The 72,089-nt window shown below is 44.4% G+C and overlaps 1 long non-coding RNA gene across 2 annotated transcripts; it reads right to left on the bottom strand.

Moving 5' to 3' along the window:
- Positions 1 to 32,710: 32,710 nt before the first annotated feature.
- LOC109449188 (uncharacterized) lies at positions 32,711 to 51,285 on the bottom strand. Of its 2 annotated transcripts, none has more exons than XR_002137664.2 (3): positions 51,188 to 51,285; positions 43,151 to 43,332; positions 32,711 to 35,163 (listed from the first exon to the last, which is right to left on the bottom strand). It is a non-coding gene; the product is annotated as an uncharacterized LOC109449188 (long non-coding RNA). The 2 variants fall into 2 exon arrangements; XR_002137668.2 differs by lacking the exon at positions 32,711 to 35,163 and adding an exon at positions 35,294 to 36,378.
- Positions 51,286 to 72,089: the final 20,804 nt, after the last annotated feature.

Genomic DNA, 72,089 nt, shown 5'->3' with positions numbered 1-72,089 from the left:
CCACAGTCCCCTGGTCATCTCTAGTCTTTGGCTGACTCAGACAGGAGGCTTTGGAGAGAAGATATACTGGCCAGGGGCCTTGTCATATTGTGGTGACCACTCTGTTCTCCCCTGTTCAAATTATCATCTTAAGAAAAAAGAAAAGAAAAAGAAAAGAAAAAGGTGAGACTTGGAGTGGGTGTGTGATTAGGGGTGGGATGGGGCAGGGAAGATTTACTTACAGGTTCTCTCGAGGGTGGTGGGCAAAGATAAAGACCAGAGATTATTCTCTAGGCAATAAAGTAGCATGTCTGTTTTACTTGAAAATAACTATGCTTCTCTACTTCTAATTTTAACCCAAGCCAAAATGCCTCCATTCACTTCCTCCATAAATATTTGAGTGCTGGTTGGGTGGCAGACACTTCTGAACATTGAGATGCACTGTAGACTTTATCTTATCTCTCCAAGACGATCTGGGCCATCTGCCTGTGGTGACTGCAAGACTGTTAGGGTTCCCTACTGGCCTGAACATGGTGATTCCTTCTTGAATATAAGACAGTCACTCTCAGTGAACTGTACAAGGGCTTAAGGAAAGAGAGGCTGAGGGAAAGCAGGGAAAGAACTTGGAGGTTAGTTCTTGATCGGTGCCACGCTGCCATTTAAATGACCGACAGAGCTGCATGTGGCCAGTTTTACAATGGCGTGGGCGACTTCCAACCCATGGAAAGCCCTCTTTGCCAATCGTACATGAGCGCACATGTAAATTCTTTAAGTCGTCATGTCTTTCTTTTATACCCTATATCATCTCCACTGTCCCCCAAAAAGGGGAGGGTACATTTCTTCTTCATTATTTGGCCTTTTCGTTTTCCTCCTCATATCTGCCTTCTGCCACCACTGGCAGCAGAAGTGCTGACCTATCACAAGAAGGGCTTTCTGGGGGACGTGTGGCCTGGGCCATTACAGCGACAGCAACAACAGGAAGTACAGGAAATCTCATGAGACGGTCTGTTCTTGAACGCTTGCCAGCCTTCTTCTGCAGACTCATGAAGTAAAGAGAAGCATCCCAGTTAAGGGGGAGGTACCTGGCACAGAGTCCCAATTCTCAGTTGTCTGAGGTTCACCCATAACCGGCAAAACGACCGCAGGGCACAACTGTTAGATTCCAGCCTGTGGCCCTGGGGCTACAAGTTAAGAGACTTTCCATTCTAATGGTTCCCAGCACCCAGAGAGCCCAGCAGTACCGGCGGTGAAAGGCCTCAAGCAGCACTTCCTCTGCCAGCACTACAACATGCTGGCTCCTGGTAAGATGCTGCTATGGAGTCCTGGAGGGGCAAGGGGCCTGTTACTGTGAGGCAATGAGGTCATGGATGCTGAGAGGCAAGTAGGGCAGTCTGGCTCATAGATTAGAGCTGGTTTCTGTGGAAGACTCAGGATGGGGCCCTCGGACCACTCATCCGTTTCTGGGCAATGGAGCTAACTGGTCACACACCAGTATGAACTCTGGGATAAAGAAGCTTGTCCCAAGCCAAGCAGACTTCTGAAAGTTGAGAGAGAGAGAAACTGAGAGAGAGAGAACGGAAGGAAGGAAGGAAGGAAGGAAGGAAGGAAGGAAGGAAGGAAGGAAGGAAGGAAAGAACCCTTCTTTGGCAAGTGTTGTTTCCTGATACAGCAAACTCCATTTATAGAAATGGCTGGGCTTCCCTGCCAGGGTTTGCTGAAAGCATTGCATTAAAGCCAATACAGAAAGGCTGGCCCCAGGCCGAATGCTCTGACCCATCTAAATTCACCCAGGCACATGCCCAACTATAACACCTTTCCTTTGTTTTCAGCTGCATCTGATCCTCTGGTACACACCCCGAAAGCTGGAAATTCTGGAATGGTTTGGCTCTCTCTCACATACACCAAAAACCAGTGGCCAGGCATAGCTCTTACCTTAGAGATAGCATCTGATGAACCCAGTGGATGATTTTTTTGAGCAAGACTGGCAGGTCAACCTAATTGGAAGAAGGATGAGAAGGAGCGATGGACCCTCGACCAACTGTCACCTATTAAGCCAAGGATTCCAAAAACTCCCTCTACCACTTCTCTTGTCTGAAGGGGAGCCCTCCCCAGGCTGAAAACGTGAAGAGCAGAGCGGGGTATTGTCAGAGGCTGGGTGGATGACAGCCTGGAATGGGCCTGCCAGTCAGGAGACTAGGATGGGGTGGGGGGTCCAAACATTGTGGTCCGTTGAAGATTATTATCTGACTCACCCACTGGTCATGCCAATAAGACCCCCGGTCTTGTGGCAGGGGTGACTTATACATGGACCACACATATAATTAAATTCTGAAGGTGTTTGATCACGGGAGCTGCAACAAATATCTGGATACAGAAGGGTTGATGGAAGTGAGAGAAAGCTCCTGAGGTATAAGATTTAACTTCCTGGTAATACCCTGGCAAGGATCCCAGGACAGAGTATGAACTTGCTGCTAGGACGGCTCCTAGAAACATAAAAAAAGTAATGGTCCACATTGCGTGAAATTGAAATGCCAGAATTATAGTGCGAGATCATGGAGGAAGGGACCAAAAGGCTATGGGAATTGTCATGTGGCAGTGAATGTTCTAGGTGTGGCCAGAGGATCCACTGAATGCTTGTGTTGCTCAGGAGAGCCCAAGGGACATTATCAGAAATTGCTACAGACCTTGGCTAGCTTTTAGCAATAGGGGTGATAGGACACTGAAGTAATAAGCCCTTAACTGCCAAAGTCAAGAGGTTGTAATTATTAAAAAGACTGGCAAGGTCAGAGTGACAGTCAAAGATCCACAAAGAGTTTATGGGAACAGTTAATAGAACGTGGAGTTCCTAGGAGAAAGTAGATGGGAAGCTGACCAGGGTATTACTCAGCTTGACTCAGCAGGTAAAAGTGAGTGATGGATGTCTGAGAGATGAAGTGTGTATGAGAGGATGGTGGTCGTTCCAATGTTCTCACCATCCCTTGCACCACTCCTAGATATGAGCCAGTCTTCAGAACGGGAGCACACTGTCTGATGAGGTGGCTGGGTCTCCAGGCAACAAGCTGGAGGACGCTGCAACACCAGGGCAACTGAACAGGCTCTTTCTCTAGTCCTTTCCCAAAAGGAACCATGACTATTTATTTGGGTAACTGTATACTGGGCAAAGGGAGATATCCAGATATTTTGAGGACTGTTGGGCACAAGATCTGAACTGACATGCCATCCAGAGACCTGAAGTATAATCCTGGCTCTCCTGGAGGGCACATGTGGGCCAGACGTTAGATGGAATCCTGGCAAAAGTTCTGCTTAGAGTGGGTCTTAGTTCTTGTTTGACAAAAGGACAATTTGAGAAAGTACTAGTCTTATGATAATCTTCATGAATAATGTCCTTATTTTTATTTTGGTTAGCATCATTACCTCGGTGGCAACCAAAAATACAAAACAAGAGAAGTGCAAATAGGTGATCTCTCAAAGACAAATGACCCTCAAAGATAAAATGATCTCAAAGGGTCCTTCTCTCCCAGGTTATCTAATAGTACTTTTTATGTTCCTGTGTCTATTCTTATATTATGAAAATACCCACTTCAAGGCCCAGGGAAAAGCCAGTGATTTCAGAACTCAAGATCTCAACAGCAGAACTGTCTTCAGGGGGCTGTTTGTCACATGGCACGAGAGAGTGAATATTAAACCACTTTGTAAACCAGGCAGCACTAGACATGAATGGGTGATGATGATAACAGAGTTAGTTATGGAGATAGTAGTATTCATGACGGTGATACAAACAAATTCGTTAACCTTGAACAGCCTTCTTCCCCTGCATGCTTCTTTCTAGATAGTTTACTAGAAGTTTTGTCATGTGTGTCTCTTGTTCAGATAAGTCCTTCCTCCCACACAGTCTTGTTGGGCTCCACTCTATGGACCATAGATGTCAACACTGACCGTGGGGATCAACGTTAGTCAAAGGGTGGAGTACCGAAAAGAAGAGGCATGACAGTGAGGAAGTCTTACGTACTGATCCCCAGGAGAGTTTCATAAATTACTTGTCCTTACAGCTCACAGACTGCTCACTTTCCACTGGCTAAACGCTCATGAGACAGTTACACGGAAGTTCTCACTTTGGTGGGGAAGACAGACATAGTAAAGCATTATAAAAGGACACATAAGTAACCCAGATTCTCAGAGCATGCAGCTACAATTCTATTTTGGTTGGAAGAGAAAAAAGCCTTAACGGAGGAATAGGAGTGAGGACCAATTTTTTAAAAAAATTAGAATAAAAAGTAAATAAACGTGAGCGATTTATTAATCATCAAAAGAGGTTCATTTTGTTTTTTCCCCCAAACAGGAGAAGAGTATCATTATTTTTGTCTCAGTGCTTCTCCCACATCTTTTGCGTCCCATCTTCTGGCAGTTGAAAACTTCTTCCTCTACCAATTAGGGATTTCTCCTCCAGGGAGCCATTCCATCTACCTGTTACTGGTTGATACATCTTTGACCAAAACAACTGCTTATAGGACAAAAAATCTCAGTTCTTTAGAATCTGGGTGGGAGGTCAGAGGTAAAAGATCCATAAATCTGTTTCTCTCCCAAGCTGGGAGCTTTCTTCCTGGATTAGGGAATGGCCAGGGGGACATGTCCATTGTGTCATCTCAGCCTGGTGGAACTTGACCAGTGACATACTGTGTTAGGCCCTGCCACCAACAGTACCCGTCTTTAGAAGGACATGGGATGGTTGTGAGTCCTCTTAAAATTCACTGTGGGATCACGGGGCAAATGACTCCCTATTTGTCTTCATCACAACACTTGAACCTCAATCCTTTGATGATGGCTTTATCAGAGATTTTTTGTTTTTAATCTCTGGAAATTTTCTCCAACTCGATTGCATTTCATCTTGCTGGCTTCCTCTCACCCTGTGTGTTCTAGCCATTAGTGTCTGGTACTTCTTTCGTAGCAAACTTTCCCATGAGACTTTTGAGGGGAAGAAGTAGATATTCTTCATATTGACTTTTCATCGGGATTAGGCCAGAGCCCAGGAATGTAAATAGACAGGCCCAAGAGGATGCTTTGTATGTGAGCAGATCCCGGATGTCGTGGGCTGCACTGCGTGGGGGACGGAGCTTAGCGGGAAACTGGGTGAAGGATTAACCCCCCCCTAAACCCCCCAGCTCACTGCAGAATGAAATGATGGTTCCATAGATTCCATGTCCCCGTGGGCAATACGGCCTCTTGAGGCAGACAGCTCTGACTTTGCACATCAGGGCTCCATGTGAGGCCAGAATCCGGCTCTCATTCTCTTGTGGGCACCAAGAAGGGAGGCAAGGGGGTAAAGGGTGCGTGGGTGGGGTTGCGAAGAGAGAGGGAAAGAAAAAGAATGTACAAGGTGTCTGGGGGTGTTTAGGCCCATTCACAAGAGTGACGCAAGGTGCAGAGAAGTGGGGTTGTCTGCCTGATCTTGAAATGGGCTCAGATCGCCATTTGTTTATTCTACATCAAAATTTCCCTGTATATACAGTGATTGTCCACAGGAGAGAGCTAGCATGTTATTGTGTGTGTATTTTTTAATGTATGTGCATTTTTAAGTTAAATGGGTGTGTGCATTTTCAAAATTAAGTTTTAAGTTACCCATTCCTTAGCCAGCAAAGTAATAGGCACCTTTGCTAAGTCAGAAGCTACCTCTTGAGTGCTCCAGGGTGGACTGAGCAGACTTTATTCATATTATAATAAAGGTGAATAACTGAAAATGAATGCTATGACGTGTGGAAAGTTGGATCCTCTCCTGAGTTTTTGGAACGTTCTATAACCAGAAACTACCTTGGTCTCAGCTTTTTAGGAGCCAGTGAATAAATGAACTGGGCTGTTTCACCTTGGGCAGCCTGAGGGCTGACCAGATGTCATGAAGAAATATAAAATAACAATAACACATTGCTTCAGGTTTGCTCAGGACAAATCACGAGTAAGTGAGCTGAAACAGCAGCAGAGAGAAGTGTGATTAAAAATAAATAAATAAATAAATAAATAAATAAATAAATAAATAAATAAAACAAACTTCACTGATCTTCATATGCCCGTCACAGCATTAGCACAGAAGAGACAGAATGTTCCTCCTTCCCACTTTCAGTTACGCTTTGTTGCCCTGGCATCAGATTTGTGCTTTTGGCATCTCCTCCAACTTTGAAAACTGTTGTAGCTTCAGTTTGCAGCTTCTCTTTCCCTGGGTCCAAGACAGGGATCTGCTGATCTCGGAGATTCCCCAACCCCACTCCGGCCACATAAATCTCTTCCAAAGTGACTCTTGCCCACCTTTTTGTCACACGCATCCAGGCAGGTCTGAATCCCTGAAATGGGCACTATTTAGGGTGAAGTCTTTCAAGGACAAAAAGAAACAGAAGGTACAGGAACCTTGAAGCTATTCATCTCTAGGACTATTCATGGAAGCAGGGAAATTAAACACAGCGGCCTTGAATATATACCCTCCACACCTAAGCTTGGCCTATTGTTTCCTTCATAATGACAATTTACCTCTGGGAATTGGGAAAGGGGGCACTGATGGCTGCCGGCACAATTGCCATAGAGTTGTATCAGGTATCGAGAGGAAACAAGAACAAAGCTATATTGTCAGGAAGCCTGAAGGCTAACCCAAATACAGCGGAGTTCCAGAACATTACTGTGGAGAATGTTTCCTCCATAGCTGCCTGTGGTCGCGACCCAGCCCCAGAGTGGGAGAGGAAAACTACTTGTCACTCGGCAGAGAAGCCCATGTGTTACTATCCCATTATGGCGAGAAACAGAGAGAAATAAGGATAGTGGAATGAACTACAACTCGGGACACTCGCTGCTAAGTCCTCGCTCCCTGCCGCCTCCTCAGCATCTCTTTCTCGAGTGTTCTTTTAACTCTGTGGACCTTTGTCAGCAGGAGAAAGAATTGATTTGACTTAAACACACACTTTTCTTTAAAGAGCTTCTACCTGCTCATTTATTTCGCTGGGGGCCCAATGACGGTAAGAAATCCCAGAGGCAAAAGGGGGACCCAAGGCGGTGAACCCAGAATCTTTAGTAGTGAATTGTCGGACTGGAAAAATAGACTGGAATCTAAAATGGTCTCTGTCATCAAAAGACCCTGCTTTTCTTGATAACCATGTGGATAGTAGATTTAAATGCTCTGCTACAGGACACAGAGGCTATTGTGCATGTGTGTTTAAACCAGTTTGCGCAAGATTAAATTTCTCTAGAATCATAATCTATCAGGACTCTGGTTGAAATGTTTGTGGTATTAGTAAATCAACTCCTTTTTTAAGCTGTAGGAGAAGCTGTGAAGAAATCCTGCAAGAGGAGTGAGGATGAAACTAAATATGGAATGAAAAAAGGGACAGAACTTCCATTAATGAGCTAGTCAGCTCTTATAGATGACAGCTGGCTTCGGGGATTCTTTATTCACTTACTTTTTATTCAGTTATCCATCCATCCACTAAACACCTATTCATGGAACCCCCTAAAATGTGCTAAGCCCTATGGTATTAGCGATAGATGAGTGAACAAAATAGACATGGGTGCTGCTTTCTTGGTGCTTGCATCCTGGTAAGGGAGACAGACTAATACGACACAAATTATGTAACTGTAATTATGGTGAGAGTTAGGAAGGAGAGCACAGGGTGCTATGAAATCAAATAGCAGGGGTGGTGATAGGTCAGAAAAATTTCCATGAGGAAAGCTGAGCCCTGAAGGGTTAGCCAGATGAAGGGGAGGGGTGTTGAGGAAAATGATCTAAGCAGGAAATAACAGCATGAGTGAAGGGAGAAGCAGGTGAAAAAGTGAATCTCAAAAAAAAAAAAAAAAAAGAAAAGAAAAAGAAACCGTCTGTAAAGGACAAATGGGTAAAACTCAATGGAGTGAAAGAAAAAGAAAATATAGAAAAACCACAGTGGGACCAAAATCTGCTCCCAAAAGCTGCCAGTTGTGGCAAGGGCAGGGCCCCTCCATCCAGCCTGGTTTCCATCCCTCTCACTTTGGTAGCAAAAGGCATTCATTCTGTGGAAACTCAAGGTCAAGTCCTTTACTACCACGTACCCAAGATGTTACCCTAAGCCAGATGGATGCCGTAAATTCTTTATAAAATTACAAAGAATGACAAATGACAGAATGGCAAAATTGAGGGTGGGGGTACAGCTAAAATTACTGAGCATCTCTGACGTGGCAGGCAATGTCTAGGCACTTTGTATGCATTAGTTCATTTAACGTTCAAATAGCCCTGCATGGCAGATGGTACAGATTTTACCCTCCGAAGAGGAACTAGGACGTAAGTGACTTAAAGAGTTAAAGGCAGAGATGAGTCAGCTCAAGTTGGTCTGACTTATGTCTGATCATATTCCTACAAGGCTTTGCAACCTTAGAAGAAGGCATAGGGGCATCTGGTCCCACCCTGTTTTTCTATAGAGGGGACATGGAGCTAACGAAGGTCAAGAGACTCCTGGAAGGCCTGAGAATTAGCGGCAAATGTAAGACTAGACCTTGGGTTCCCCACTGTTAATTCATGTAACTTTCCTGTTTCTTGATGTTTTATAAACATACCGGTAGTAAAAACCTACATGAGTGCATGGAGCAGGATACCAAACTCCACATAAATTCATTATCTTTTTTCTTGAGTTACACTCTATTTTCCCCCTGAAAACTTCAGTGTTGAAAAATGTAGTGGAAACTACTGAATGATACATATTGTAGTGAAGCAATCACATACATTAGTTTATTTTTGAATTTGGGTTTTTGTGTTTTGAACTCTGTTAAAGCAGGGCATGCTTATATTAAACAACTGATTTGTGCCTTTTATGTAATATTCTATATTCATCTAATAAAGGGGGAAATCTTAAATAAAATGTACTTACTTAATTAGCTTCTCTAATAAAGTCTCATATCCAGAAAAATTTCCTGAAGACATTGAATCAGTGAAATAATACTGTGGGACAAGAAGATAGAAAATGGTAAATTGCTGCCTCAGAGATGAATTCTGTTTGTTATTACATGCTTGCTTCTAATTAGTTTTGTCTTTAAGCACATCACTCCACTCCCTTGGTTTTGGATTCTGTGCATCTGGGAAATGAAGGGATTATACTTGATGGTCTGCATGATCCCTTTTAGCTTTGAACTTCAATGAGACAATAAGTCTTGGCGGTCTATTCACAATACCCTCCCCTTCCTTCTCTTCAAAAGTCCCCAGTCGTCATTCTTACCTGTGGATCCCTTAACTTCAATTTCCAGCTCTTCCCTACCAGGTCTTAGAGGTTCTAAAGGGAAACGCTGACCTTTTCAATTCCTGGGCCTGAGCGCCCCCTAGGCACACAGAGGCAAAGCGTCAGGCCTGCTGCTTTCTCTCAAGTCTGTAAACCTCTCCTGGACTTCCTTGTGAGGCAAGAATGTGGGGCTTTCCTGACCTGGGCATGGAGGGAACTTGGAAGGACAAAAGGGAGTGGGTGGCATGCTCTGTCATCAAGCTCTGTCACCACAGAGGCTCTGTGAGGCTGTCTCCTAACAACAGGTACATTCAGAATGGAAAGGGGGTGAGCTGGAGGCCAGTTGTGGAAATAAATCAGTGGAGTGTGTCGGGGCTAAAGCGCAGTCACTGGAAAACATTTACTGATCAACTAAATATATTCCCAGAGGACAATTCAGAAATGATTAGACATCAATTATTTGTGTTGCTTCCATTGTCTCCCTGTTCCTGTAAATATCATGCACCATCTCAACGGAGATTTTACCTTGTGTGTACACAACTTTTGCTGCTTTTCCCCACTTCTTTTACTGTGTTGCATACATACCTCCTATATTCATAGGCCATATAACCATTGTTTTAAACCTGTATGACATGGTTGTACCAAGTGAAGCACTTTTTGAGAAATAGTGTATATGTACAAGCATGTGTACGTATGTGGTATGCGTGTACTGTGTATGTGCTTATGTGTGTGGTGCATATATTTATGTATATATGTGTGTCTACTTGTGGTGTGTGTGTGTGTGTGTGTGTGTGTGTGTGTGTGTGTTGACTGCAGCCCTGCAGGTCTGGATCCTGGGCTCCAGAGTCAGGCCTTAGCAATGAGACCAGAAAACAGAGACTTCCCAGGTACACACGAAGGCTGCGCTTGGTGTCCAGAGAGAGGGGGCAAAGCACTTCCCATGGAAGGTGTTTAAAAGCCTGCACAGTCACTGTGTGCCTGGGTGTGTGGCATGCCAGCTGCTTCTGCAGAGGACAAGTGTCTGTGGTTATCAGCAGAGACAGGACACTCAGGAAGCCATTATCACAGGTACCAGAGTACTTGAATTCGTAGGAGTGTGTTTTTTCCCTGAGGTCATATTTCATTCTCTATTTAAAAAGAAAAGGAAAAAGGAAGTTGAAAACATCTCTTGGGTGAATCAGTCAGTCGTTCTGACCAGGCCCATCCATATCTACATCCTCTGATCTTCCAGAAGCAGGAAGAGGTGACATACCCCCAAATCGACCAAATGGCTTCCCCCCCACCCCCCGCCCCGTATTCTGGCCCCCGTTCCCTGCTGGACTTGCACACACCGCTCTGCCTCACCCCACACAAGTGGGCACACCTTCTCCGTGTTTGTCATCATCGGCCTCCTGCCTTCCTGACCTGGGTCAGACCCAGAAAGTGAAGACACTTTAGGCCAAAGGTTTCTAGGTTTAATTTTCAGTGTAAACCCATGACGAATGAACTCCTCTAATGTTCTCGGAGTAGGTGTGGCCATACGCTGCATTCGGCCTACAAGATACAATGAGTAGTATCACAGAATGGTTAAGAGGTTGAGCTCGAGAATAAGACAGAACCTGTTCACCTCCCACCCTTACGCCTACTCTGTGATCCAGGACAAAGCAACTTCTTTAAGGCTCTGCTGCCTCATCGGTGAAATAAGCACTCGCCTCCTTTTTGCTGTGAGGCTAAGCTGGCATGAAGTTCGTAGCAGGGCACCTAGAATGCAATAGTCAGAACACGTGAGCTGTTGTGTGGATGGGCTCCTTCCACTTCCGTTCCAGCCTCCTTTCAGGTGGAGAGGTTGCAAAGCTGAGCACCGTGTTTTCCGTACGTCTTTGCAGTCAGAGTTCTAGATGCAGTGTCTCCCTCCAAGTAGATGAACTCAGCATAAGAAGGGGCAGGTAGCATCTGCTTCTTTTTTGGCCATCTTTGCTCGCAAGCAAAGTTGGGGAAATGTGAGGCTTTTCTGCAATGCTGCTCTAGACCCATTCTCCAGCTTCTTGGCTATTGAGAGGCAGAGGTTGTAGCAGAGGTGGCCTCAGCTTCTTGATCCCAGCACAGCCCCAGAGGTGCCCCAGAGGTGATAACTCCCCCGATAGGTCATCTCAGTGTTATTTTGGGAGCTGTTTCTGGGGCCCCAGCCTAGAACCTGCTCCTTCAACTCCTCTACTAACTTTGCAAGCACCTTATTCCTTGGTTAAATCCCTTCCTACTTAATATAAATAAACCAATTTCTGTTTCCTGCACCAAATCCTGACAGACACAACTATCACTGTTTGCATATATATGAAAAAATTAAAATAATAGCAGCCTCCACACACTGGTCATACCAGAAGTCCAGGTGTTATCTAATTCCATCCTCCCAGCAAAATCACAGTCACTAAGGGACCTAATTGGGATGTGATTAGATCTTTCTGCCCAAAAGCCAGGTGTCTAACCACTGCACCCTGCTGTCCCTCTCTGGAGAAGCTCACAGCACAGTGAGGATGGTTACCATGCAGTCTGAGAAATGCTGGAAAGAGCTGTGGGCCCAGGCCTGTAGGAGCCCAGAAGAGAAAATACCTAATCACGCCCAGGGTTTGGAGTTCCAACATGGCATCCACTCTCTACCTCAGCCAGAGGTCAAGACCTCTAGATTCCTTAATATGTTAAGAGACTCTCAAAGATTCAGTGGCCTCAAAGATTCAGTGGCCTGTTTCTCAAGTAATCATTTAGGAACCCCAGATCTACATGGTTGCAAAGGCAGCTGCCTGCCCTTGTGTCCAGTGGGGTCATCACAGGTCCCGGGATATTCAGATTCCTTTGTGGGACTTCTTCCTCTGGCAGCCAGAGAAGCTCACTGAGTCGAGGCTTCAGCCAGCCTGGGGCAGGTGCCTGCACTCATCTTCAGCACAGCTTACTCCCTGTTTGACATGAGACTTCTCTCTGCAGCAACACCTCCTTGCTGAGAGTGCCTCAAGGTCAGAGACCTTGCCTTATTCAGGTCTGTACCCCTGGTATCTAACATATTGCAGATGCTGACTGACTGACTGACTGAATGAATGAACGAATGAATGAACAAAGCAGCTCTGAGTTAGGCGACCTGGAGAGCTGGATCCTTTGCGTCCCACTCTCAGCTCTGGCCCCGACTTCCGCTTGCCATGGTTCACTCACACACTTGGCCTTGCACGGACTGCAAGGCGGACATAATTCTGCTCTCTTGGATTTTACCGCCTGGAAAGTCAAAGTCACAGAGTGCCAGGTCACTTCTGTATCTAGGATGGGTTCTTTCCCGGGAGGCTTATCTGGAGTGTTCATTCCCCTCCTCCCGTTCTCCATCCCACCCTCCCAACTTGCAAGTCATTTTTTAAATTACATTTTTCTTCTGAGATGATTCATATGCCATTATCATAAATAATATGGAGAGAGCCTGTGTACCACTTACCCAGCTTCCCCCACTGTGAGCATCTTGCAAGAGTGTAGCACCATGTCCCAGCCAGGACACTGACATTCACACCGTCAAGGTGCAGAATCGCTAATCTGGTCTCTACTTCTAAAATTTTGTCATTTCAAGGATATTCCATAAATGGACTCATACATGTGTGGCTTTTTGAAACTGACCCTTTTTCACTCAGCATCATTCCCTAATTATCTGGAGATTCACTGAAGTTATTTTGTTTATTAATAGCCCATCACTTTTTATTGCTGAGTAGTGTTCTGTGGTGTGGATGTGCCACGGTTTAACCATTCACCTGTTGAAGGGCTTCTGGGTTGTTTCCAGGTTTGTACTATGATGAACAAAACTGCTATTTTCCAGATGTTTTTGTGAATGTACATTTTCATTTCTCGGGGACAAATGCCCAGAGGTGAAATTGCTGGGTTGTAGGGTAGTCACGTGTTTAGTTTGACAAGAAATTGCCAAACTGTTTTCTAGAGTGGCTGTTTTATTGTACATTGTCACCAGCATGTAGGAGTGATCCAGTTTTTCCACATCCTCACCAGCAAGTACATTTTTGACTGACTACTCCAGCAAATCGCAAGTCGTGCCCAGATGGGTTGGAAGTCCACCAGGGGGCACAGCTTGAGGTTGTTGTTTTTCCCCAGCAGGTTCTTTAGACTCGGTGCAAGTTTCTTTAGCCTGTCCCATCGTTTCTTTGGACATATCCAGACATGCTGAAGCCTCAGCAGTGGTCAGGAGAAACTTTAGGCTTAAACTACAAGTCCCTCTGCATATAGTAAGGTGTTTGGGGGTTTTGTCCTCATAGCACCTTCTAAATAACTGCCCTTCCCCATATCTCCTGCAGAAACGTAGGCTCCAGAGACCAGTTTGGACCCACCCATCTCACACAAGAGTGGTCTGCTCCTTTCTCTTGGGGTCTACTATGTGTCAGGCACTGTTCTATAGGTGCTGTAGATAAAATAGTGACCAGGCAAGGCCCCTCCTCTCAGGAATCTTATCTTCTATGAAGGGGAAATTGACTATAAGGAAGCAAGGGGATTTCAGACGGCAATGCACGCTACGAAGGCAATACACTGGGCAACGTGATAGAGGGTGAGAGGAAGGACTGTCCAAGGTACAGAGTCTCTTCAGTATCAGAGTTCCTACAAGCTTCTTAGTTTTTCAAAGCTGATCATTTCCATTTCTTCCACTAATATGTCGTCTGATCCCAAGATATCATAGTTGACCTTCGTTATCAAGATCCCTTTTATTTGTTGAAGATCTTTGTATAATTTGTTCTTTGGATTTAAAAAAATTACTCCAAATACAGAATGTGTACACTACAGACAGTGAAACACTTTCTTCCTTCATTTGGACACCATATTTCCATGACTACAGCCAAAGATTGCCGGCCCTTTGGCAGGCCCTGTCCGTGTCCATTCCTTATTTTCTGTGAATTAATATTCCCAGGTCCTTTTCAAGTGAATACTGTAAAGTCAAACGTCTTCCATCCTGTACTAGTTCCAGTGATTTTTGAGAGCAAAGTATTTACATAGATATGCATCAAACTCTGTCTTGCTAGCCCCAGCCTGCCAGGTATTTCTGCCACTCGAGTCTGTCATTTAACGTACGTATCAACCATCCCGCCCAGCTTCAGGTCCTCTGTGGGTGTGACAGAATGTATTCTTGGGCCAAATTTCGTGCTCAGGTATTGAAGAGGACAGAACACCGAGGCAAGCCTGGCCGTCAGACTAACAGTCCACACAAGCCTCTATGGGCTTAGTTGCTCAGTGAGTGAGGAAGCCACCTGGTTGGTATCCCGTCTTGTCCACGCGAGTATTATGAGGGCTTTGGTAAAATGTCTTGCTCAGATCAAGCTATGCTACATGACCTGTTTGGTAATCCTATCAAAACAACCAAATGAGAGTTTGATGATACTTGTTCTGAATAATCCCACGTTGGCTTCCAGCTCTTTAGTCCTGTTTGCAATCTTACACCCTCTGCCTCAAGCAGGTAGCCGAGCCTTTCTCTTGTTCTTCCTGCTCGGAACACAACGAAAACAAAAATCTTTGTTGTCCTTAGGCTTTTTGCAAGTCTCAGCTTTTTCTGACACGGGTCTTTCGGGACCTTTTGTTCCATCTTTTGTGCTCATCTTTTAAAAATCCGAGTGCCCTCAACAGCCAAATTGTTAATTTCCACATATTATTTTTGGCATGATAACACACACATGCACAGCAGGTTGGATGACTTACGACTATATTAATACTAATGTGATTTTTAAATAATCTTCCAAGCCCCTTGGGATGTCCTGTCTTTTAGAGTCAGGATCATTCTCTCACTGCTATTTATTTTATGATACCCATTTTCCTAAGGTTTAATGTGTGTGGCTCAATTCTCCCAGAATTCTCTCCCTTAACGATATGGTCTTTAAAATCACATGGTTCCCTTTCACCAGTCTTAAGAGGCCTGGATAACAATATGGGCTTTGGAGTCAGGTAGATCTGGGTTAGACTTGCAGGGCCTTTATTGCTAGCTAAGTAATCTTGCACTATTTAACCTCTTTGACCCTCAGTTTCCTCATCTGTAAAATGGGGATAGTTTCTTAGGATGGTGAGAGGGTTAAAGGAAATAATGCTTAACACACAGTGAGCACTCAGTGAATGTTAACTTTCATAATTATTAATTAAAGCTTTGGTTCCTTTGACCAAACATGATAAGGCCTCAATAAATGTCAACTCTCATTACTTTTATTACCCTTGAACATTAGGATTGAATTCAGAGCATCATTTCTTCACATTACTTCTTTTGGTTTACGCAGGAAAGAATTTTCCAGATTCTTTGCGTTTGGAGTATTAGTCTTCCTTATGTTCAGACAGAGTCCCTTCTCTATCGCTAGTAAGTATCTTATGACGTTAATTTTCTAATTTATATTTGCAAACTGTCTTCTACATCCTTAAATGTTTCCATCATTTTACCATTCCATTTCTCTATTCTTTCATCCTCACCCAAAAGTGTTTATTCTCTACTTTACAAATTTCCCTAAAGGGGTAGATAATTCTATTACGTGTTGCAATTTTCTCAGCCTTCTTTCTACCCTTCAATTAGTTGTGCTCCTTTTGGGCAGTGGATGCCCTGTCCAGTGATAACACACCCTAACGATGGCACAGAATATATTCTAGCTTTGAGTCACTTTCTAAAAGCCCAATTCTTCCTTTTATAAAAGCGTGACTTCCTTTTTAGATAAATGATCACCTTCACTTTTTTTATCTATGCTTAGCGCATATCTGAGTCCATGTGCTTTGCCACCAAACCTTTTTCCTCTTGTTTTCTCCTGAGATTACCTGGGGATCTTCACCCCTATTATTCTTTCTGTTTAACACCTGAGCTTCCCTTCATATCTAGTTATCAGTTTTCTCTTTCCTCATTAAATGTTAAGGTAAAGCTCTTGTCGTCAGTTGAACTTCCTGACAAACTCTCTCTTCCTATTCTGTTTCTTGCCAAGAGTCCATTGCTCTATTATTATAAGCCAGGGTCCAGGAAAATGAAACCTGTTTTTCAGCTTGTTTATGAAGCTAGTAGCTCCCTTCCAATATCTCCTTCTCTCTTTTCAAGGTCATTACTTTCAACTGGATTATGAGACCAAATGATCCTCCGTGCCCCCCAAATGCCCATTTCCTGTTCATGATTTTGCAGCCACCTGAGATGCAATCTCAAATTTCTTTGTGCTGTATTTTCCGTCTCCACGAAGATGGGTGGAAGCAGGTAATAGTCAGCAGGACTGACAGCCCTTGGCAGGCTCTTATGTTCCAGTCACATTGATCAAAACAACAAACCTCTGGGTTTCCTGCTAGGTTCTTCTTGCTCAACTCTATTTCAGCCCCACGGGCCTTCTTGTCATTCTTTAAATACACTGGGCGTAGTTTGCCTTGGGGTGTTTGTACCAGATATTCTCCAGAGATGACTAAGACAGACTTTTATGCTCAATTAAAAGCTTACATTCTACGAGGAGAGAAATGAGAAATGAACAATAGGGTAGGGTATGAGTGAGGAGTGGCCAAGGGACCATTTTGGTGGGCCAGGGAAGACCTCTCTAAGGAGCTGCCATGCAAGTGTCTGGGGGAAGAACCTTCCTCACCATCAGACCGACCATGGGGAAGGTCTTTGGTGCCCCAGGAAGAGCAAGGGAGCTGGTGTGACTGTTGCAGAGTGAACACCCGGCAGCTATTAATGCGTGTAGCCTTACACCTCTCGGTATCTTTGCAAATGCGTTTCCTGTCTCCCCAAGTACATGTTCAATTTCTCGAAGACAGTGAGCCACTACCATTGATACAGAACCATTGTCATGGAATCAGAGCATCTTAAAGTTGAAAGAAGTTAGAGATCTTAAAGATGAGGTCTGCCTACTATAGAAATTTCTGTCATCACAGGATTTTCCCACAGTTCACTCACTCACGTTCCACCTACATGAGTTTTCTTACATTTATTTTAAAACAAATCTTTATATTACTATCATACATGGAAAACTGGTATCTTTTAGGTTCATGTTAAAACAAATACTTTACTAATATTAAAAAGTTATACCCAGTGCCACCTAAAATCATCTCCTTATTCTAGAACTTTGGGGTTTAACCTTTTTTTATTCCTATAAAGTTGTGGGAGACAACCTTATGGGACGCCTTTGGCTTCAGTTATGATGATCCATAGGACAAATTCTCAGGGATGAAATTGCTGAAGCATAAGTAATGCACGTTTTTAAGGCTTTTGCTGTTTACTGCTATCTTTCCTTTCAAAAGTTTATATAGGTTTACGCTTCTACAATCAGTGTCGGGGAGTATGTTTCCCCACATACTTTTCAAACCACGCATTTCCATTCTAAGTCATCCTCTTTACAGATTTTCTCAGCTAGAACTCATTTGTGCAAGTCCTGACCTTTCTCATCCTATATGCACAGGACATACTTTTCCTAAAAAGAATGTTCATACACAACAATAGAAATAATAAGGGTCTTTTGTTTGTTTTTACCCGAAATAAAAATGCTGAGAGTGATTAATTATGAAATTCTAATTTTATTCAAATTGTATTAGATCGTCATCCTAAAGAAAGAAAACAAAAGGCAGAATATTTTTCTCTCAACCAGATGTCATGTTGGCACACTTAGACTTTCAATATATAGATCCACTAAATAAGAAGCACTTTATGTCCTTTAAAGAGTCTAAACTTCTTGAGGGCAGGAACCCCTCTTCTATACCTTAAAAAGAGGAAGCTAAAGAGCCACAGCGTGTTAGAGCTGGAAGCAGACTCAGTGTTTCTCTAGTCCAACTTTTTTCTGCAGATGAGAAGGGGTAGGGAACTACCCAAGATTATAAGTTAGTTAGCAGCCACGAGGCACTAGAATTCATGGAACCTGACTCTTCCTCGCCTCTTAGCATAAACCTGATAAGAAGAAAAAACACTGCTTCGTTATTTAGAGTAGGTTCGTAAGAAGTGGCTCATCACACATAACCTAAGTTAATGATGACAAAACCTTTTGTCCTAACTTTCCGCTGGCTGGTCTGTCCCCACAGCTCACCATCCAAAGCAGATAAGCACTTGGGGACATAAGAAAAGTGTATTTAATTGAATTTATGTATATCTTCCTTTTTTAAAAAAATCACTTTTCCCCCCATGAAACAGTAACATTCAGATTATCAAAATAAAGAGATTTACACGGGGACAGAGAATTACGAAACAGAAACCCAATTTCCAACCACCATAAGAGGTAAGACAGTCACTGAGATTAAATATAAAACTTGGCCAAGACTTTCTGGAAGCCACAGTGAAGGGCAAAGAAAAGAAAAAGAAACAGAAACAAAAAGGAAAAAAGGAAAAGAGAGAGGGAGAGGAAGAATAATAAAATGGGATCACTCTTTTCATCTAACAGGAAGTATTAGATGATGCAGGTTTCTCAGGATCTACTGCACAATGAACAAAGAAGTAGAATTTATAGTTCTCATAACAATTTTTGATAAAAAGCAGAAACAAATAATCATCGTAAATATAGTAAAAGCAATTCTGTAGGATGTTAAGACTATTTATAGAGGTGTCAGAGATGTCATGCCTCTCAGACTCTTAACCAACTACTTAACAAATGTGATCGCTCTCAGGTAGGTTTTTGACAGTGGTTGATGTTTGAGGGTAGACTTTCAGTGAGGCATCCTAGTCTACTAATTAACAGAATGCATAATGTGGGAAACAGCATGCATGGGTGGGAAGGTCAACATTCAGGGACTATGGCTCAAATCCGTCCCTATGCTGGGGAGCTCCCTGTTTTATAAGACAACCCAAGGTATCAATTCATTAACTAAGTATTTTTGAATGCATTCGCTCTTCCATGCACGAAGAAGAAAACGTGACGAAAACCTAGGTCCAGTACTTCAGAATTTCATAGTTCAGAACTAATGCTCTGCTGTTTTTGTTTGTGAAATAGAGCCACACACTTTGCTTCTGCTGGTGGCACTTGTCAGTGCTTTTCATCCCACAGGTCACTCCGTCCTCTGGGTGAATTGCAAGCACGATACAATAGTCTTCTCTCAGACCCCAATCAACCTCACCCTAATTATTCTTAGAAAAGTAAATTCTCACTCCCATGGGGCATTTAGAAACTGCCTACAACAGCATTTTCCAAACCCTCTTCTCCCCAGAGGACGTTTTGGAGTCAGTCATTTGTCTGGTTGCAAAATTGCTTCTCCTCGGCCTTTCCATTTTAGGTTTCTAAATTCTGCCCCTGGGTCCATTTCAAAACCTGTAATTGGATCATTCAGGGGCTGAGCCTGCTGTCGAGTGTCTCCGTGTCCTTCTACATGTTCATCTTGGAACAGACCCACACCAGACTTCACTTTTCATTGCAAAACTTGCCCATGCTTCTTATTGCAAAACCACTGCATCGGAGAAATGGCCACTCATCTCAAAGCCACCTCCTGCTTTGTGTTGCCAATTCAAGATATAATTTGCGTCTAGAAACCAGAGTGCTTTCAAAATTGTTTTGGGAGACCTTCTAGAAGGTCAGTGTAAAACCCTCAGGATCATCTTCCCTGACTACTCACCTCCTTCCCCACCCCCATCCCCCCAGCTCGCCTCATCCTCACTCTGCCTTATTTTAGGGTTCTAGGTCTGCCCACAGATAATCTTCCCAATCTTTACTCTCGGCCTCACAAGAAAAAATTCTTGCCTGATTAATGTATCAAACTCTGCTGTGAGGTTGGCATTTGGGGATCGATAAGCAAAAGTTATTTCTGAAAGGCCCTATTTCCACTTTTAGGCAAAGCCCATTGTGTTTTTAAGTTTCACTCAACACTCAGTTCCTTCCACTGGGCTGGCCCTGTTCTAACAGGCTCAGGAATGTTCTAACGACGTGGGGGAAACCCAGCATCTGGTGCTCACTAAGTGCCTGCTGCACATTCTCCAGTTTAGTTCTTCCCACTACCTTGGGAGGCTGGCTGTCTTATCCCAATGCCACAGAAGAGGAAATGGGGCAGAATCAGGGTCAGTACTTGTCTGAGTCCTCTGAGTTGGCAAGTAGAATTCAAATTCGCGTGTGTCTGACCCCAAAGCCCAAGCTCTTTCTACTGCTCAGTCTCATTCACTGCCTTATTTAAAGGGTGGAATTAGCCAGGCCTATAACCTTGGACAAGCCAGTTAACTTCCTCTGAACCTCAGGCTCCTTCCCAAATGAAGAAGGTAGACGAGATGACCGCCAAGGTCCCTGTGTCTCCAGTTCCTGTAGCTGTCAGGCTACCTAATTATGGAGGAAAACCGTACACTCACCTGAAGCAACAGCAAGAGGAGTAATATCAGCAATAACAGTTTACTGAGTGCCTACCCTGTACCAGGTCAATTGTAACTTTACTTCGTTTAATCCTATCAAGTCTATGAGGTTCTTCTTATCCCTATTTTATAGATGAAGAAATTGAGGATCAGAGAAGTTCAGAAACGTCCCAAAGACACACAGCGAGTAAGAAACAAACCCAGGGGCATCTGACTTTCAATCCCATGCTCATGTATCTATCATGCTGTGTTTTAGGGGAAGGAAGGAGGGCAGGCATTGTGAGAAATGGTCACTTAGGGCTAGAGAAATGTATAGAGCTGGCAGAATGGCCAGAGGTAAGTCAGTTGAGATGAGGAAGGGAGCTTGGAAGGCCAGGAAATTAAAGCCTTGTTCTAGTCTCCCCACATTGCTCCCAACTCTAGGCAGATGTGTTCTTTACCTCCACACATGGAGTGCTGCCCCGGCAGGGGTTTGGCCTGGGAAAGCCTGGCTTGGTACCCAGTCTTGCTCATGAAGGCCACTTAGACCCTAAGTCACTAAGTCTTTTATTTCATTGCTTTATTATCTCATCTTATTACCGGGTGCATGCTTTTCTGACCTCTCTGAACTTCAGCCTAAATTGCCAGACCCCCATGTGTCTGCCCTGTCCAGTATGTTTCTGGGGCTGCCTGAGTCTTGGTGCGCAAGAGGTAAGGCTTGTGGCAGTATGAAATCATCACCAGCCATGATGGGAAAGGACAAACAGTGGGAAAGAAAAAATGGGTCTCTGAAGACTAACCAAGGGTCCCTTAAGGGTTAGTCTAAGCTGGTCAGCTGACTAAGAAGGACTGGCTGATTTTGAGGGACGGCCTGGGCGTGGAATGAAGGTGGACTTGACAGGGTCTAAGGTCCCACAGCCCATGGGGAAGGAGGTCAGTTCGGTTTAGCAAAGGCAGACACATGGCCTGGGGGAGCACGGGATGGGCTCTGGGACCAGGTAGATCTGGGTTTGGGCTAATACTTGGCACTTCGTCTTTCTGGCCTCAATTTATAGTCCCCGTCGGGAAAGTAAGGATGACTGAAACTCGGCAGCATGACTGTAAACATTAGAAATATACACGATGCTTTGAGCACACTGCAGAGACAAAAAGGAGGCAGAGCCTATTATCGTTGTTATTAAGGAAATAGTATGAGAAAGACTTTTTTCCTGCCATGAGTACTTAAGCCATCATGACCATCGTTTCATGCCGTTTTGCTTGTCCAAAAATTGAGGCGTGACCATTTGGTGAGTAAAAGCTGATAATACTCACTGGGCACTAAAATTCAGAACGGAGCAAGTGTCTGGAATGGAAAACCAGCTCCTGGAGACTGCTGGAACATACTTCCCAGAGTTTCAATGAAGGAGTCATGCAGCTTATTACATGGGGGATTTTTAAAACCTGCCTTTCCCCCACTTCAAAATAGAGATGGAATTATTGCCTGAGGATCACTGTTCTACAAGAAAATAGAGGAAAAATAGGCCAAAACCAGTAAAGGGAAAGGTCAAATCGATCATAGCAAAAAAAGTCGAGTAGGGCAGGACTGTAAAAAGGTGGGAACGACATGTAGGAGGGGAACTGGAACCACTAGTCACGCAGGTGACCATATGCCCTGCTAAATAAATTATCAACAATACCGCTTTCATTCCCAGAAACGTCTCAGTGTGGATGATAAATGCTTTGGTCGCCTAATCAGATGCAATATAGAATATCACTCACCCCTTTGTGTGGCGGGACGGGGAAACTATATAGGCGCTTGGACAATTAAGTTCGTGAACTCTTCCTAGAAAAAGCGCTCCATACCACATTGCTGAATATCACTAGGGTCACCTTTGAAGTACTCCCCTTGGGAAGCTGTGCACTGATGCCAGTGCTTAGTCCACCCTTCAAAGCAATTTTGGAACTCTTTTTCTGGAAAGGCCATCAGAGCTGTCGTCATATTACCTTTGATGTCCTGAAGGTCATCAAAATATCTTCCTTTCAATATTTCCTTTATCTCCTGGTAAAGAAAGAAGTCATTGGGGGCCAGATCAGGTGAGTAGGGAGGGTGTTCCACTAGTTATTTGTTTACTGGCTAAAAACTCCCTCACAGACAGTGTCGTGTGAGCTGGTGCATTGTTGTGATGCAAGAGCCATGAATTGTTGGCGAAAAGTTCAGGTCGTCTAACTTTTTCATGCAGCCTTTTCAGCACTTCCAAATAGTAAACTTGGTGAACTGTTTGTCCAGTTGGTACAAATTCATAATGAATAATCCCTCTGATATAAAAAAAGATTAGCAACATCGTTGCAACAAGTTCGTGAACTTGTCAGACCTCATATGATATTTGGCCTACAAAGCCCCGAATTATCTCGGGCAAATGGACCCTCAGAGAAGGAACTTGCAGAATTTCATTCTCTGAGCAGTGACACTCTTCCTCATATTTTCATTAAGCCCCTCTGACTATTATTTAGGCCCATCTATCCGCTGGCTGGTGAAAAGGAAATGGGGCAGGGGAAACTAGGAGGGTGTGGGGAGGATAGGAAAGCCCAAGGAATCACAGGATCATCAGTCACTCGTTTTATACCATGAAGTCAAATGAGGAAATGGACTGGATGACTGTGCTGTCTACTGCAGCTCTGTTTGTCTTTCTGGAAGGCAGAAGTATTGCTTAAAGAGTGGACCCCATTAGTCAGTGGCCTGGCTTAACCTAACTCAGGGTCCCATTTGCACTCCAGTTCTGGGGTTCTTGGAAAATGTCCTAAAGGAAGTCACCAGTTTCTGACCATTGTAGAAGAGACCATCTGAGTTTTTGAAATTTGTCCAAGCCCCACTGGAAGTGAGGATGTGTATATGTGTGTCCGGTGGGAGGTGTGGGTGTGCCTCCCTCATCCAGGAAATGTAAAAAGGCAACGCCTCCAGCTCCGGCCCCACCCAGTGGGCCCTCTGTGTTCTATTTTCAAAGCTCCAGGGTAGCCTGATCTGAGATCTGTCCACCCCAGCCCCTCCTTGTTTACTGGAACATTGGGTCATCACAGTGCAGCTGGAAGGCAAACTCTGGGTGCTTCAGCAAGGCCGAGGCGGGCCTACAAGGCCTCATGTCATTGCACTGTTTTTCCTCCCCTCCCACTGAGTTTTCTTGGAAGTTCTGGGCCAGGCTCAGTGTGGATCTCCAGAGATGCATTCCAAATACCCAGCTGCTTGCTACTCAGCAAGTCTCACCACCTCTCCTTTTAAATCTCGGTGCCCTGAAATGTTAGAGGTGAATAAGCCTGGACAGAGGGGTATCCGAGACTCTTGATGTGTTTTCTATGGCCTGCCTGTCACTCATAATTCAGCTAGTTTTCCCTCTTAAAAAGCAAAGAGAAAATAATCTCTGCGTGAGATGCCTTTGTGATTTGGTTGAAAAGAATGAGGAGCAAACTTGCCATTAGTCTGTGCATCTGTCCCAGCTGAGGCAACTGGGTGGGCCCAGTAAAGGGGGACTTGCTGCCCTTTTCCTTCCGGAATACAGATTTCACATGATTTTCCACCACCCTGATCTATCACACTGCTGCTCCCTATTTCCGTCCAGCCTTCCTGCCTCCTTAATTTCTTCCTTTCAAACTTTTCTCTCCTCATCATGATCACTTCATCCCTTCCTGGATGAGAGAAAATAATGGAGGACAGGGGAGAAACAACTGCATGCAGCAATGATGTAAAAATCATATTTGTCTCATTAAGAGTGCAAAAAGGTGCCTTGCTTTTTCTTAGATTTCTTCTTGCTGTTAAGTTTCATGCTGATTCTTTAGGGTTGAGCCCTCGTTCTCAAAGCACGGTCCCCTGGCCTGCAGCCGCAGCATCCTCTGGGGACTTGTTGGAAATGCACATTCTCTTGCCTGAGCCCACACCTGCTGAATCCGAAACTCTCGGGGCGAGGCACAGTTCAAACGAAACCTTGAGTTTCAACAAACCTTCCAGGGGTTTCCAATGTGTGTAAAACTTTGCAAGCCCCTCAGTAGAGGATTCTCCATGGGACTGGGGAAGGGGAGGTTTGAGGTTTCATTCTGCTCTCCAGGTGACTGAATCAGTGTGAGGAGGACAGAACTTAGGCTGGCTTGTGTTCCTTGCCTCTCAAGCTGGGTCATGTGTGAGAGTGAATGTCAGAAGGGCAGGAAGGTGACGCTAGCCCTACTGGGTGCACTCAGTGAACTGGCTTCGTGGCCACCTCTAGTCGGGGGTCTGGAGCTTTCTGATCTTCTTGTATCCAGCACCTTCTAAGAGCATAAGGACAACTGATACAAATCACGCAATGGTGTCGATTCCATCACTCAGCTTCTCATCTGCTTTTAGGCAACGAGGTCAACCCCTGATTCATTGTAGATAGAAATTCTGGCGTTAATGCCTCTTATTTTTTTCTTGGACTAAATCAAACAAATAACTAGAAACATGCTCCTCATCATCTAATTCTTTCCTTTCAGTTCTCTGAAGAGTCCCCAAGATTTTTAAGAGAGTTGGGATTCATGGGTGTAGACTGGCAATGTCCAATTCGGTCGCTCCCAGCCACAGGTGGCTATTGAGCAATTGAAATGTGGGTAGTCTGAACGTGTTGAAAATGTAAATACGCACCACATTGCAAAGGCTTTGTCCAAAAAAGGTGTAAATTATTTCATTAATAATTTTTATATGATTTCATGTTGAAATACTAACACTTTGGATATATTGGATTAAATAAAATATATTATTAACATTAATTCTGCCCATCTATTTTTACTTTTTAAAATGTGGCTACTAGGAAAATTTAAATGACAAGTGTGCCTCACATTTTTGGCTCACATTATGTTTCCATTGGACAATGTTGGTCTGGTTAGTCTGAGGCTCTGGTTGAACAGAGGGTTTTGTGTAAGACCAGTGGATATGCCAGAAACAAATACATACAAGGAGCAGGTGCAAACTACAGCACGTGCAGTGTGTTCAGGTGAGGGAATGTAGCCTAAAGCATGGCAGCTAACCTCCTGAACCTTGGAGCTATAGACATTCTGGGGGTGAATCTAGACTCTGACACTTACTTGGTCAAGAAACAACTTCTCCGAACCTCAGTTTTCTCACCTGTAAAATGGATTGTCTTGGTTCCTCACTCAAAGGGCTTTTGTGAGAATTAGTTAAACCAACGAATGGAAAAAGCTTAATATTATTCTAAGCTGTTAATAAATACTCAATACCAACTCTCCTTAGGTAAGAAGAAATCCTCTTGCTAAGTGGTGTTAGATACTACTGATCATGGAATATTCATTTCTGAGGGTCTCTTACATTTAAATGGCTCCTCCTCTACCTGGAATGTTTATATGTCATCCTTCTGCAAAGTACAGGGTGGCTATATTACCTTTTCAGTGTGTTGCCCCGGATGGAAATCCACAGCTGGCTACGGACCCCTCCCCACTATTCCTACCATGGTACTTAGGGTCCTCATCATGAAAAACTGGATTACATAGAAGACTGAGATCCCTGACTTGTTATACTTAACAAAACTTGACAGTCCGTATGGCACAGAGTGGAGGGACTCTAATAGGGATCAAGAGAGTGTGTCCTTACTGGATGAGAAGAAGGGAGTCTCTTCACTAGCAAGCACTCCAGGTGAGCACAGCTGGGGTTGGGGGTAAAACTGGGAGGAAATGGCATGTCCCTGCCTTTAAGATCACTGACTAGCCCCTCAAGAAGAGTTTTAGCCCTCTGTCCACAATACAGCACAGAATATCTAGTTTAAAGTTTTCCAAAGAGAAGCCACATCTCTCACAAGTTTACATGGAGGCAGGGATGACGGAAAAAGGCAGAAAGTGAGGTGAAAAGAGAACTGCACAAACACACACAAAACAAAACAGCCTAGTGAAAGGATCGGATGCACCAACAGCTCATTAGGACACAGTGCTATGATAAGAGATGTACGTCGGGAGCACAAAGGTTGGAGTCTAACACAGACCAGGCTCTAGGCAAATCTGTGAAACGTATAGAGGTGTGAGGTAGCCTGGGAAATCCTGAGAACTGCAGGATTTCCATAGCCCAATAACCGGTTCCTCTCAGCTGGCTAATAGTTAGGCACACCTCTTAACTGGTCTCCTTTTTTTGTTCTGAAAGAAGCTAGGGGGCCTCTCTGATGGCAGCATGTAGCTACTCTTCTCAGCTGTCCCAAGGAAGTCAATTCCTTGGCCCCTGACTCACTCAGTTCAACAAAGTTCTGCAGTTGGGTGGACACACTCTTTAGGAAGCAACTTAGAAATCTTCTACCATTACTTAGCACTCCCCACCCTTAGCAGTTTATCACAGGACTTCACAGACTGTCATCTCCTTGAGGAGTCGTGACAATTCTGTTCTCTATACCTTCCTAGATTTCTAGTGATGTGTTAGAAAGCCTTACAGATCGGCTCACTGAAGATCCCACCCTTAACCAACCAGCTCCAAGAGTGGCCGAAAAAGAATTTAAGAGAGAAGTGGCCAGAAATGCGGCTAGGTCGAGCATGAGTGGGAAATCAGATTACAAAAATCTTTGAATGCTGAAAGTAGACAAAGGGGACCAAAGAAAGATTGGGCTGTTGACGTATAAATCGAGCCACACAGATGAAAACTTCCTTATTCCTCACTGCTCCAAGGTACAAGCTGGTCTCTCATGTTCTGAGGGCAAAGATCCTGCCTAAAAATCCTTTTCTTAGTGTCCTCTATGATTCCAGACACATGTTTGAGCACGTAGGAAGTAGTAACAAATATGTTGTTTGATGGGCTTAAGTCTGCTACCAAGAGTCTGTATATACTTTTAGAAGGAGATCCTTTGCATTGCAGAAGTTGGGTTCTTAAAAGGCAAAAAGGGTAGAGTCTATATGTTTGGCTGGGGTCCAAGATCCTCTCCGGTTCCTCCAGCCTATTCTAAAGACTGTTTCTCTCAGTTTTCCACTCTCTCCCACTGGAGGCAGCATTATTTCCATTGCCCTCTGGGACAGGGATGCTCTGATCCATAATATATGATATATACTGCAAAGATAAATGCATAACACACACATAAGTATATATTCCATCAATTTGAACAAGCTCCTTCAGCTTTCACCTCAATTGACTGGGAAAATGTTGCCTGGTGTCTTGGCCAATTAGCCCCAAAGCTCGAGACAGAGGGTTCTGGGACATACGACTCTGATTTCCAACTGTCCCTGAAGGAGCCACCCCATACATCAGGAAAAATTATTTTCTTGAGCCTCTCAATGGTAGATAGATTCTTTAAGCAACAATTGGCAAGTTCAAAGATTACAGACTCCTATACTAGAGGGTTTCGATAAAGTTGGACTGTCTTTTCCCATTGAGTTTTATGCAACCCTGGGTCCCTAGGGAGTTTACATAGAAAATCAGTTCAGGGTGTGCTGGCCTCTTGTGGTGTGGCTTTCTGTTTATTTCATAGTGGTTGCAATATAGTGGCACTTGTGCTTATGCCAGCAGCCTGAAGCCTTTTAGCAAACTAGAAATGTAATGCCCTAGCCAGCAGCCCAAGTATGCTCCACGCATGTTTTTCTCAAGGATTACCTCTTCAGGATTTCTTCAGGATTACCTCTGCCAGAGGTGAAAGTAAAACTCAAAGAAAGCTATTTAATTTGACCCTGATTGTCAATGTGTCAATTATGTGTTGCCTGGGTGTCTCAGGCTGTCCTGTAAAAGATTTGTCCGTCAGTTCGACAGAACTTCCCACAGCTTGTTACATCAGAGGAGTTCAGGTTCTGCCTGAGTCACAAGATGGGACAGCCAAGGTCATGGTCAGCCTTACTCAGACAGACAGCCTCTGTCAAAACAAATTCTTAGGTTGAATGAAGGCTCTTTAAGAAAGATTTGCTTTGACAGGTGACTCTTGCAAAGACCAAGATTATAAGCCACTACGTTTGTGTGGGAGGCAGCGACCACGTAAAGTTTTAGGAAGAAATCCAATGTTTCTTCCTTTGAGCTTTGCTGAAGTCCTTCCAGAGCTTTCAAAGGCAAAGTCAGCACTGTTCCTTCAATAAACATCTATTGAGCCTGAACGCTCGCCAGGGCTGAGGACACCGGGGAAGAAGACTAGGAATGAAGGAAGGGCTAGCACACCTGTTGCACATGGGCTTGTACTGTGCTAAGGGGCATATGCAAAGACCAATCCTTTCCATGTGACACGTCCATGAGCATAAATAATAAAAAGAAAGGAAATACTCCTTTTAAAAGGGAAATCAACATTACAACAAAGCAAAAACATTGCCTCTGAGTTTTGCAGCTGCTATTATAGTGGAAGAGTCACAGATGTAAATAATAAAACACTATATCATAAACATGACTATAACAGATAATTGCCATTTATGTAATAGAAGTGTTTTCTAAATTACTATGAGAATGCAGAAAAGGGAGTTATTGAGAGGAGTTTAACTCTTTTCCCACAGAGAATTTGCAACACTAACGACTGGGAAAGCCTGGTGAAATCACCTACCAGGAAGATCAGTGACCTTGCGTCAGGCAAATCTTACTCATTTACTCAACCAGTATTTATCAAGCGCCTCCAATGTGTTGTTAGCTTCCTGTGATTCGTCAATTAATAAAAGGGAAGAAGATTCCTGCCCTTATATTAAAGAAAACAGGCAATGGTCAATAAAAGCCCTTCTTCTTAAGTAACAGGTAGAAATCTAATTGGATTTGTGTTGATGGGACCACTAAGAGCCATAGGACATCATATCTCTTGATCCCGAACTTGATGCGACTAAAACAATAGTATCGAACAGTATGTTAGAATGATGGTTGCCCCCAATATACATCCTCTACTATGGTATCTCAAGTCAGCATGGGCCAGTGGTGTGATGGTAAACACTTGATACATGGCTCTCGGATATAAATAATAAAAAATAAAGCCCTCATTTATAGCATTTGCTTTTTTATTATTTTTTGTGGTGTAAATATTCCAACTGTGGCTGCTTCAAATTACCAATGAGATGTCACTGAACACAAAGTCGGGAAGAGAAGTGCTCAGTGGCTCTTACGGACCAACGCAAGCTGGCTCCACTGAGGGAACAGAGAATAAGGAAAGTTCCAGATGGAAGGCACCTTGGCAGTCCAGGGGAAAATGTTTCTTCTTCATAGTGTGTTGCAATCAATTCTGAGACAGGTGTCACAAGTAAATTGCTACAAATACTGTGTTTTCTTAAATCACCTCACTGATTGGACAAAAGTTTTTGGGAAAAAAGAAACATTAAATATACACAAAAATTATTTTATTTACTAAATGGGACAAGGTACCCTCTATCTTTCTTCACATTCAGTACTTAAAGATTCTTCTGATTTACTTTTGGGCGGCAATGCAGAGCATTGCAGTGAGGCGCTGCTGTTTTGGGGCACTTTACTGCTTTTGCAGATTTAATATTGACCTTGAACTTGAGGTATATTAGAGAATACTGGGTTTTGTCTGCATTTTCTATTTGATGAAACAGATTTTTTTGCTTTTTAACTAAATTATGTATTAAAGATTATTAATACATAACCTGGAAAATCAGCCAGGAGATTTTGTCAGACCCACGTTTGGAATCTGAGACATGACATATGAGACAGTTACACCAAGTTATTCCACCCGGATTTTTGCTGCCTCTAATTTCATTGTGTGTCTCAAGAACAAAACAAAACCTTACTCGGGTCTGGAGGACACCTGGTTGCCATGTTATCAAAACATAGGGAAGCGCGCTCACTCCTTTCCTGACAAACTTGGATTCACGTCTCCTCGCTGTGTCTGCCTGATCGTTGCGCCTGGGGAACGTTTTCAGTTTGGGGCTGAAATGTCGGATAATATTTTGGTGAAGTTTTAAATAAATTTAGGAAACCACATCAAGTAAAATTCAACCAAGCACCACATGCAGTCTGCCTTTTGGAAATGTGACAACAAATGTGAAAATATGAAGATGTAACACAACCACCACACAAACATAACCTTTGACTCTTAGAATCAAAACAATATCCAGTAGGTTAAGTACCAAAATTCATAATAGATGCCATGTTGCTGGCTTTCCAGGTGGGGGAAGGGGGCTGCCAGCCAAGAAATGCGGGTAGCATCTAGAAATTGGAAAAGGTAAAAAGACAGATTCTCTCTCCTCTAGAGCTCCTGGAAGGAACGCAATTTTGGCGACACCATGATTGTAGCCTTGTGAGACCCCTATCAGACTTCTGACCTGTGGAACTATAAGATAATCCATTTATGTTGTTTTTGAGCCACTAGATTGGTGGTAATTTGTTACAGCAGGAACAGGACGGAATGGACAGGATTCCTCCCCATCTCCCAGTCTCTGCAATGGTGGTGCAGGTGGGGCCCTGGGACTCGCTCTGGCTCAGGGAATGTGGGGGAACCTGATGTGCACCCTGTCCAGGCCTGGCTTCTGAATCCCTGTGCCATGTGCCATAACCTCTCTCTGCTGAGTGGAACATCTGAATGTGGAAGGTCAGCAGAGGATTCCCAGGAGGCTTGGGGACAGCAGAGCCCCTGCTTGCAAAGAGCCTGGAATTATGGCTTGTGGAAGTCGTACCCCAGTCTGCTTTCCTGGCCACGTGGCGCTCACAGCTGCCTGGTGCAGAGACAGCTCACAGCTCTCTTACCGGGTCTCCTGGCTCTTTTCTAAATATGCTCTCTAGCCCCAAAGATTCCTACTTTTGTTCAGGGATTCCCTTTTCTTGGAATATGTATTCCGCCCCCTCCTTCACACTCAGTTCAATTCCCTTTCTTCCAAGAAGCTTTTCTAGATTCCCCAAGGAATAGTCAATTTTCTTCCTGTACGATTGATGCCATGTATTCTTTCATAATACTTACTCCATTTGGATCTGGCCCTCCTCCCAGGGCACACACAGGCACACACTAAAATGCAGGTGCTATTCCGTGCTCACCGTCGTCCTCACCGTCCCATAGTGATCCAAATGCAGGAAAAGTTCAACGCATGTGTTGTAACTTTTACTAAAACCATCATTGGCTGGTGACCGTGTTTGTTTGTTTGTTCATTTGTTTGTTTTACCAGACAGGGCCATGCCCTGCCTTTTAAATGATCACACAGGCCACCAGACACTGTGCACCCCCAGCACTCGTACAGTGTGTAACCTGTATAACTATCATGTGTCACCAACTAGGACAGCTGCAAACCACATATAGAGTGGACCTACTATGTGCCAGGCTTCTACACATGCCTCATGTCAGCTGGAGCCTCTGGCCACGCCTCGGTTTTCTAGGACTTCTTCCTGTCCGGGAGATGTGGCCGCCCGGCATCTGGAGAGCTAACTACTTATTTGTTCATGTTTGTTTGCACACCAGGATTTTTCACTTTTAGGAACAGGCTGTTCATGTCTCTTTGGCTCAGATCTCTGTTCCCATACCATTATTTATGATGTAACTTAGAATCTATTTGATAGAATTAAACTCAATTCAATTATGAAATTGCACAAGAGATCCACCCCACCTATTTTCTTTCCATTAAAATGCAAGAGGGGTGTGTTGGAGCAATTTATTAAGGGGCCCGGGGGGCTAATCCAAGCCCATTATTTGGCTATTTTCTTACAGTTCCCTGAAAAGGGTGGGGGAGAACAGGAAAAGGGAGACTTGTTCTTTCCTGAGTGATTGTTTGGCCAGTCCACAGGGACCCTACCATCCTACACCCATCAGGGAAGCAGCATTTGTAGGGTCATCCCCCGGGCAGGGCAGGCTGTGTCAGGCTGTGATGAATGGTGCAGACTAGGAGGTGGAATTTGGCCAACAGCAAGGAGAGTGTGACAGGAGATGATAATTGTTAGAGCATTAGACTTTGAGAATAGTATCCAAGTCTCTTCTGTGTATCCTGGGTATCAGCATAGTGACTTGGCTTAGTGACTGCTCCATAATGTTTGAATGGATGTTAAATGAATGACTGAATGAATGAATGCCATACTCTCGCTTCCTTCTCCAAACACTCTTTATAAAAGCATCTCATTCATGCCTCCTCTATAAATCAGGAATTTGGCACGGCATGTAGTCCATTGCTCTGGAATCATTCTGCTGAAGCACAAAAGCCCCAAGGGCTTGGGTATTGGGTGAAAAAAGCCCAGGTTAGGGGGAGAGGGGGCAGGAGTTTTCTAGAGTGTTTTCTAATCGGCTAGAGCCCCATTTCCCTGTTTGGTTAGTTTTAGGCTTTTCTGCCATCCTTCGAATGTGTTGAAAGCTCTGTGAGAATGAGGAACAGCAGTCTATGACGATGGTTCAACACTCTGCAGCCTACAACTCTGGGTGCTCTGCCTGGTTCTCCACTGACAGCAAGAAGTCACTTAACCACACTGTACACCTGAAGCTGAGTAATATTGAATGTCAGCTGTAATATATATAGTCATGGGATATGGAGTACTGCATAGAGTCAATGGCATGCAACAGCTATATTATGATGTCAGAGGGGTAATAGATTGGGGGAAGGAGGTTATCACTTTGTGAGAGGCGTAAATATCTAATTAGTACATTGGTTTGTAGACCTGAAACTAATGAAAACATTTTTTTTAAAATTTATTGAGCAGTTACTGTTTTCCAGGCTGTTTTACATGCAAAATGTCATTGAAACTTCATCATGACCCCATGAGGTAGCTACTGTTATCGGCTCCCTTTTACAAGTGAAGAAAATCGGGCTTGAGAAGTGACATGTCTTGTCTGACAAACCAGCTGGTATCACTGCAGAGGGGTGGTGCCTTTCCCAATAGGAACCTTCTAGTAATTAGCAATCCCCTCACACTGGGATTCAAACAGGGAAGGAGAACCACTACGCATTATAGGGCAAGGGACTTATTATGAAAAATTAGCTCTCACATAACTATAGGAGCAGCAGAGCAAGTGAAGACCCAGGTGGGAAGTTGAAGGACCAGAGAAAGGGCTGACATGGCCCACTGAGGCAGTGAAACCCCGAGGGGAAACTCATGGGAGGTCCGTGGGCCATGGTGCCTTCACTGCTGACCACCTGGTGAGGGGCCTGGACCCCGAGGCCACTGCTGCTCAGCAGGGTCAGGAGCTGGGTGATGAGCATGGTGTGGAGCTATGGACAAACTGGAATCCGCCAGTACCACTCCATCTGTCACCACATTTAATCATGACGACCTTCACAGGTCATCACACTGCTTCACTTCAGGCTTCTAAAGCTCATGCAAATTTCTTGTACAACTCAACCCAGAATCCCTTCTCTCCTGCTTCAGCTCAACACCATCTCTTATTGGTTTCATTGTCAGAAGGCTAAGACATTCTCACCAGCAAGAGGGGAGTTCTGGGAAATACACTTCCAGGTTAACCAAGTTGAGGTATGCCAACCACCCCATGTGGCAAACCCCGCATACCTTTTCCCATGTATGGCTCTCAAACGGAGCAGGGTACACCATCCACGGGACAGCCCAGACATTACCCAAGATTCTGTGGGTGCTAGTCATGCTTCCGCAGTCCAGTCTTATATGGCCTTTGATTGTAACTCAGAGACTTAATACTCATTTACTTTCTTTTCCTATGTCAGGAGATCAGAGGAGGGCTTACCACTTCAGTTTTGACCATTGGTTTAAAATGAAAAAAATGAAAGAACAAGTTAATTAAAAAGAAAAAAAACCCACCTCATTGCAGACAAGTGAGGTGATGAATTTTTCAAGCACTGGAGCATAACTGACAATTAGTGCTGGGTGTGGATTCCATTTAGAAGAAAAGGAAGTAAAGATTAAATACCCTTCAGGAGTAGTATGCCAAGGATTCCAGCGAAGACACAACAGCTTTGACTCACCAGCTGCGTCACTGATTTGTTTGCCTTGCTCATCCACGTAGTGAAGGCTGTGCTTTCTCGCAGGGAGACTTCCTGACCTCAGCTTAAGGTAGCAGTCAGCACAGCAGTAGGTTTCTATAGCTGCTCACTATCCAAATCAGTATGGAAATGCGACTGAGCCCTGGGCAAAATCCTTTTCGGCTGATTTACAGACACTCAGAAGGACCCTAAAGTTCTCGCTTCTCCTGCCTGCTTCACTCACTGTATCCACAGTCCTTGCACTGAATCCCTTCTCTCCTGCTTCAGCTCAACACCGTCTCTTCTTGGTTTCATTGTCAGAAGGCTAAGACATTCTCGCCAGCAAGAAGACTAATTTTTCTCCAACATGCAAATTTGCACGGTTATTTAGAGGAGAAAAGTAGCCTTCTGTGAGATTGTGTGCACAGAGCAGAAGAAAGGCAGGTGCCCCGAGACGAGTAGGTCAGCTCCCCACGCAGGAGCACCTTTCATTCACTCGTTATACAGTGACTTATTGAGCACCTACTGTGTACCAGGCCCTGTATTAGGGTATGTGGATACCATGGAGAAGAAGGTAGATGACTCTTATCTTTTCTGGACAATGCCATTTTTAAATACGCTGCCAGATTCTCCCTGAAAATAAATCCAGGTCTGTTAGAACTTTGCTGAGATTGTGAGTTTGGGAAATAGAGTGACATACTTGTTCCTCTCTCTTTTCTCATGTCAGGTGCCCTCATCCCCACCCTACTACAGGCCTTCTCTAGCCTGTCAGTAGATCAAAGAGCAGAGCCTGGTGCATCATTGTCTATTTCCCTAAAATTCATTGTCATTGACTTTTGGAAAGACAAGACCAAGGGCAGCTGTATCCCCCTGTGGAAAAACTGCAGAAACTATGTCCTACTGCCTATGACCAGGTGACAGTATCTTTTTCACGGACTCAGGTTGTAAATCTCCTTGGCAGACACCGTCCATCTGTTAAAAAAGAAAAAAGAACAAGAAAACATAAACATACACAGCCACAAAAACTATTAAAATCCCCAAACAATAGAGACAGTGATGTGGATTCAAGTGGGACAGAAACTCTCAAAGCATCTGAGAGCCAGCAATTGCCCTGAGTCAGAGCGATCCATTTCCCAGTGACGATGCTCCATTTTTACTCGGACATTCCCAAACTCCAGGGACTTTGCAGCAACACTTTTTATATTCTGAGGTGCTAGCAGCCAATCCAGATACATCTTCAATTGAACATGTTTTCCAGCCCCAGCTGGACCCTCTGTTTCATGTGATAAATGCTATTTTGGGAGCTAATACAAAGTATAAAGAGAACCCAGTTGTGAATGCTATTATCTTATTTCAGTAAATGTAAAATACCATCAGTATCTAGGTGGACACATGGAATACTGTCCACATGAAAAAACAAACAAACAAACAAACAAAACAAACAAACAGAGACATGAGTTGTTGAACTCTGTGGTAAGGCCAATCTATTTATTGGACCTTAGGAAATGGACATGATGGGCTGGAGTGGTTGGAGGAGGTGGGCTTGGGAGTAAAGACCACCGCCCAGTGCCCACGAGACTTGGGGTGATGTGTTGAGGAAATCGAAAACAGTGATCTTTGAACATTGTTTCAGCCTAACTTTCTATCACTGGAAACTAAAGGGGATGGTAACCTGAACTGTTTGGTATCCATGTCACATCCTATGGTCATTGATGGTGGCGAGTTCTTATATATTCTGGAGCCACAATCTTGTTATTGCCCACGAGGTAGCACAGAGGGATCCACCTCCTTTTATGTTATTAGGCACATCAATGAGGAAATGAGTCGAGAAGGGAGTTAGACACTTGATTGTAGAAGCCCAAGGATGCTATAAACGAGGTGTGTAGGGTGACTTTCTTAAACGTAGATACCACATTAGGGAATGTTCTGGAGTCTGTATAGCCAGGCATCATTTCTTTCTTTTTTTTCTTTCTGAAAGTAAATTCTTAGAGTCGTTTCTGAGCCCTGGAAAATGTAATCATTTCAACATAATCTGCCAAAAATAATGTTTTCATGGCGCTCAGTACTTGTCACAACATTACTTGTGCTTTCCCCTTGAGCTCAGCGAATGTCAGTTGTGCTCATCCTGGATTGAAGTGGCCGGTCAGCACACACTTCCTCAGAGGGGCTCCCTTCCTTCAGAACTCTCTGATGTACACAGAAACCAAAAACAAAAATAGAACAGAAATGAGGCAAGAGGTTCCAATATTCTGTTTCCCAGCTCCCTACATCACATACGTAGCGAGAAAGATGGAGTCAGAAGCTGGATGGGTAATGGGGTTCCGGAGGCTCTGACACATCCAGGTGACAGATACCACAGGTGCCCTCAAACATCACCTGACTTTTAATTTCCCTAGAAAAACTGTCACATAGTCTGTAAACTCCTCTCCATACTGAAATGTTTAGCAAGACTTCAGAGTGTCCTGCTTTTACCTTTTCCCTGATTTGATTTGATTGGGTAATTCTTTGTGGTGGTATCCAAAAAGGGTGGACTTTCTGATGCCACAGTCACCATTTCTGCCGAAGGGCACTTACAAGACGTGTGGCTCTCCTGCTGAGCTTGTATCCGTGGCCCATGGCTCCTGCACACTTGTTCCTCAACTGGCTCCTGTGTTGCCACCTCAGGCTCTTTCCCTCTGAGGTGGTAGAGAAATTGACCTTCCCGAAGACTCACTAGCTGAGTCTCACCTTTGGTTAGTCCTCTGGAGCAAGCAATTTAGTGTTAACTCAAAGGCGGGAGCAGCAGACACACCACAGTATTTTTCTAACTGCAGACCAAGACCCAGTAGAGGGTCCTGAAACAAATTTAATGGAGTACAACCAGCATTTAAAAAATGCAATCGAGTGGAACAGAGTTCAGGAGAAGAGCAGGTAAAATATTACAGTGCCCTGCATGTACTCAGGGTGAGTGTTATTTGGTGAAACTGTCGTTTCTGTTACATAACTTCATCAACGTGCATGCACACACTCTGTCATGATGTGTTTCATTTTGTGGGGTTGCAGTTGAAATAATTTGAAAGATATAGAAATGTTAAATTGAAATTCGATTCCACTGTCTCCAAAACTCTTGTTGCTAAGCAACAATGCATTGTTTATTTAAGGAGCTGGAAAGAAATGCTTTTACTTATGAACTGCCTAAAGCCAGTGACTCCAAGAGCCGACATTTCTCTTAGGAAGTCTGCGGCCTGGTGCTATTCAGAACATGAACCATAGTTCAGCCACCTTCCTCTCCTCTGTGCCTTCCACTGCCTTAGTGGAACCCTCAAGAGGAGCAGGAATCAGAACTGGTGAGGCAAATCGGAAGGTCAGAGCGGATTCCATATCCCTCCAATGACATCCACTGAAAATCATTTGCTATAACATCTGCCTACAAGGTTGGAAAATGGCAACCCTCACATAGTAGGGCTGGAGCAGAGCTGCTTGTGCAGAGGGGAGCAGAACCTTTATCCAGTACTTGGACATAATTTTTCTTCATGCTCTGTTGTTTGTTTGTTTTATTATTGTAGTAAAATGTACATGATAACATTTACCATTTTCACCATTTTGACTGTCCAGTTCAGTGGCATGAAGTATGTTTACATTGTTGTGCAACCATCGCCAACATTCACCTCCGGAACTTTTTCATCGTCTCAAACAGAAACTCCACTCCCACTCGCCCCCTCCTGCCAGCCCCTGCTAACCACTGTGCTACTTTTTGTCTCTGAATTTGACTACTTTAGGTACTTCATATATAAGTGGAATTATAATATTTATTCTTTTGAGACTGGCTTATTTCACTTAGCATGTTTTCAAGGTTCATCCAAGTTGTAGCACGTGTCAGAATTTTATTCCTTTTTAAGGCTGAATAATATTCCATTTTATGTATATATTTGGATGTTATTTTAAAAATACTTATGCTTGTCCCCTGGCCTTCACCATATAATGCTCATTTGGGCCAACAGCAGAGGGAAGAATGCTATGGAGCTATTATTGTCCATAAAAGACTTGGACAGAGTGGATCAAAAATCCCACAGCCAAAACTGTCTGGTGGTTGACTTCTCTGGGTCGCTTTTGCTGACTCTGAAAGTTTTAAAAGGTTAAACCAACATGCTTTATTTTTTATTTTTTATTTTTTTATTAAGAATGCCAAACTTCAAAACCTGTTGATTTGTTCCCTTTGGTCTCTACCCGCCGAGTAGACCCAGCCTCCTTTGAAAACAAGCTGATGCCTCCCTATCGGGGCTGCATTTTAGCATCTGTTAGTGGGAAACAGAAAAAGTGTTCCTGATTGGATTCCTTTGTTTCTCTCATCCAAAATCCCTCATTTTCTTTAATGTAACTTAACTGTGATTTCTAGAGCAAACATTTTGCTATGTGCTGCTTCTCTGTTTTCCTCACTTACCCAGGTTCCATCTAGATGCTCAGCAAGAATGTGAACAGGACAGTTGTACAGAATGGAATCGTTAGAAATGAGACCAGAGCAGGGCAAAGAATCCTTATGTTTAGGTATCTGATGTCATTATTTGTCATGACACAGTGACAAATTCAGGTGTCGAAAGCAGACACAGACCAGGTAGAATCCACCCCACCCCCCGAGTGTGTCTGTGGGGTCTGAGCTGTGGCTGGGTCCCTCACCTTTGCTCTTGTGTCAGTCTAGTTCTGGTCACTACTCAATACTTCTAATGATAGTTGACAATCTTGAGCTCTTAATACCATGTTTCCCGGAAAGTAAGACCTAGCTGGACAATCAGCTCTAATGAATCTTTTGGAGCAAAAATTAATATAAGACCTGGTCTTATTATATTATTATAACATAATATAATATATTGTTTCATACCCGGTCTTATATTATATTAAAATAAGACTGGGTCTTATATTAGTGTTTGCTCCAAAAGATGCATTAGAGCTGATGGTCCAGTTAGCTCTTATTTTCGGGGAAACACGGTATGGTCTGTGCTATTTTCTAAACTCTTTACATGCATTCTGTCATTCAATTCCCACAATAACCCTATGACAGATTCTATTATGACCCCCAATTTGTAGATGAGGACAGGTTGCGTAATTTATACAAAGTCATGCAGCTAATAAATAAATGGTTGATCTCGGATTCTAACTCAGGCAGTGGGGATCCAGAGCCCATGCACTTCAGCATTCTTCTCTACTGCCTTTATCAAGTTCTTCAACTCGGAAGCCTAACTTGTGATCAAGCTCAGTCTTGCAAATGCCTCCAAAGTCTTACTGGCCAGTCTCCCTGGAGAGTTATTACAGATACAGCAAGCACACAGCAATGCTCAGAAAAAACACTCATCTCTCTTTCTTTGTCTTCTTATCCTGGGGGCAGTGTCCAGAAAATGTCCAGCCTGCAGATAGCTCATTGAGGCAGTAAAACCATCAGAATCACTTCTTAAAGTCCATCAGTTAACACTCAGTGTTTGAATAGATGGCTATCACCAGGCTGAATACTAGATGGAAACAAAGACATGTGGCATGATCCTTCTTACTCTTTGTTGAAACCAGCCCCTAGGAACCTATACATACAGGGTAATATAAAAGTAAGGGCTTAGTTTCCTGACAGGTGGGCACTGAGCCGTGGATGGTCCACTCAGGGAACTCTCTATTATGTTGATTTTTCCTATAGGATGCCAGCACACTTCCTCCACAAGTCACCACTCATCTTTGTCTCTAGAGAAGAGATTCAGTCACTTACTTCCCACTTCTTTCTCACTGTGTATTCCTTGCCAATCAATTGTTTCAAGAATTAAATTTTGGGGGGCAGATTTCCTTAATTTCTTTGCTTTAAATGGTGTGGCAACCAAAGGCCAGATAAGGCTCAGAGCAAAAGATAGTCCCTGCCCACAAAAATAAAAACAACCCCACTTAAAACTAATCAGCGCTGATGAGGGGAAAACAAGATTGACACACACATTTCCTCTGTTTCCAACATGAGAGAAATTCCTCCAGCTTTTTGGTCATGCTCATTTTGATTCATTTTCTGGTTCATTTCATGTGACTTCCCCTGGGTCTTATAGGGGTTGTTAGAATCAGAAATGAACAACCGGTGAACCCACTTTTACTTTAGTCAAGCCTCACACGAACCTGCCATCCTTAGAGATGCTGGCGTCCCTTTGGAAGAGAGAACTGAGCACACACTTCACTAGGAGAACTAGAACCTCTTTCTTTTGAAAAGTTTTAGTGTCAGCTGAGAGATGCTGAAAGATACTGGGCAGCCCAGAAGGGCGGAGGAATCCGTACCCTGTAGTCTGAATCCTGGTTTATATGCTTGGAAGTCTGTTTAGTCCCTGGTCTTGTCTACATTCCAATCTAGGTGATCCCTGAGATCAGTGTTGCTTTAAGTGTGTGCCCAGCATCCATCCCAACCTGCATGAACTAGGGTGACTGTGAAAAGTGCTGATTTGGGGACTCCACTGAAGGCTTAATGACTCTGAATCTGGGAGTTGGGGCCAGGAGTTGACTTTCTTTAACATTCCCAGGGTGCCTTTCCCTTCCCTTTAATCTGTCAGCCACTGAAAGGGCAGAGGGACTCCAGCCAGCTCAGACTTGGGAACAATATCGGGCAGCAGAGCATCCCTTCAGCAGGCAAGAGTGATGGCTAAGGAAGGGCCAGGAGGAAGCAGTGACCAGTGGGCTTTGGCTATAAAAGGAGCCTCAGCAAATGCCAGAGCTGGAAGCAAAGCTGGGCTCAAAAAAAAAAAAAAGAAAATGAAAAAAAAAAAAAAAAAACACAGCCTGATTATCTCCGCCTAGAAATCCACTGGCTTTTAATTCTCAAACTTAATAGGAAAACCAGATTTCTTTTTCCCACACTCAACACCCCTTTTGATGTCCATCCCCCTCCCAACACCTCTTATCCAACCCGCATTTTACCCAAAGTGATCCAATGGAAAGTTTAGTCCAGGAAGACAAGGGCTGTGGAGCTGCAGAGTTGGGGGGTTGGGGGTGGGGTGGGGGCGGGGTGGGAGCCATGGGTTGCCATGGAAACCCTGCCTGCTGCAAGGTCTGAATGGTTTTCTGTTTGCTGACGTCCAGTTCTTTAGGGCAGGCCCTGGCATCTGCAGGGACCTGGGCACCGCATCCTGTGTCCCCCTTTTCCGGCATCCGGCCCAAGCGGCATCCATCCCAACAGGTCTCCTGGTAGCAGGCAGGGTGTCCGGGACTGAATGCTTCCTCCTGACCCCTTGTCCCGCGGCTGCTGCCCTCCCCAGCTGGGAAGTGACGGGCAGCAGAGGGTGTTCCCCAACTCTTTGAAGAGAGAGGCCTTGTTTTCTCTTGCATTTTCTTCTTTCTTCCCTTGTCATCCAAACATGAACCTTTGGCCATTTGCCTGTCTCCCTGCTGGCCAGCTGGCCTCGCCATTCTCAGTGCTGAATTTCGAGTTCTCTCACAGGGAGTGCCGAGTTCATTTTCATCCAGCTTGGTACACCGGGTGAGCTGCTGGCTCCAGTTTGTTCTCTGAAATGTTGCCTCCATCAGCTGATTAGAAAAGCTGGAATGATCTCCATGTAAATGAGCCCTGGAGACCTTCAATGGTTTTAGCTTATTTGAAAGGTTTGCTAGACCCAAGTTGGGAATGATCAGGCCTCTAGGTACTCAGGTTGTGCTATATATGGAGTACATGCCACCACGCTGCAGGCCACTGTGGTCACATAACAATTCCTCCAGCTGCCAGCTATTTTCACAGGCCTTTATACAGGCAGATCCTTGCTGCCCATCTTCCCTTTGGCCTGCCAAACCCTGACGGTACCGGACCCTGCTTTCCTCCCTAGCAGTCTGTCTGTCATGCCTCTTTCCTTTTCATGTTCTCCTTACAGCAGATACGTAGCCCTTTTCGCAGTTACTATTATAAAACAGACTGGGCAGTTTTCTCCCCCAGGGCCTTTGCACATCCAGACCCCCTGGCTGGAGAGCTCTTACCTGGCTTTCCTTCCTTATCTTTCCATCCTATCTAGCATCAGCTCCTCAGCCTTTTTTGATCATTGTCATATGCCCCTCCTTGTTCTCTATGTCTCCACCCTTCTAGCTTCTTAGTATGTTACCTTTTGTAATATTTGTTTGCTTTTTATTGTCTGACTCCTGACTAAACCCTGAGGGCCAATGAGTCTGGGACTTTTAATGTTTCCATCAACTCTGAAGTTGGGATGTCTGTCACACGGCCTGGTACATAGGGTGCTCATTCAATATTTATGGGATAAATGGAAGAGAGGCTCATTTCTGCCCATCCTTCCAAATTCCACCTGGCAGTCACTTGCCTCCTTGTGTAAATCTTTCCTGACTGCTAATCAATCCCCAGCTTCACCTCCCAGGTCTGAGTGGAGTGTCTGCCCTGGGTGTTCCCTGTACCCTGGGCCTTTCTCCTTAGGTTACATTATGGTGTCCACTGGTTTGTCCCTTTCTTCAAACAGATGGTGATCTAGAACATAGAATCTAGGATCTAGAAACATATCTGACACAGAGAGATTGCCTGACTTGACGAATGTTGGTTCAATGAATGAATGAATAAATGACTGTCAGGTGACATTTCAGAGACGCACGGAGAACTACGTGTGGAAGTACTACCCTAGTTCAATAAGAGACAGATATGTTTCAGAAGAAAGCTCTTGTACAATGTGGTTCTCACATTTCTTGGTCTTTCATTTTATCAGATGACATTCCAGTAATCTAGGCAAACAAAGATCTGGCAAGGTCTTAAAGATAAATTAAACCGAGTCCCAACTCCTTTACAACTGAAATGATCCTATCATTGCACAATCTTACGATGCTCAATCTCAAATCTTGAAATGTCTGGATGGGGGTTGAATGTCCAACACCCCATTGGGCCTCCGGTTCTTCATGTGTTATGAGAAGGATGGATAAGATCATCTCGAGAGTATCTTCCAACTCTAACATTTTGTGATTTAAGAAAAAAAAAATCAAGGTGACTCACCTCGATCTTTGAATGCTTTGAACAATCCCCAGTGTCTCTGGAGCTCACTGCGGGTGCTCTGGGGCTGAAGAGAAGCCTGGCTGGGAATCTCAGCTGGGGACACTACAAGTGTATGCTCGCCGTCAGAGCATACAATCGTCATCTTCTTTCCCACATCATCAAGGGGGCTGTGGCTCAAAAGACTGTGGGGAAGGAGCAAAATGTGGGACCAAGTACATGAAGAGGAGAAGAGAGACTCTTAGGACCTGATGTGGCCCCACTGGTCCAGGAAGGGGTGATGCTTAGGGACCAGACGTAGGCCTGGCTCTTCCGAGAGCCATCAATTGATTGTGTCTGGAAGGGAGGAAGAGGACTTGGAGGGTGAAAAAAGGTGGACTAAAGTGAAAATAAGTCGAGAAGAAGAAATGCTGAGACAAAGGAAGAGGAGGGTAAGAATAGCAGGTGACCAGTAAGATGTGGCAGGAAGATCATGAGCCCAGGAGCCAGACGACTAGACGGGTATTGAGCTCAGGTAGACGCCCAGCTGTGTGAACCGGAGCAAATCTGTGGGCATCTCTGGGCTTCAGTTTCTGAATCTGAGTCCACTTCCCACAACACGGGACTATTTTTCAGAGTAACATAAGCTTATGGATGTGAAAGTGCTTGAAAATAATTTTTTTAAATGAATGGAAGCAGAAATGATTGGGGCGAAAGGCTGCCGAGTACTTATGGAATAATACAGCGAAAAAATGCTACCACATTAAAGAAATACGACCAGGAATTTATAACCCACAAGGAAATGGATCAAAGAGGTCAGGGAAAGGTTTTTTCCCCACCAAAGGCCTGGTCATATTTTTCCAATTGTTGAAAAGAGAAAAATGAATAAATGTTATCTTTATGTTACCCAAAGGTGACTTACAGGAACTGAAAGGGTTGGGTCAGGACGAGGAGTTGATGGATCAAAACATGCCTTTGATGGAGCTAAATCCCAGGTAATTACAGTCCTGGAAAGGTTCCCTAAACTCAAGGTCCTGGGCTAGCCTGCCCCTCAATCACCCACAAAACAAGCCAAGGCAACAGAAAGAGGTCGAATAAGCCATCACCAGATGAGAACAGAACTTTAAAGCCAAAACAGTGACACATAAGAACAGACAGCTACTGTTGTGTGTCCTCACTTTAGTTGAGGTTCAAATCCAAATCCTTCCACCTTCCAAAGGTAAATGGGTCAGACTTCTAAAGTTGGCCAAATCCATCTTCAGAGCCCCTTCTTCTGTGGGGTGCCACCCCCAACCCTGACCCTTGGTATCCTGCAACCTGGTACGTCCCACTTTGCTCCAAACCCTGTGCTAGGCCTGTCTGACTTTTCTTTCGGCCATGGTATCTCCATCAGTACTCCATGTTGTTGGCCGGCCCCCCCAAACCTCTACTGTCTGGCCCCCCATCTCTTTGGATTGAGGCTTGCTAAGTCGTCTAAGCCCAAGCCACGCATTAGCCAAACACTGCTTATATGCCAATGGCCGAGGGCCAGAGGCAGCCTGTCCCCCAGGCCCTGCTCTTACGCTTCCTCTCTGGGGTCCATAAACTTTTTCTGCAATGAACCAGGTAGCAAATATTAGGTTTTGCAAGTCATGTGGTCTCTGTCTCAACTACTCAACAATGCTGTGGCACAAAAACAGCCATAGACAATATGTAAACAAACAGGCATGGCTATGTTTCAATAACAACTTTGTCAATCTGAGATTTAAATTTCATATAATTTTCATGTACCATGAAGTCTTACTCTTTTCAAAAAATTTTTTTTTCAATGTTTGAAATGTGCAAAACCCATTCTTAGCTAGGGGGCCATATGAAAACAGGCAGCAGAGCAGACGTGGCCCGTGGGCCTTTTGCAGACTCTTGCTCTCCAGCTGCACTGTCACGGATGGCTCTTTCATACTTGAGAAGTGGTTAGTCTGAAGTGAGAGATGCTGAAGTATAAACTATACCCAGATTCCTAAGACTGTAGAAGAAAAGAACATAAAAGAACTCCTTATTTTTTAATATTGATTACATGTTGAAATGATGGTATTTCAGATATATTGGGTTAAATAAAATGTAGTTTTAATTTTACTTGTTCCTTTTCACTTATTGAAATGTGGCTACTGGAACATGTACACTTATCTATGTGGCTCGTGTTATATCTTTGTTGGACAGTGATGCTCCAGAGGCAATGCCTAGTCCTTTGCTGAAAGAATTCATGAGCCGATAGAGCTGGTGGAGCAAATCAGGTCCAGGCACGAAGGGTGAAGAGAGCGGTGAAGTGCCTCCCCCAAATCTCACGGCCAGTTGGACAGGGACCCTGGTCTCCTTGTTCTATCAGCCTATGTCATTTCTATTACGCCATTTTGACCGAGATAAGGGTTCTGGTGTTGAGCAGGGGGCAGGTGGGGCCCTGTGTTGACCCTCCCTACCCCCAACTCATGAAAAGGAAACACCTTTCTATTCTGGTATCCCCGGATGTTGGGATGACTCCCTCTCAATCTTTCTGCTTTACCATTTCCAAAGTTTTTTCAAAGTCTTGTCCCAGGACCACTGACCAGAATCCTAGAAGGGCATTTAAAAAAGTACAGATGACAGGCCTCATCCCCAGAGACGCTGAATTCGTGGGTCTGAGGTGGGATCGCTGAGCCTGCAATTGTGACAAGAAGCCTCTTACGAGGTTCCTGATGCACACGAACTTTTGAGTTCTGCTGCTTCTGGAGGGGCTTTTGAATCCTGACCTATATGACACAGAGAACATTGCTTTTCTATGGTAGGAACATAGACTAGAAATTAAAATGGGTTGAAAGCCCTATTTTGCAAGAACTATGATCTCTTTGAAAGAAAGTATTCACTTAGGTAACATAATATCACAGCAGCAGTGACTATTGGATAATCATGATTAATTTTTCTTCTTTGCTCACCCTCGGATCTCTCTACAAGGGGATCTGGAAAACAGCTCTTCGGCCTTTGAATTCCTTGCAGAGTGTGCCTTGCAGTATTCCGTACAACATCAGCTGTATAGGGCGTACACTGTATTTTGAATAATGCTAGTCAAAATGTTCACAGTGGATATGCAGGGGATGAATGCTTAGCCAGTTCTCATCAGAGTTGTTGCCATCGTTGACAGTTCTGTGTGTCAGCATGAGCCAGAAACTCAGGCCAACTCATTACAGACAATTGCTTGTGCCACAAAAGGTATCTTTAATTTTGGGATTTTTTTTTCCTACTGGTAGTAATGACGCAAGAAACAAATGATAACGTCTCCGTAAGGTATATAATTTGAAAGAGTGCCCAGTGCAATCTTCATCTTGTAAGTGAGGTAGAGTATTTTCAGATTAAAGTTAAGCAAAGTCATGCATTTATGAGAGAAATAGCGACACTCCATTTTGCGACGGCAAGCCCAGAGTTCCCAGTTCTAATGCAGGAAAGGGCTCAAGCTTTCCAAGAAGACTTCAGTGTGCTACTGCAATTTTAAAGGACCAATACAATGTTGGCGATCGTAAGATAAAAACCATGAAATATTGTCTTAGGCTTGTATAAACTCACAGGGATCTATCACATGGAATGCTTCAAGAAGTTAGAGTTCTCTAATTCTGATAAAGAAATAAAAATGTCCCAGAAAAGAAATCAAGCAAAACTATTGAGTGATATAGTCACTTTTTCATTGAACCAATGTGGGAGTAGCTAATATAACACAAGTCCCTGGGAAATAGGTAATAGACTTTGCCTTCAAGTAGCTATAATCCAGAAGGAGACCTATGAAATATTTAGTGTAGCTAAAATCCAAAAGAGGAAGTGAAAAGCACCCTGTGAAAGGTCCAAGGCTATGTAGTCCTGGGGTTATTGCACGATAGTGTGAAATCACTTCCATCTGGGTGGCATCAAAAAGGCTTCAAGGAGGAAGTGATCTTCACGCCAGTCAGAAAGTACAGATTCTCGCTGTGAGGAGGTGAGGAACAAGTGGAGAATGAGGAAGGGATTTTAATTTGAAGGGTCTTGGGAAATTGAAGGCACAGAAAGGAAACGGCCTAGAGCTGTTGGTTTGCTTGGCCTAGAGCTGTTGGTTTGCTTGGAGCATCGCATCAGCAAGGGAGGTGTGAGATGGCTGCCTTACAAAAACACTGATAAGATGACTTTGGGGCCTGGAAAGATGAGACTTTATAGCATGATATAATAAATCTAAAGAAAGTCAAAAGTTCCTGTGAGGGGAAACTGAAATGTATAAATCTTGGAGTATTAAAATTAAGGACTGCTCTTTAAAGATGGAAGACAATAGCATTTGCTCAAAATAAACGAAAACACATAGTACATACTAATTTGATTAAAACCACTTCCTCAAGACATTGTGCAAACATAAGATTAAGATTCAAGAGGAATTTAATTAACTTATAGATAACAAGACCATCATGGTTGTCGGGAGTTCTAAACACTGTTTGGGGAGCTCAACCCCAATCTTATGTGGCTAGTACCTTGCAGAAAGTATGATTCTCCCCTGAAAGGCCTTCACCCCAGAGTGTAATTAGTTGGTTAAAAACTCGGGTTTGCGGGTCGGCCCGGTGGCTCAGGCGGTTGGAACTCCATGCTCCTAACTCCGAAAGCTGCCGGTTTGATTCCCACATGGGCCAGTGGGCTCTGAACCATAAGGTTGCCAGTTCAATTCCTCAAGTCCCTCAAGGGATGGTGGGCTCTGCCCCCTGCAACTAAGATTGAACTGGCACCTTGAGCTGAGCTGCCTCCCAAATGGCTCAGTTGGTTGGAGCGCGTCTTCTCAACCACAAGGTTGCTGGTTCGACTCCTGCAAGGGATGGTGGGCTGTGCCCCCTGCAACTAGCAACGGCAACTGGACCTGGAGTTGAGCTGCGCCCTCCACAACTAAGACTGAAAGGACAACAACTTGACTTGGATAAAAGTCCTGGAAGTACACACTGTTCCCCAACAAAGTCCTGTTCCGCTTCCCCAATAAAATCTTTAAAAAAAAGCTTGGGTTTGAGCTTCCGACAGAGCGTCCATAGCATGCAAAATATGTGACCTTGGACAAATGACTTGTCTCTCTATGTTCCAGATTCATCTGTAAAGTGGTGATCATGACTTCCATCCAACAGGATTGTTGTAAGAACAGCCATATTAAATTTAAAAAATGCTTGAGAAGTACTTAACTGAATGCCAGTGTTGCCTAGCAGATGTTGGCTCCTATGGCTATTGCCTGAGTTAAATGGATCATGGCCCAAATTTGGGGTAACTTTTCCTATGGTTTGAGTTTAGGGTTTCAAAGGAGTCAGTAAACATGTCAGAGCTTGCCTTCATAAGGGTCCTAGCAGGTATGTGTTTTGCATGTAACATATTCAGCAACGCACCCAAGGATTGTCACTGCTTGTACACATAGTGTTGAGTGGCCTACATCACATGTGAATTTGATTTTTGGTATCTAAAGTCTTCAACTGTCAAGCACAAAAATCCATACAAGACTAATCCTGTCTTGTGCCCAGGGCTGGACTGAAGCTCTGAGGGTTTTGAAGGCAAGAGCTGAATACATCAGCTATGAGAGTGTCAGGGCCAGGCTAAAAAAACATGAATGTGATGTTGAGCCAAGATTGAAATAACAGGGAGCCATGGCTGGCCTGGGTGAAGCGAGAAAAGTTGAAATTGCTTGTCAAGGAAAAGCACCAAAGCACACAGCTCTCAGGAGTCAAGGAAAACAAGGAGAGTAATGGGTTGGCTGAGAGAGAGGATCCAAACTGGAGGCCACAATGATCGTATCTGGAAATGCTGAATTCAAGGCTGAATTCCATAACCAAAAATTTACTCAGAGTTGGGCTGTGAGGAACAGTCCTGAGAATCTCTAAAGGAATGTAGTGGACAGAGAGCAAAGAAATTAACTGCAATAACTCAGTAGAGCTGGAATCAGCTCTTCCTTCTCCTTCTAAGAGCTCTTTTGTCATGAGTTTGATGATGTCTAAGGAAATTGGTTATGATGGAGCAGTGAGACTTTCCCTGGCAACGTGAAGTTGGGGCCCCTCAGGATTCCCCCGGAACCACTGTGAGTTCACTTCTCAGAGTAGCCTCCACCCTCCCAGGATGAGTTTCCCCAGTGAGGGCCTCTGTCCCCCATCCTTGAGGAGCATCTCCAGAGTGACCTCCCTCCCTCCCCGGATGCCTTCATCAAAGACACTTCTTTTGATCTTCATCTAAAACCTAACCTGGCCCTCCTCAGAGCCTACCTCTTCAAGCTTCCCCTGAGTCTACGTATCTCAATTGTTTTGCAAAGAAGCACCAGCACTCAGGAACAGTCAAGACTTGAAAGAAATCAAATGGAGTCAGAACGAAGTGCGATCTGGGATAGTGACAATAAAAATCACAACTTTCACTCCTCCTTGAGCATTAGAGCTTATGGCCACGGCAGCGGTGAGGGTGACAAGGGCTGACGACAGGTCTTAGTGTCCTTCCTGGCAACCCGGCAGGGCATGGGAAGACAGGGAAGCATTTTCGTACTCTTGTGTTCCTTTGCTGCATCCCTTATTTTTCTTCCACATCTTGTCTCTGCCCATCTCCCTACCAGCAGCCCTCTGCCTTTAGAACTTTTCCGAATAACTGGAGAACTTCTAGAATAAAGTAGAAATGGGAAGGGAGTGAGATGTAATGGGAATATCTTCCCAGAGCTGAGATGTCCTAGGGATCCAATGAAATATTTGGATGTAGTGGAACTTTTTTTTCTTTTAAATACTTTTGAACATTGGTATTAAAAATGAAACCCAAACTCATCTCTTCCTCTTTAGCTTTCCTTCTGCTCCTTTGTGACAAACATTCAATAACTGAAACTATTTGAATACTTACTATGCACTAGGAACTGTTCTGGGCTCTAGTGAGATAGAGATCAATCAAAGTTATTTCCCTAAAGGAATTTACAGTAAAAGAAAGTTGCAATTATATGTATCATTTATTCACTCATGTCTTAGAGACCTACTATGTGTTGATTCATTTTTTTCCCCAAACATGGTATATAGGCCAACAGAGATGATTTTGCTAGTAACGTGAAAGGAGGTAGGAAAGATGGTGGCTGCAACTGAGGGGCAGGTTTAACCAGTAATAGAGGAGGGGGCAGAAGGAAGGCAGGCAAGAAGTGTGTTAGGGAGCAAAGGAGAAGGCTCTGTGGTTTCTTTTGGGGCTGAGGTTCGGTGAGCACCACACAAACAAAATGGCTACCTCTGGTCCATGAGCCAGGGTTTGCCTGAACCCATCGTAGCAGCAGATGACACCAGGCTCAGACTGGGGTACCCCAAGGCAAGCTCACCCCCACTTGACCTCGTGATCCTTGGGGAGGTCAGTCTCACGTCTGACGTTCCTAGTCACCTTGTTACCAACTCCTGTGAAAATGTGATGCGGCCGGAAGGCACTCCAGTCCTTTGTCAGGGTCAGCATGCTCATGCTTTAACTTTTAACTGTTCATGTTTTCATTGAAAATATTTATTTTAATACTGTTCTACGAGGGTGAATTTTTTCCAGGTATTGCTCCATAGCTGATTTCTTATCTAATGCTGCCAAGAACAAGAAAGGAGAAACTAAAGCTGAAGAAGGTGCCAGGCTCAGTAAGCACTGCACTTCATTATTCCTTTAAACATTTCAGCCCTGACCTTGTCATTGACATTACCACTTTTTTCATTTTTTAAAATTGCCCTTTGCCAAAGAGAGACAGACAGAGAGAGAGAGAGAGAGAGAGAGAGAGAGAGAGAGAGAGAGAGAAAAGGGAGCAGTAATATGGCCTGGGAAACCAGGGTGTTTGCTGCTTAGAGGAACCAGAAGGTCACAGAAGCCTGGCTCGATGAAGAAATGACAGCTCAGCATGGAGAAGGGGGAAAAACACCAGAGAGCAGCAGCAAAGCAACAACAAAACATTTTCAGAGATCTGGCCAGAACTGGTCCACAAAAATCACCAATTCCCGTCCCGCCTTCCCCTCCACTCTTCCAGAGGCAGCAAGAATCTTAGCACTCCTGTAACAAACCTGCCTGCAGCTCCTCCCTCCTAGCGAACTGCATACTCACCCTATGTTTCTTCCCCACTCTCCTCCTCGCCTGCACCCACGGAGGGCAGACCGTGTGTGAGGGAGGGTGAGGAGCGGAGCAAGAGAAAGACATCTCAGCTGGCTGTCCCTTGCCCTTGAGGAAAACAGAGGCAGGGAGGAAAACAAACTGTTCCCTGCAATCTGACCACCTCCGTGCAAGCCTCTGGGTTACATACCCTGGGGACTCTGAGGCCCAGAGTCGGGGCTGATTAGGCCAGGCAGGAACGCCGAGCTTGGTGACTGTTCCTGGGCAGATTAGAAACACATTGCTGGAGAAGGGGGGGCAGGGGGCCAGAGTATGCAAGGCATATGGCTGGGGGTAGGGTGTGGGGCTGGCGTAAGTGGGTCGGGAGGGGGCAAAAGAAGGACTGGGGATAATGCTCTGTTTGTAAGCTGAGCGTCCAAGCTCCAGGGGTGGCCCCAGGCAGCTGCCCAGGCCTCACAGTGAGAAATCCAACAACAAAGGCACTGGGACAAAAGGGTCAGTGGCCAGAGGGGCTGCAGGCTTTACCGGGCCAAGAGCACTTCAGTTCTGAGGGGCACAGATCAACCCTGGTTGGAGGCTGGAGGCTGGAGGCGAACTGTCAAAGGGGCGAATGGAGGAAAGAGAACAATGTTTCTGGGCCTTGACGACGTACAAAGCGCTCTGCTAGGCTCTTCTTGCGTGTGTCATGGACTTTGGGATCACAGTATGGAATTGTCGCTGAACTGGAAAACGGGAAGCAAGTGGGTTTGTTTTGTTTGTTTGTTTCCCCCCAATATCACATCAGTGCCTTTTGAAACGTTAACTAGGGGCCAGCTGGGAATTTTGCCACTAGGAAACCAGTGTAGCAAGTGCCCCTCTTAGCTTCCAGCCCATGCGAGGACATTCAGGGGAGTGAAGACCAAAGCACGTCTTCATGTCTTCTCTGAGCCGCCGCCCATGGAACTGAGGGACCCTCAGCCCCTCAAATCCGCCCTTCCCCCCGGGCTCCTCGTACTTCCTGAGTCACCTAATATTCGCCCGCGGCCTCTCCTCTAGCGCCACCTGGCGGCCGTGACTGCTAATCCAGGCTGACTAGGCTGGGGAGCTGGTTTACAGCAGCTACGCTCATGCCACCTACTCCAGCTTTGTGAGGTCACCTGTCCTCTTGCCCTGCCATTTATCCCCACGTTATTATCTCTTTCCACATTTCCATAGTTTTTGTCAGTCCTCTGGTGCGTCGTCCTAAGTCATCTCCAGTGTTATTTTCTGGGGGCCCACCAAATCAGGGAGACCTTGCTCCCTTTGTTTCTTACAGTTTTGCCCCTGGGTGGACTTTTTCAGTTTTCTAGAGGGGTCCTTCTCTCTCTCTCCCCCCAGAGGTTTGGAACATGTTTCTGACAGTTTGGTTTTTTACTCTGTGTGAGTGACACAATTGTCGTATCCCATCCTCATCTGTCCCCTCCCACCAATACTCAATCAGTGTCCATGTCCGGGGACTGAGACTAGGGACAGCAGCTCTGTCCAGGCACAGGGTGAGTTCTCTGCCCACCTGGAAGCCCTCCCTGAGAACACAGGGGAGAGCCTTTGCCTGGTTTTGACCAGGAGGCTCAGACTGGTGTCTGATTGCTCCACGGAGCCTGGCCAAGCGTAGTGGAAAGATCAGCCTTACAGACAATGGACGTGGAGGCCAAGTTTGAGTAAAAAGGGAGTTTGTCCACAGCGGTCGCCACAGATGTACTCTGAAGGGTAAATGCCCTTTGCAAAACAGGAGGGCAGCCAAGTTCAGAACCAGAAAGGCAGGGTCAGGCCAAGGACACAGAGAGTAAGAGTCAGAGAGAGGGGGCGGGAGGCACAGGGTCAGGTCTGAGGAGGCCAGGTGAGATGTGGGAGGAGATTACGTAGAAGCACAAGGCACAGTGTTGGGGGTCTTATCAGGGCCTGTTACCGTGTTTCCCCAAAAATAAGACCTAGCTGGAAAATCAGCTCTAATGCGTCTTTTGGAGCAAAAATTAATATAAGACCCAGTATTATATTTATTATATTGTATTATATTATATTATAGACCTGGTCTTATTTTACTATAATATATAAGTAATATATAAGACCAGGTCTTATATTAATTTTTGCTCCAAAAGACGCATTAGAGCTGATTGTCTGGCTAGGTCTTATTTTCAGGGAAACACGGTACGAGGCATGGGTTCAGGTGGACATGTTGAAAGTTTGCAGAGTTGGCGCAGACACACGGGGCCAAACATACTCCCCAGCTGTCTACTTCCTGATTCTTCAAGGAGACCTATAGAGAGACCTCTTGTGAACAGGTGGCTCAATAAGCCAGCTTATCATACGCAATCTCCACAGGGCATATAGAGCACAGGTACCTGTGGGGCCTTTGTCACATGATGTATTACGTTGACCCATGGGGCCTCCATTTATATAGGGCCTCATTGAAACAGTAACTTGTTTATTAAAATCACTTATTCACTTTCATCCAACCAGTGTCTTTTAGTGTCTATTAACACGTGTATGCTGGGTGCAATGTTGGCTAATGGAGCAGCAGGACAACTAAGGTCTTGACTATAGTAACTTACACTTTTTGGAGAGAGAAACATGCCCATGGTACAGCTACTGCCTCATTGTCTTCCAATCATTTCATAGTAACCCTGTGAAGTAGCCAGGGGGAGCATTCGTATGGGGACTTAGCGAAAGTGGCTGACTTTCTGAGACCTGGTTTCTCTTCTGTGGAAGGGTGTTTTAGGGACATTAAAGCCAGTGGCGTCAGTCAAGTGCTTACATGAAGTACCCAGCATATAGTGAATAGCCTCATAAATATTATCTCTATGGTGATTATGATACATTTGAGGTTCGGAGGGGTAACACAGTTGGCCCAGGGTTATCCAGCTAACAGTGAGGAAAGTGTGGACGCAGAGCCTGGATCTTCTGATGCAAAATTCAGTATTCTTCCCTTTACTCTTTATTGCCTAGTAGTTAGGTGCTGTCTTAGGCATGGACACAACAAGTGGGTAGTTAAGTGTTTCTAATCATTTTTCCACTGTAGAGTTAATATCAAAAAAGCACGATTTAGGAGGTAGAAAGGCCTCAGCGATGATTCTTCCTAGGTACCAGCATTGCACCCGAATCAGAGATCGTATAAAATATTTATAGGTATGAAAGGCAGCTGTGAATTCAGTATCCAAAAGGTGCGTTCTCCTCGTCCAGGCTAATTGAGCTAGGTGTCAGTTTGGATAGGAAATACACCAGATCCTGGGGCACAAACCCCAGAGACTTTTATTCAGTAAGTCCCTCTGGAGGCACAAGATTCTGTGTTTTTAAGCCATTGATGAGAAGCAGGTTTGGGAAGAACTGAACTAGACACCTCGCAAGGGCTTCTGTTGCTCCATAGCCCGGCCTCTCCAGGGAAGGAAACGTCCATTTAACTCAAAACAGGGCAGAGAATGAGAGATGACTGAACTACGGAGGACTGAAGTCAGCAGGAAGCGATGAACTCAGGGAAGCGATGTGAATCCTGGCCCCGAGAAGAGCATTGCCAATCTGAGTCCTCCAGTGATAGAGGTGGCCTTGGCCAGCTCATAGCTGCTGGCAAAAGGCCAGTTCTCATGATGAAATAGGCAAAGAGGAGGTGTATGGATTTGTCTTCTAAGTTCTCAGCTAGCTCTGGAAGGAGCTGATCTCGGTAGCTTTCATTAGCAATTCAGCAAGGTCAAGTGTCTTAGGCAATGTGAACCAACACACTGAGAGACAAGATGTGTCTATTGGCTAATCTTCTCGGAAATTCTGCTTCAGGGCCCCTTATTCACCTGCATTGTCCTTTCAGCCAAATCTTTTTTTCTGAGGGTGAGGCAGCACAAAGATAATAGCGCACAAAGATGATAGCACGCAAATACCTTGAGCTCAGGCAGATAAACAGCTGGGGCCAGGTCAGGCCACATGGGGACCTCGCCCACCCCAAATCCCACGCTCCCAGGAAACAGTAGCTGCAGGTAGTAGCGCCACCTCAGAGAATTTCTCCAGACTCTCCCTATGACCTCAGCTCTAAACCTCTCTCTTCTCTATGCGTTGTTTTCCCTGGATCTCTTTCCCGGATTCTCCTTGCTTAGATCTGCTTTCATGATGACTCTCTGGAATGTTCTCCCTGGATTTAATTCTGTTTTCCCCTTGAGCTCCTCCCCTGTCTTCCATGCACTGCATCCCTTTGTGAGATTCCCAGAGCACCACTGGCTTCTAGGACAGGGCACCCTGGCTGTGTCCAGCTCCTCGGGCCCTTGCTTATCTAGAGCAGAGAGCAAAGGTTGGGTTCCACAGCCTGCGCAGGAACTGGGTGTTTCCACCCAAGGCAGCACAGGACCTGAGAGCCAAGACTGAGAAGAATGAAGTAAAAGTTAGGTACAGGCGAGGAAGGCATTGAGCTCTAAGTTTTCAGTTTGTCCCATGGGCCAGCAGCCTAGAGTGCGTTAGACTGCACTAAAGGGCTAGAAACAAGGAAAGTCAATGGTTCCCAGCCTTGGTCTCACCTTGGAAGCACCAGAAGAGCTTTTAAAGAAAAACACCAATGCCCAGATCCCATCACAGAGCAATTAAGCCAGAATTTCTGGGGGTGGTCCTGACGTGTGTGCGCGCGCGTGCGTGTGTGCGTGCGTGCGTGTGTGTGTGTGTGTGTGTGTGTGTGTTCAACCTTCCCAGAAGATGTTGATGTGCACCTAGTGTTGATAACCACTGAGATAAAATAATCAGATCCCTTTGCCTGGTCTTCAGTGTCTCTTGCCTCTGTCTTTCCCAGTGGCACGTAGCCAGGTCCTCCCAGAAGCAGCTTGAGGGGATAGAGACAGCCAAGGCTTTGGAGTCACACACACGTTCAGATCTAGGTCATATCACCTACTAGCTGTGACCGTGGTAATAGCTTAATGTTTCTGAGGTATTCTGATAATTAAGTGAGATGAGATTTTAAATAGCACTGACAGGTTTATGACATATGTCAATGCCCTTCCCTGTCACCACACAAATAGGTCCCTTTATAGACCTTCCTGGGTGCTGAGAAAGTCCTAGAAGAGACGAAATATGCCTCAGAACCATTGCTCCGAACCTGTGGGAACTGAGCTTTCATGTTGTCCCAAAGTTTGTTTCACTGTCAACTCCTCCTAGGACCTATCGTCTTAGGATCTGAATGCCCGAATTATCCCTAAGTGGCTTAAATTTCTCCTTGCCTCCCCGATGCCACATATTGTCTCAGGCCACATGTTTGGGAATTTGACCTGAGCTAACTGCTGTTGGATTCTCCCTCGTCATCTCTCCCTTTAGGGAGAACGACCGTGAGTGACCAGCCTGGTATTGTGCTTACCTCTTGTCATCATTTTCCCCTGATACCAGGCCCAGGCCCTTCCAACTCTTCCCTGGTTGGGTGTCTAGCCTATGCTGGCACATCTTCCTGTATCAGCTTCTGCCTGCCTGATACCCACAGGCTTCTGGATTTTGATGTGCTCCTTCATGTACCCACCTGTTCCACCCCTGAGACAGAAATGGCCATGCACCCAGCTCTCCTTCCAGGACCAGCCTCAAATCTGGGTGGTCATTCCTGCTACTCCCTTTCTTCACAAGGCGTCAGGCCCCTGCTTGGTCCAGCCAAACTTCTCCCCTCCTTCCAGCCCTGGGCTTACCATTGTTCATTCCTGAATCACCTCAAGCCTCCACACCATTTGTGCATTGTAAATACTTGGTGACAAATTGTGACTGTTGTGCAGTTTGAAGAGAAGAGGAAAGGCAGCTGCATCAAGGTGGCACTGTCTGTCTGGAAGGGCTCTGTAAAATTAACCTGGATACGTGACATCTCACCACTTTGTATGGAATGACGAGGTGCCTTTGATGTGTTATGGAACATGTCTAGGAATACATTAATCTTTGCCAAAATCCAAATCAACTCTGAATCTTCAACAATACTTCTAGCTTTTACATTAATCCAAATAATCCAGACATGTGGAGCATGTAACATAAGGAAGGCCATAGTCTCTTGCTGGAATTCTGCAATTTTCTCACCAAAGGCAATCTTTAGGCAGCATACTCAGATTGACAGCTTGTGGATAGCTTGAATTCCTCCTTTTGTTTTTCCACATCAACAAATTGACCGGTATGGATCAGCTCGGAAAAGCAGTCTAGGGAGGGCTTCTAATGTAAAATCTCTGATAAAGGTGGTAGAATTACAATCTATGGTGGCAGGACAGTTTTGATGTTGTTCAGGCTTCCAGGCCTGAATCAGAAGGTGAGGCTGCATTTACAAGGCCAGGTGCAGACATTAGTCCTATCTCACGTGCCAACTCTGATCTATCTACATTGGCTTCCTACAGCACTATACTCAAAGAAGTTGGGAGGCTCGGTCGGGGCTGAGTGAAAAAAAGGTGCAACAATTGATTAATGATGTCTGCCATGGGCAGGACTGTATAGTCATTAAAAGCATGGCTGTTGTAATCAGAGAGACAGAAGTTCAAGTTCTGTTTCTGCCACTTATTAGCATAGTGACCTTGTACAAGTTACCTAATCACTTTCAGGCTTGTTTCTCATCAGTAAAATGCAGGTAGATTATAGCACCTGCTTCACAGGGTTGTTATGAAGATCAGTTGAGATAACTCTCGCCAAGTCTTTAGCAATGTATCTGGCACAGAGTATTCAGTAAATATTAGCTATTACTATCATAAATATTACAGGCCCAGGAGGGGGGTGAAGCAGCCTATGCTCGGCATATCTGCCACCCCAAGTTCAAGCTTATACGAGACCTTATAGAGACTTGTGATTAAGACACCTTTTAAAAGCAATTGTAGAGGTTGTTGGAACTTCTTTGTTCCAAAGATATTAGCAAAACGTTTTCAATTGATGTTGGTATTAAATCTGATTCTATAGATACATTTTTTTCCCCCTGCATAAATATCAATTGGTATCTCAGGACCATCTAGCAGCCCAGACCCTCATGTAGGTAAATACAGTTCTGATCTGACCTTCTAATTGGATCCTAATTATTTACAGACAAAATAAAATTCCTCTGCATCCTCAGCATAGCTTAGAAAGATGTGTTCCTGCCTGATGGTCTTCCCAGCCCCATCTTCTGCTTCTCTTCAATAAGGCCCCTGAGCTCCAGCTGTACAGAACCTCTTATTACCCAGATTCATGGTATTCCTCTCTGCCTTTACACCTTTGTATATGCTGTTCCTGCATAGGATGCCTTCCCCACATTATCTGTCTATACATTATTCTTTGGAATAGTTTACATAGGATTGAAATTATTTCTTCCTTGAATATTTTCAGTGAAGCACCGAGGACTAGGGTTTTCTTTGTAGGAAGATTTTTTTTAAACTAGAGACGTGATTTCTTTATTGCCTCTCAATTGTCCAGATTTGATTTCTATCCCTGAATTTATCAGCTGATAAATTACAGCTTTAAAGTGAATCAACTTTGCTGTTTATCTCATGACCACAATACTATCAAACTACCTGGGGGAAACTTGAAAACAAAAAATTGGAAAATCACAAGTGCAGTACAAAGTGTGTTTCACTTGGAAAGCTCTGGAAGAATGATTATTATTTAGGTTTCTCAGTGTAAAATTATGAGTGACTAGGTGCTGACAAGTTCAGGAAAACTCAAGGTTTATAAAAATTTTCAGCCTAGTAAGATTCTGTAGTGTCATAGATTGCTTATACATGTGTTTTCCCCATCTTTAATAGAAATATAATTTTAACTGGACAATTGATCATTTAGCTAAAGACGACTTATCTCTCCCTTAAAGCAATTACTTGGATATGCACTCCCCCTGTGCCTCTTCCCTTTCATTGGCTGGGAGACAGCGAGACATGAGTGGGTTCCTTTGGAGGCAGTGAGGGGACCATGTGTAAAGATGGAGGAGGCATCCCATTTATTTTGCACTAACCAACTTCTGGACCAAGACATGAAAAACACATGGACTTTATCTTGTGTAAGCCACTGTACTTTAGAGACCCATTTTGCTGCCATTGAACCCGAACCCTAGCTAATACATCTAACAATGGACGAATTGCAGGTATTGATTTAGGGCCTCGCAATGCACTGTTCTCCAAGAGTTTTATATCCATTAGGATTTAGTCCTAACCCAACTGAGATAGGCCAATGGTCAGTGTCTCTGCTTGAAATACCTTGTTGATTATATACAACTTAGTCCTCTCTTTTCCCCCTTAGAATAGGAGATACATTTTTTTTTTAAAAATCTTTCCAGAGAATTAATGTAATGGCTTTATAATGAAGATTTTTATTTGAGATGGTAAACCAATGTATTTTTGTTTTAGGAAATACTTAGTTCCTCATTTTCCATGGCTTCTCCATCTATTTAGACACCAACATGCCGTTCTTTAAGGGGGAAGTTCAGATATAGCATAGAACAGAGCTTCTCAAACTTTCTGTGGTTAAGTGGCATTTAAATTTTTTTCCAATCCATCATTTTGTAAAATATAATCAAAGAATGAATCACTAGAAAAATGAAATTAGGAATAAAAATAAACATTTGAAGGCATACTGTTTTTATTAAATTCAACAGGCATAACATTTCTCTGTGGAATTTCTACAAAAGTTTCTAAACACTCAATTCCTGTATTTACTTGTCACAGGTAAACAGACAAGTCAGGGACAGACGCACGTGCCAACTAGAAGTGGCTCAGAATGAGGAAAACATGGCCCAGCTTTCAGTTTCAGATTAAACTCTTTTGAGTCCATGGAGAGGAACTCCATTTGCAAGCCAGGGTTTGTTGAGAAATACCGGGTTTTTCAAAAGTTTCCCTTCACGTATCAAAAGCAGAGCTTGGAGGTCTGATCTGAGGGTTTTACTCTAAGCCGTGGTTTTGGGAAAAGCAGGATATGACCTGGAATTCCAACCACAAGGAAAGAAAATCTCTCTTCCAGTCACTGAGAGTGGTGACAGAGAGGGTGCAGGGGTCTGAGGTGAGAGTCCTTGCTTGCTGTGTTTCTGAGGATGAATCCCTTTGGGTGCATAGAAATAGCCAAATGTGTTTGGGGGAAACCAAGACGTGCTTTCTTGAGTCTAGCTTGGAGAGACTGTAGGTTGTCCGAGATGGTCCTCATTTAGCACAGTGTCGTGTCCATAATGGTGACAAGCAGGATTCCACTATGATGGAGGGAAATATATAAAGAGATAGTCACAACTGCACAATCCTGGGATTTGTATGTGGTGCCAGCTGATCCAGGAGTTATGACTTGCTCCAGTGTGGGGACATGGCAGAAGTGTAGAGAGGCTTGTTGGATGAGAAGGAGCCTGGGGTGACAGTCAATGATGAGGTCCCCAGTTTCAGTGACATCAGGAGCCATTGAAACACCTTGAAAGACCACAGCACATCATCTAAGAACCTTAAAACTGCAGTGCTGAGGCGAGCAGTGTTGCCTGGTTGATTCCCTTCTTGGAATACAAATCTCTGACTTATATGCATGACTGCTGCTGTGGCTGAGCAGATTGGCTTCAAAATTCTCAAAATTCGGCAAATATTAGAGTTCAGTGCAACAAGGCAGTGTGAGCTCTTTAAACTAAGGATTGACAGAGAGTGAAGAGGAGGGCTTTGGAGTCACACTGACCTGGGTCTACCCTGGCTCTGCCTTTTACTTACTCTGTGACCTTGGGGACATCCTTTCTCTCATAAGTGAATCACAGACAGGAACATCTACCTTGCAGCATTGCTATGGGGATTAGCAAGTATGTAGGGACATCACCTTAGTCCTATGTATGTGCTTAGTACCTAGAAGATTCTCGAGAAATGAAACTGTTCTTATATTGAGTTGAGATTTGCAAGTTGCTGAGAACCTAGCATGCTTCTCTTTCCATTCTACTTTCTTTTCAGAAAGAATTGAAAGCCTTTCATTATACCTACCCCAAGAAGAAAAAGGATGACTGATACTAACCCTTCGTATGCCCGGGGCTGCGATTTCCAGCAGCGTCTACCCCAACTTCAATATTCAGTTTTACTATTAATCAGCATTTTCTGACAATGAACTCACACTGCCTGTGAAAGTCGATTTTTATTCATTTCTTGTGATGCATTTTATTTTAGTAAAGAGAACCCCTTATTTAACGAAGAAGGTGTCGTATGTCACAGGAATCTAGAAGGGGTCATTCATTCATTGATAGTGCCTTCTTAAAGCCTAAACACTCGTCCAGTCCTTTCCCTAAACCCACATTTACTATACCCAAGTTTACTACAGCGGGACCCCCTGGCCCACAGCAGCACTTCTCAAGAGTACCCTCTCATACCCAAGGCTTGGGTTTTACAACTTTAGGTCACCGAATCCATGTTAGCAGAACCGGATATGCCTGAAATTAAGATGCATCTTCATGCCCAGTGCTTCGTAGGGCATTTTCAGGTAGATCCCCAAGAGTCTGCTGGCCCACACACGAGGCCAGCCTCGTGGTAGCTTTCAGGGCAGATAAGCTTCATAATCTTGAGAGGCAGGCAGGTCACTGAATCTACTGTGGTTAGAATGGCTGTAGGGGTTGCTGAACAGAAGAAAAAATGTCCCAAATTTTATTAAATCTTTCAGCCACTCCATTCTCCGATAATCTCCTTGTGGGATTTAAATTCCATAGAAAAAGGTCTGTGGCTATTGCACTGTAGTTCACCGAGGTGTTCTGCAATGTCACTAGAGGAAAGAGGAGAGATTGTGGTCTAGACTGACAGGAGCACACCATATGGGGGTCTGAGGGGTCAGCTCCTAGGACAGAGTAATCATGGTTCCACTAAACAAAAGGTTCCAAGAGTCTTAGCTGGTTCAACAGTCTGCTAAGAATAAAAGTAGCAAAACAAAATTGGGTTCAACTTCAAGGTTGACCAAGTGAAATGGAACAAGCACATACAATAAGAAAATCTTATAAGAGAACTGGGGAGTTTATAGGAACTAGGCAGCCGTTTGGAAACAGGATACCAAGGCCAAGTGTGGACTTCAAGTCAGGCCTACCCCTGGGTTACCTGGGAAGCTACTTCTCTAGCCAGAGAAGCTTATGCTTAAGTCAACATTTTCACAGCACACACCTGGGGAACGTCATCGCTTTCCATATTTTATTGTGGTCCTTACTGGAGCTCATATATCAGAGAAGGTCAACTACTCTTTTTTTTTTGAGTCAAAAATTTGTCGAAACTAATTTGCCCAAGGTTATTATCAACAATGAGCCAATGAATATCTGAAGAGTAACTACTTCACCTCCTAACGGCAAAATAATATCTCATGATTTCATCTAATGTACTAGCTCTGACCTATTAGAGTGGTTCCTGGAATGTTTGGGGTTGAGAAGGATTCTGAGCTTTTGACTGTTCTTAGAAGGAAAAAAGGAAGGCATTGAGGAGTGACAACTCCATGAGTACAGGAGGGAGGAAAAGCACACGTGGTACTTTTCACCAACCATATACCAACCTGACACTCCTCACAACATTGTCAATTGTTCTTTACCCCCAGCCCAATTAACTACCCTTAAAACTCGGAGACTTCTGTTGCTTCTTCACGCCACTCAAATCTATGTTATCAACAAGGCATTTCTGAAACCCCTCTCTTTCCATTCCTCCAGCCCCAACCTTGGCCCAAGTCAGCGTTTTAGACTATGAAAGCTGTTGTCATTCAGAGGGATGAGGGATAGTCCAGGAGATGCAATTACATGCCCAGAAATAATCCAAGTGACTAGATCCCCGGGGATCTTACCATATTGAACTTCAGTCTTCCCTCAGCCAGCCAGGTTTAAACCTCAGTCATGTCTGTGTCCCAAATTGGACCCAGAGGGAAATGATTTCTATGAATCAAAACCATAAGATACTGATGTATAAAAAAATTACAGTAAAAAAATGAACTGGTCTTACAGAAAGCTTTTTTTTTTAATTTATTGGGGTGACAATTATTAGTAAAATTACATAGATTTCAGGTGTACAATTCTGTATTACATCATCTATAAATCCCTTTGTGTGTTCACCACCCAGAGTCAGTTCTCCTTCCATCACCATATATTTGATCCCCCTTACCCTCATCTCCCACTCTCCTCGCCCCACAGAAAGTTTTAAAGTTCTCTGATCTGCACATCTCCATACAAAGTCAGGACCTGATCTGGGCTTGGTGAACATGAAGCCAAGGCAGGGAACTAGCTGTGTGGTCTGAAGGGAGTGAAGCCGTCTCCACACAGGAACGTCTCATCACCTTTTCCCCTGGACTCTTCTAGAGAAGCGCTGAACGTGCTCCTCTTTGCTGGTTTGCATGCTGGCAATGTACCCTTGTCAACAAGCCGTTTAACAGCATGGATATTGCTTCAGTCACGGTCAAGTTGCTCCATTCAGTGCAGCATGAACAACCCGCCTTTCAATACTGAATGTTGATTTTATGAGTTGAACCCTCACAATTTGGGGAGTCCCCCACTCTCATGCCTACCTCACCCATTCCCTCGCTGCTTAGTTGGCTTTACCACCTCCAAATTTCCATTGAATTCATTTGCCTGCAAAGACCTTTAGTCATCTGAAAATACCTCACCTTTGATGGGCCACTAGCTGACAAAGTCCTTTCATAGAGAGGGTCTCATGAAGCCCTCACGATGGGCTTGGGTGGCAGGAAAGCATGTAAGCCCATCCCCATTTCACAAGCTCAGGAGCCGAGGCTACTTCCACTCCTGCAGCTAACCTGCCTCAGCGCCAGGCCCTGGATGTGTTTCCTTTGCTACTCCCCCTCCCCGTTCTCTTTCCACTAAAGATGCTGATAAAAGTTCCCAGTAGCTCAGAGTCGTGAAATTCCTAATGATGGGTGTTCAGGCCCCTACCCTGCGTCTGACTACCTGCTCCCTATCCCCCAGATTTTTCATTCTGCTCAGCCATGTGAACCCTGTTCTCATTTCCACTTGCCCCCGCATTTCAGCCTCTGCTTTGGTAGCTGCTAAGCAGGGAGAAAATGAGTTTGGAGTATGCTTCTGGGTCCCATTTGAGCGCCCTTCCCCAAGCTATGAGGGGTATCAGTTTGGCAGGTCACCTTCTGCTGGCACTGGGCTTAGGACACTGAGATGGTGAGGGACAAGAGAGGGACAACAGACTGAGAACTGAATATTTTCAGTGCATGTTTGGTCCTCATTTCCATTCAGGCCTCTCATTAGGCCCCTGAGGCAGCGCCGACCTGTTCTGTTCCTGCTTTTGAGTTGGCAGGGCCCACAGCCCCATTAGCGCTAATATGCACCAGCGGGGCTCCAGGGAAAGGAAGAAGGCTGAAAGGACTGGACTTTCTGCTCCAATTTTTTAAAGAAAAGAAGAGAATGAAAGACTCACAAAATTCAGAAACACTCTTTTCCCTTGGCTCATTCACATGGAAATGCAAGTCTGATGATCTTGGACAAGGAGGTGGTGGCCCCAGGAGCAGGGGTCAGGGTGACCTCTAACTCCTCTGCTCTAACCCCACGTGCCTGCAGGACTCACCTCCTGAGTCACCAGTGCCAAATGGAAAGACTTTAATGTCATGTCTTTGGACACTTGGCAGGAAAAAGCACAAGTTTCCAATTACTAAACTCATAAACACTCGAGACCCCAAACAGTCCTTCCTGGTACACGTGCTCCCAAGGGCTGGGTGATGGAAACTCATGAAGCACAAGAAGCCCCTTTGATTGCTGTGTTCATGTATGGAGCAGAAAAAGGATAACAGTAATGACCTTGGCAGAGGCTGTCAAAGGTTCCTCAGAGGGCTGCATGTGCCCGGTGGTATAAGGCTCACTGATGGGTGGCAGGCTTAATGCAGGGAAAGGAAGCTGTGGATCCTGTTTCTTGCAACTTAAAGAAACAGGCACTGAAACGAGATCAATGTGTTGCAACCTGATCTCTTGATGACAGATGTAGACGGCGGTATCGCCTTTGCTTGTTACTTAACCTGTATGCACGCTTGCCCTGAGCACAGCATTTCAGATGACGCACGGGGCAATGCCAGCCCTGATTGCAGCGGATTCTCAGCCCACCCTCACAGACGCTTAGGGAGGGAGGCAGGGTGGTGTTAACCATCCCGTCTCACATGTGAGGAAATTCAGTCTCTGCATGTAAATGAGTTGCATATGACCAGCAGAGTTAAGGCTTCTGATCAACTCTAGTACTTCTTCCAGGAATTCGCTTTCTAGAAAGATTTCAAGCTAACACGTGTGCTTAGGATTGGCAAGGGGCATCCACCTTGGGACTATGAAGAACTCTGTTTGAAGACAAGTTTCATGACATGGGCTTCCTGAAGTCCACCAATTACCAGAACTTTCTTTAAGACACCTGAGCGAAGGCTCCCATCTCAAGGAACAGCCTACTATGATGAACACAGTCACAACAGATATATGGTGCCCTTCAGCCTACCACGTTGACTTCCCATCCACGGTTCATTTTCTGCTTTCCAGCTGGCCTCCAGCTTCCAAATGCCCTTTACTCCTCCTTCCATGACGACTGACCTCTCAGCTTTCTTTCCTTGGGTTTATTGTCCTTTTTGCTGCCTTCTCCTCCATTCTGTTTGTTGTCGGGGGCCAGAAAATATGTGTCCATTGGGGGAAAACAGGCCATTCAATGAAGCCACATATATATAGATGTCCTACAAGCACCAGAACTTCTCATAACACCATATATTATGCGTCTGGAGTGCACTAATCCATCAGATGAGAATGGCTGCAGAGCTGCACCAGCCTGCAAGTGACCTCAGCCTTCTAGTGTTCTGTCTAGGGGACAGAGGGGTTTGGAAGATGGAGATTGGCTCATTTTACAAATGTGGATCCCGAGAAGAAAGATTCATTTGATGTGAATACCAAGAAGGAATCTATCTGCTAAGATGGACTCTCCACGGTCAACAAAGGGCCCCAAATTTATAAATAATAAGAATCTAAGAGCCGTTTGCTGACAGGGGCTCCTCATGTACTGGGCAGAAGCTCAGACTGAACTGCTGGCTTCCCTCACTATGCCCTGATTGTTTACTTCATATGAGTCAACTACTGCAGGGAAGCCCTGGTTTTGCCTTTAGACCAATGGACTGAGACATGCCCTGTCCAATGAGAACTGCACAACTATATCCTCATTTACATCTATGCTGACCAATCAGCACTGCATGATTAGAATCAATCAGAGCTGTATGAATTTGGAAACTTCATTTGCATGCCAACTGGAAACCTGGGTGGGAACTTTCTCTATAAAAGGCAGCCTCCCCTTTGTCTCGGTGGAACATACTCTCAGCTTATTGGAGGCTGCATTTCCCCTGGTTTGCAAACTGTTTCACCTGAATAAAAAGTATCCCCCTTTTTCACACCACTTTGGGAATTTTGGTTGACACCAGTTAGTAATGATTTCCCCAAAGTTAGTTGGCTAGTCAGTGGCAAAACAGAGGCTTATTTCTATCTGTGTTACTCTCTTTTTCCCCCCTATAACTTGTGAGACTGAAGGATGGAAACGCATATCCGTGTCCTTTTTAGATGGAAAGACAAATCATAGGAGTCCACACTGCCTTCCCGCATAGTTTTCCTGAAGACTATAAGGGTAAGCTAAAGGGGTCTTGCTAAAGTTTTGTTGAGGGGAAGAGCTTAAAGAAAGAAAATCAATCTGTTCTCTGCTTATGGACTATCTTTCCATCAGAACTTCTACATCTTTCTATCAGTTCCTTGAAGGTATAAGTAGGAAGTGGAAAATGTGGTCCTATAATCTTCAATGCAAAGGCACTATAATTACCTTATCTGGACTGAAGAATTGAAAACGTGAGGATTTTTCATCCCATATACCTCAGCTAGAAGCATTTTGCAATCTTAAATTTGAATCCTAGATTACAAAATACAGTGGCTCCATCAAATGCCCATATATTGTACTTCTCTATAAAGATACAATGAAGAACTTGTCTCTGTCCACCTCTGAGCAGCTTAATGGACTCGCCAGCCTCTGTTTTCCCTGACAGTGACCTTATTTTCCAACTTCGAAGGTAAAGCTCCAATTCTAGCAAAGAATTATTTTATATTGGGAGTTAACTTATACAGAAAGTCTTATAAAGGTGTAAAAGTAAAAGTGCTTTTAATTATGCAATTGGCTAAACATAGGTATAAAAAAGGACAAAAAGAAATGAAACCAAGACTATTCTTATTAAAGTTTTTCATGGGGAGAATCATGAGTTGCTAGTCTATTTTTTTAAGTTTAACTTTTCAAGATATGTTTAGTTACTTTTTAAAATAACTATTGTCTTCTAAAACTCAATATTCATGGTGGAATATTTAGAAAATACAGATAAGCAAAAATAGTGACATTTTAAAACTTGATGATCTCACCCTTCAAGATAACCAGTGTTAGCAACTTGTTTCATCTTCCTTCCAGACCTAGACACGTCCTATACGTACTATACAAGCAATGCACACACACACACACACACACACACACACACACACACACACACACACACTAGATTGTAGAGCCTCATAGTTTTTCCATTTAATATTCCAATAGATATTTACCTACAACATTATTCCCATGACTGATTTGTATCCCTTTGTATGGTGTTCTGTTATTTAATTAACCCATCCCCTATTGTTTGACTATTTTAAAGCTGCAATAAACATTCTTGGCATTAATTAACTATTGTAGAGATCTCTCAAATTCTGAAGCAGTGTTTTCTTAAAATGTGTACTTCTAACACGTTAGTGTTCAGTAGTAGAGAAGGTGTATAAACTGTCCTTCAAACCATCATGCTGACAATAACTTAGAGAGCGACTGAAATAAATCAGGTCGTTAGAAACTAAACTTGAATAACAAAGGGCACATGACCCATAAAAGTGGTATCTGTTCATCAATCACTGCTAAGCAGGGGTGAGGGAGGAGGCAATGTGGTGCTGCAAGCACTGGTGTGAGAAGACCCACAGCTCGCCCAGCACACACTCGGCACCCTCATATTCTCTTAACTCCCCAAGGTGCCCGCCTTGCATTTATTTTGCCCTTCTATGTTGACCTTCGGTAGATAATCAAAATTATAGAAAGGTCAGGTATTGCATGTGATCTGTCCCAGGTCCCGTGACCCACGTCCTCCATCCTACCCCCATTCATCAGGGTTGGTCCCAACGTGACATTCATAAACAGAGTGAGGAGGGCTGATGGAGACGTGGTTGATAAGATGTGTACACAGTCTCTGGAAGATTGGTGTGAACTGGCCTGGGTACATTCCCTTCCTTGCCTGAGACTGGATGAACACTGTTGGTTTCTGTACCATTCATCATCTGTCAAAATTAGGAGCCTAGTAACTTAAGTGACACATCTTGGAGCCCAAGAACCACAAAACTTCCTTTTGCATGTTTGGCGATGGGAATTTACTATTAAGAGTGTCCATAGTGGATGGTCGCAATGTGTTTTTTTTTTTTAAATATCCTCAAATTTCTTATACTCAGAATCTGACCAAAGAAAACCAAACCAAAACAAACAAAACCCCCACAACTCATCAATTTTATTATCCCAATCTAGATGAACATATTTATGAAAAATGGCCACTTCCACGTTAGTTTCTTCAGGCTACTTGAGAGCAATTTGGGTTTTCTGCTACAACCCTTTTCTCCCATGAACTACCATGTTCAAGGACTCTGTTTTCGATGCCTGATTTTGGCTGAGAACTACTGAGACATGCAGCCAGCCCCTCTGTCTCATCTACCTCCAGGCCTGGTGTGTGGCCCTCCTCCACCAGGCCTTCTCTGATACAGAGTCTGCATTCCATTCCCAGCACAGGTCCTGCCTCAGGGAGGTGACCTCCTTCTAGGACATTCTTTCCCACAGTCCCTGATGTCCATGTGCTGAGATAAAGCAAGCATTGTGGTCCATCCCTTTGTGCCGAGCACCTGCGTATGACCAGGCAAGGCAAATATTGTTGGACTCTTTCAAAGTGCTGCTAACCAAATTCCAGTGCAGTCCACATCACCTGGTTAAGTGTTGTGAGCACTCACTGGTCCTGGCATTGACAAGCTCTTGAAGGACATCAACAGCTTCAGTGGGGATAAATATCAGCTTATCCTTTGGCATTGAACCTGTCAAGCTGACCTGGAAGACTAAGGACCACAAGGGCTGGGATCTTTGTGTGCTTTTGTTTTCTAATCTATCCCCTAGTACACCTGCAGGGCTTCTAGAACAGTACCCAAAAGAGTGCCAGGGACATAGTTGGTACTCAAGAAATGGTTTCTTAAGAACTGAGTTAAGGCTTCCTTACAGGGAACAATCTGTTCTTGAACTTCCTTATAAATGGAACCATTTAGTGTGCACTCTTTTTGTATCTGCCACATTGTTTTATCTCAATGTGTTTTGGAGATTTATCCGTGTTATTCCATGTGTTAGTAGTTTGTTCCTTTTGATTGTTGTGTAATATTCCAGACGTGAATATTTCACAATTTGTTTATCCATTCTCGTGTTGATATTTGGTTGTTTCCACTTTTGGGCTGCTATGGGTAAAGCTGTCTAAAAGATTCTTGTACAAGTCTTTTTGTGGGCATATGTTTTTATTTCTTTCAGGTAAATACATCAGTGAGTTCGCTGGATCATAGGGTAGGGGTAACTTTATAAGATTCTGCCAAACTAGCAACAAATATTTATTGGGTCCTATGAAACATATTCAGATAAGTTGTTCTTTGTATTCAAAATATCCTTTCCCTTTCTCCATCAATTAGAGTAAAATTTATTTTTCAGAATTTTGCCCCCTCCTACATAAAGACTTCCCTGATTGCCACACTATGTACTCAGCAATTTCAATGGTTAACAGATATATATTGCCTACCTACTAGGTTCCTTGTATTTTATTATTTTCTGAGGTTTATAGAGATGAAAATCAGTTTGTGTCCCCAGGAAGCTCACCATCTAGTGGAGAAGACAGACAATGATAATGGAAGAAAGTGAGGTATGCACAGGAGGCTAATGGGCTACAAAGAGGAAATACATAGTACAGTCAGAGGTTTTTCTAGGACCGGACACTTCAGTTGAATCTAATAGCTGGGGTGGAAAAAAGACATTCTAGGCAATGAAAAGTGTAGGTCCACTGGTAAAGGACCATGCTTCATTTGAGAACAAGTAGGTCCCCGAGACTGGACCACTGGGTGTGAGTGTGGGTCTGGGGAGCTATGAAGGAGACAAAGGGGGCTGGGAACAGCCAAGACCCAGAACACAGAAGGCCTTGCTTCAAGCCTTGTTAAGTTCCTGGGACTTCACCTTGAAAACAGTGGAGAACCACTGAACGGTCTTACGCCAGGGAAGGGGTGGGGCAGGTGACTTATCAGAATTAATTGTCCCCTACCCGCTTTTCCACGGCAATTGGCTTGACCTTGATCACACCACTTGTTTCAATTTGCTTCTTGCTGCTGTGGTTGGCACATGTGCCTCCTTTCCATCCGGCCCACAAGAAAAGCCTCGGCGTCTCCATGACCCCGAGGTACCTGTCAGCAGGTGTGTGTATAGTAGGTACAAGTGCATTGTGGGTGTTTGATACATAGGACCGAGCCAGGGCTTCCTAGAGACTCTCATCACCTTCAGGGCCGCCACACTGAGATTTACAGAGGACGTTATTGTCATGGGGGCATAGGTCCCATTGAAGCAGATCTGAGAGAAAAGTTCTGAACTCTAAGAGCGAAGAAAGGGAGGGAAAAATCGCACAGAACTAAGAGCCCTCCATTGGTTTTGTCATAACCTGAACTGCCTCTCACCCAGCATCCTATTTTGAGGCTGTTCTGCAGCAAAAACCTGGTTGCTTTTCTGAGACTATCTGGAATTTCCATCTAGTAAACAGATGGCATTGTTTTCATAGGAAGAGCAAAAGAATTTCATGTTCTCCAACACTGAAAGCTTCAGAAAACACACAGAGCACGGGTAGTGATTATAATGGGGAAGTATATAATTCAGTCTGAGAGGTTTTTCTAGGACTGGACAGCACGGTTGAGGCTAAGTTCGAAAGAACATGATATGTCAACAGACATCTAGACTCTGTACAAGGCAAGAATCCAGTTGGATGCCCAGCCAGTAGTGAGGACTCTGCAGGGGGAGGTTGAAATGGACTGTACTGACAGGTGGTGGAACAGGCCCTGGGCCAGGCTGGAGTCTCATTTACAAGCACAGCTGAATTGCTTTCTCTGCCGTAGAATGTTATGGCCATGGCCCCGAGAATTCAGAGATGAAAAGAGATAATCCCTGCCCTCAGGGGGCTTTCGGGTGGTGGTGGAGACAGAATCATAAAAGATCGGCCCGGAAAATGAGGACAGAGAGTAGAGGCACCCACCCCTGCCCAGAGGGAGCAGGGGAAGCTCTGGGAAGGTGTTATCTGAGCTGAGTCTTGTGAGAGGACTGGGAGCCGGCCAGGAGGGGTGGTGGGGAGGGAAAGTAAACGACAGGATGAAGGGCATTCGGGATGGAGGGGTCAGTGTGAGTAAGGGCATGGAGGTCCCAGGAGTGAGCTGAGGACAGGGACGTCACACAAGCACGTTGGCACGGCTGGAGAGGGCAGGGAGTGGCAAATATGAGGCCAGAGATGCAAGCTGGGGATTAGAAATACCTGACTATAGGGAAATATCTGAGCGCGGCAACATTATACAAATTCATGCAAATTAGCTGCAAAACAAGGTGTGCCTTATCAGTAAGCCTGCTCGTCAGGGCATATTTGGTGACAGAACCACACTGCCAAGATCAACAGGCGGCACCAGGAAGAATTAGTCATTTCGTCATTTCATCTAGGCCCATAGAGAGCATGTGCCCAGCGCCACGCACTGGAAGCCCCACGGTGAACACCAAATTCCTCACAAAAGGACTAGCCCTTGGCTGGCACTCTGCCCAAGGTGCGGACTCGATAGACAGGTTGTTGAGTGAATACATGAACGGTCCATTTGGGCCCCTGCCCAAGGAACTCATAGTCTGTTGGGAGAATCAGACAGGTAAACAGA

This window comes from Rhinolophus sinicus, linkage group LG17, assembly GCF_036562045.2.
Source record: "Rhinolophus sinicus isolate RSC01 linkage group LG17, ASM3656204v1, whole genome shotgun sequence".
In the NCBI taxonomy this organism is placed as follows: Eukaryota; Metazoa; Chordata; class Mammalia; order Chiroptera; family Rhinolophidae; genus Rhinolophus; species Rhinolophus sinicus.
The sequence above is the reverse complement of the archived record's forward strand: the minus strand, read 5'-3'. Positions and strand labels throughout refer to the sequence as shown.